The 72,089-nt window shown below is 34.6% G+C and overlaps 2 non-coding genes across 2 annotated transcripts; one reads left to right on the forward strand and one right to left on the reverse strand.

The window, feature by feature from the left end:
• Window positions 1-27,448: 27,448 nt before the first annotated feature.
• TRNAC-ACA (transfer RNA cysteine (anticodon ACA)) lies at window positions 27,449-27,520 on the forward strand. The gene has a single exon. It is a non-coding gene; the product is annotated as a tRNA-Cys (tRNA).
• An 11,489-nt stretch (window positions 27,521-39,009) lies between these two features.
• On the reverse strand, window positions 39,010-39,081 carry TRNAC-GCA (transfer RNA cysteine (anticodon GCA)). The gene has a single exon. It is a non-coding gene; the product is annotated as a tRNA-Cys (tRNA).
• Window positions 39,082-72,089: the final 33,008 nt, after the last annotated feature.

A 72,089-nucleotide genomic window follows, 5' to 3' on the forward strand; every position in this document is an offset into this window, starting at 1 on the left:
TTTCAGTGTTTTGGTGGTTTGCATATCTTTCCCGTACTATTCACCTTACTATTTAAGGTATATGGTGTAGGAATGACGTAGACGGACAGAGTGAGAAATGATCACACTTGTTTTTAGTAACTGATTATGCTATATGTTCATTTAATATTAAGTATATCTTATATTAATATTAAGTAAATTATTTGTCAGATGTGCCATCTATAGGAATTCTAAAGTCTTTTAAACATAGAATATTTTAGCCATCAAAATCCTATAAAATTTTAGTTGGGCCTGAATTTTAATGCTATTTTAACTTTTAAAATCAAGGTATCAATAATTTTGATTTATTGAGGAAAAAACAGAGAATTTGAATTTTCAAGCATTTAGCAGATTCTGCTCAGTCTTTAAAAGAGATCATCAATAAAAAAGCTTCATTTGGTTATGACCATTTATTTTGTTAATGAAATCAGAAAACTTTTAAAAGTCAGATTTATGTCATTTTTATTATATTAACTTCCTTCCAAAGACTAAAGTTTATAAATATGAGGAAACAAAGGTGCTCCTTCAGCAGGAGTTCACTAATGCACACATTCATGAATACAACCATACACATGAAGGTTCATTTCAACATATTCAAAAATACATTTTGAGAAATGAGTACAAAAAAGATAGGAAAGTTTTGAGGGTGCCATAAGTCTACATATATAAGCTTACAATCATTAGATTGCTTTGGTTTCTTAGATATTTTTCTTAGCATGCTTAATCTGCATACTTAAAGAGAAGTCTCAATATTAGACATTTGGCTACTATTAGCTGTGTTTTACTTTTATTACTTAAATGTATTTTATTTGCTCTACCATGAGTCTTGCAGCTTTATTTCCCACTTATTTATTTTTGGCTGCATTGGGTCTTTGTTGCTGTGTGCAGGCTTTTTCTAGTTGCCATGAACAAGGGTTACTCTTCCCTGAGGTGGGTGGACTTCTTTTGTTGTGGAACACAATCTGTGAGCCTAGGCTCAGTGACTGTGGCACAGGGTCTTAGTTACCCAGGGCATGTAGAAGTTTCCTGGATCAGGGATTAGACCTGTGTCCCCTGCAGTGCCAGGTGGATTCTTAACCACTGGACCACCAGGAAAGTCTGCAACTTTACTTTTTATTCCATTAGTTTATGAATTCTTGGAGGAGGGACAAATTTTCTTCATATTTACATGATCAATGCTTAACATATGGCTTGCACAATTAGGCATTCATTTAATGTTTCTATTTAGGAGTTAGACTAAGGAAAGAAAATTACAGGGAGAAAATTATAGATGGACAGCTTTTCTAATAAAGACGAACTTTTTATGCAAAACTAGCTAGACATAGCACCTGTCAGCTTCCTCTTGCTGGATGTGAGAAGCTTGAATGAGAAAGGGTTAAAGCAATTCCAAGAGGTTCACAAATAAATTGTGAAACACTTTTGTTATCAACAAGCCATTTGGAGTTGTTTACTGAGAAAGTACTGTTGATATTATAGCAAAATTGAGCAATTATTTTAAAAAATACAAACTACAAAATGAGAAAGAGATGACATCTCATTATCACAAGCAGTTGTGATACCAAAAATTATGTCTTGATCATGATTTTAACTGGGAAATATGGAGATGAGTTTTGAAAATCTGCAGTTCTTATAATAATAATACTGACAGAGTAGAATAGACACTTTTCATTTAAATTTTGTTCTTATTTATATATACATAGTCAAGCACACATAAATCAGAACTATTATGTATCAATTAGCTTTGATTGTGGAAATGATTGATTAGCTTTTATGGTTATGCAGGAATAAATAGTTATTTTTAAATGATAAGTGTGTTAAACTTAGCACCCAGTTAAATCACCCTGTATTTGTAAATGGATAACAGCAGGCTAATTGTCCTCCTGAAAACTGCAAATATTTTGTGATTGCAGGCATGTTATTTTTAACAAACATTTATTGAGCACAAACATTTGAAGTGTCACATAGAACAAAATTATGGTTGTTGTCTTCATAATATCACAGATTTATCCTTCTAAAATAGACATTATGCAGAATTATGCAGATAATAAAGTTTATGCTTGGGATTCAAATGAATGTGAGTCTATATCATTAAGTAAACTAACTTTTTTCTTACAATAACTCTCAAAAATCTTAAGGAAATTGCCTATATTCAAATAAAAGCTTTGTGAATTTTAGTCATTTTGTGTTCTCTCTTATAAGCTTTTCTCTATCACCTATATTGTATTATCAGGTATGGCATTCTAGAGATGAAATAAATTCATGTAGTTAAGAAGATTTTTGAGATGAGAAATGTATTGACATTAAAACTAGTTTGATTTTAACAAACCACTGAACAAGAAAAGCAATTTCTTTTTTTAAATAATCTGTATTAAGTTATGACTCCTCACTTATAAAATCTTTTTTGCTAAATTAGAAAAGCTTATACAGGTATAAAAGATATGGTTAAGACGAAGTGGGTGAGTTATACAAAGAAACTGAAATTCCGCCAGAAAATTAGAATAAGTATTGCAAAATTAGAAATGGTAAACTTTCATATATTTGAATGTTTTCTCTTTCATTTTTATTTTATTTTCTAATATTGGAGTACAGATGATTTACAATGTTATGCTAATTTGAGGTGTACAGAAAAGTGAATCAGTTAAACATATACATATATCCACTCTCTTATAGATTACTTTCTTACATAGGTGAATACAAAGTATTGAGTAGAGTGCTCAGTGCTATAGAGTATGTCCTTAATAGTTAACCTATTTTATATATAGGAGTATGCATATGCCAATCCCAATCTCCCAGTGTATCCCATCTTCCTTCCCCTACTGGTAACCCTAAGTTTGAGTTCTACATTTGTAACTCTATTTCTGTTTGTTAGATAAGTTCAATTGTTTTACGATGTAGATTCCACATACAAGCAAAATCATACGATACTTGCCTTTGTCTGACTTGCTTCACTCACTATGACAATCTCTAGGTCTATCCATGTTGCTGCAAATGGCATTATTTCATTCTCTTTATTTTAGAACTCGCCTGCCAATACAGGAGATGCGGGTTCAATCCTTGGGTTTGGAAGATCTCTCAGAGAAGGGAAAGCCAACCTACTCCAGTATTTTTACCTGGAAAATATGACAGAGAAGAGCTTGGTGGGTTACAGTCCATGGATTTGTAAAAGGGCTGGACAGGATTTAGTGAGTTAACAATAGTAACAAATTCCATTGTATTAATTTACATGTATCACAATTATTTTTTTTTAATCCATTCCTCTGTCTTTGGGCTTTTAGGTTGCTTCTATGTCTTGGCTATTGTAAACAGATATTATAAAACTTTCAGAGGAATACATAGGCAGAACACTCTTAGATATTTGGATATTTCTAACAGATTATGGAGAGATATGTTCATCATGAGCAGATAATGAGCCTGACACATGGCAGAGTGTATCATGATAGCAATATCTGAAACTTATGTACATATTTATATTTTGAAAATTATTTCACATAATTACAGACAGTAATGTTCAATTACAGAGCATGTTCTAATTTTTAATATTCAAAATTAACTAGATTGTTAAAGCATCAGTCAGTTCAGTTCAGTTCAGTCACTCAGTCGTGTCTGACTCTTTGCGACCCCATGAATCACAGCACGCCAGGCCTCCCTGTCCATCACCAACTCCCGGAGTTTACTCAAACTCATGCCCATCGAGTCGGTGATGCCATCCAGGCATCTCATCTTCTGTCGTCCCCTTCTCCTCCTGCCCCCAATCCCTCCCAGCATCAGGGTCTTTTCCAATGAGTCAACTCTTCGCATGAGGTGGCCAAAGTACTGGAGTTTCAGCTTCAGCATCAGTCCTTCCAATGAACACCCAGGACTGATATCCATTAGAATGGGCTGGTTGAATCTCCTTGCAGTCCAAGGAACTCTTAGGTTAAAGCATAGCTATGACCAAAAAACATAAACATCAATCAAAGTTAGAGATCTCTCCATTTTTAATATATAGACTTTTTAAAGTAAAGTTTTATGCTCACAGCAAAACTGATTAGAAAGTGAAGACAGTTCCCATACCCCACCTTCCCCCATATATGTACAATTTTCAGTTCCACGACCTCAACAACCCTACCAGAATGATGCATTTATTGCAATTGATGAAACAACATTAATACAGATCATCATCCAAAGTCATCCTTGGTTGTAGTTCATGTGTGGCTTTTAATAAATGGATAATGATACATTCCTATCACTGTAGTCACATAGTATATATTGTGTCCTAAAAATCCTCTGTGCTCCAACTACTCATCTTTTCCTTTCTCCTTTGGCATTTTGCTTTACACAGACTATCTACTTAATTAATTGACTATACCAATTTACTTTCTCACCAACAGTGTAGAAGGGTTTAGTTTTCTCCACACCCTCTCCAGCATTTATTATTTGTAGAGGTTTTGATGATAGCCATTCTGATTGGTGTGAGGTGAGAGCTTATTGTAGTTTTGGTTAGTATTGACCTAGTAATTAGTAATTTGGGCAACTTTTCATGTGCTGATTTGCCATCTGTATGTGTTCTTTGGAGAAATGTCTATTTCGGTCCTCTGCCCAATCTTTTCTCCATACTTTTTTTTTTTTGGATGGAGCTTTTTGTTTTTTGATATTGAGTTGGATGAACTGTTTGTATATTTTAAAAATTAATTCATTGTAACTCAATTCATTTATAAATATTGTCTCCCATTTCATAGGTTATCTTTTTGTTTTGTTAATGGTTTCCGTTGCTGTAAAACAAACAAACAACAACAAAAAAAAAAAACCTTTTAAGCTTGGTTAGCATTATGTCCTGTTTGTTTATTTTCATTTTTGTTTCTTTTGCCTTGGGAGGTGACTCTAAGAAAACAATGCCATGCTTTTTGTTAAAGAATGTGTTGCCTGTGTTCTCTTCCGTGTCTTTTATGGTGTTACTTCTTATATGTAGGTCTATTTTCATAGATGATGTGAGGGAATGTTCTAATATCATTGATTTAGCTGTCTAGCTTTCTCAAAACAGCTTTTTAAAAAGATTGTCTTTTCTCCATTTTATATTCTTGCCTCCTATGTTACAAGGTGTACGATTTTTGGTATGAGAATTGAGTTTTGAGAAGCATTGCTCTAGAAGATAGGCAAATTGTGATGCAAAGGAGTGTTTTCAGTTAGATGATATTTCTGATGTATAAAATAGATACCTGTCCTCAGATATATATAAGCATAGAGAAATACTAAGATTACCTTGAAAGAATTTCATAATGAAAGAGGGATGGTTAGAAAGGCTTCCCAGAAGATGATTTTCTTAGTTTTTTTCAGAAATATATGTGAAAACTAAGCAAAGGGCCTGGGGATGGGATGGATTAGGGTAAAGAAAAAAATAGATTCATACAGTTGACATGGTTGATGTGACAGATGTCAAATGTAAAGACATATTGATTTTACATCAACATTCAGTGTATGTGGTTATATATACTTTATGAGTATACTAAATGATATGTATATATATCTATATGTATACTGACATGAATGTATGCAGTGCATTAGTGAGTTTATATGTATGGTTTTACACATATATATATATAACTTTTATATATTAGATTAACTAATGGCATTAGATTAACTAATGAATACACCCACATGTCATATGTAAATATTCATATTGTAAGTTGGGACTTAAAATTCATGATAGTGTTTGTGTCCAATAATGCTTCATTATTGTGGTATGTATACAAATATTTTATTATTTATAATTAAAATTCTTGAAGATAAAAATGCAATATCTTATTAAATGAGTATTAATAAATTATATGACCATCATTTTAATTAATGTTCCTGCTCTTAATGATTGCTTTGGATTGTCTTCACAATTTTCAAAGAAATTATAAACCTCTTAGGTAATTTTAATTTTGTCTCTAATTGGAAATTAGATTATATCACATGGAATTCATAACAAATTGTACTGGAACCTAAAAAGAGGTGTAAAATAGTGTCCTTCTATAATTAATGAACTTACAAATGAATAAAGTGAATGAACTTAAATGGTAGGAAATAATATTGCTGCATTCACTTGATATAGCAAACAGGAGTCAAATAGCTGAAAAAGAAAATGCTTTTTTCAAGTATTGCTATTTTAACTATATTTCCAGTTAGTGTCTAATGCTTGACATGTGACAAAAATTCTTATAAAAGGTAACTAAAGAAGAGAATGAATCAAAGATTATTTGACTCAAAGCAGAAGTAAAAACTGGAATAATAGTAAAATTATGATACACTGTAAGAAAGCTTTAAGTGGCAAATTGCTTTTGTTTTAAATTTTTTTGTGTGTTTCAAGTAAAAATGTTTTCATGAGTAGGGAAATAAAAATTATTTTCTTTAATTTTTAATTTTTATTGATGTATAGATTATCGACAATGTTGCATTACTTTCTATGGTACAACAAATTAAGTCAGTTATACATGAACATAAATCCACTGCTTTTTAGATTCTTTTCCCATATAGGTCATAACAGAGTACTGAGTAGAGTTCTCTGTGATATACAGTAGGTCCTTATCTATTAGTTATCAGTTATGTATATATATGTATATATATATATATATATATATATATATATAGTCCTAATCTCCCATGTATTCTTCCCCTTTTTTCCCCTCAGAAACCATAATATGGTTTCCCTACATTGATAACTCTATTTATGATCTACAAAGAAGTTAATTTGTACCATATTTTTTAAAGATTTCACATGTAACCAACATCATATAATGTTTGTACTTCTCTAACTTCACTCAGTATGACAATCTCTAAGTCCATCCATGTTGCTACAAATGATATTATTTTATTATTTTTATGACTTTGTATTATTTCACTGTATGTATGCAATCTATCTTTTATTTATTGCATTATTGTTGCTTTACACTGCTGTGTCACTTGTTTCTCTACAGCAAAGTGAATCAGCCGTATGTATGTATATAATCCCTCTTTTTGTATTTTCTTCCCATTTAGGTTTCCATAGAGCATTGAGTGTTACACAATGCGTTCTCATTACTTATCTATTTTATACATAGAAGTATGAACGTGTCCACCACAAATTCCCAATTAATCCCATCTCCCTATTTCCCCTTTGTAGTCTAGATTTGTTCTCTACATTGGTGTCTATTTTTGCTTCACAAATAAGATTATCAATATCATTTTTCTAGATTCCACATATATGTGTTCAGTTCAGTTCAGTTGCTCAGTTGTGTCTGACTCTTTGCGAACCCATGAATTGCAGCACGCCAGGCCTCCCCGTTCATCACCAACTCCCAGAGTTGACTCAAACTCATGTCCATTGAGTCGGTGATGCCATCCAGCCATCTCATCCTCTGTCATCCCCTTCTCCTCCTGCCCCCAATCCCTCCCAGCATCAGGGTCTTTTCCAATGAGTCAACTCTTCGCATGAGGTGGTCAAAGTATTGGAGTTTCAGCTTCAGCATCAGTCTTTCCAATGATGTGTAGATATGCAATATTTTTCCTTTGTGAGCTACTTCACTCTGAATGACAGTCTCTAGGTTCATCTTGTCTCTGCAAAAGACACAATTTTGTTCTATGTTTATAAGTAATAATAAAGGCTAAGTAATATCCCATGTATGTAAGTACCATATCTAATTTATCCATTCTTTTATTGATGGATATTTAAGCTGAGTTCATGTCCTGGCTATTGCAAATAATGCTGCAATGACCATTGGGGTGTATGTATAATTTTGAATCACTTTTTTTTTTCCTGGTTATATATGCACAAATAGGGTTGCTGAGTCATATAATAGTTCTATTTTTAGTTTTTTAGCAGAAATTCTATACTATTTTTCATGGTGGTTGTATCAATTTACATTCCTACTAACAGTTTAAGAAGGTTCCTTTTTCTCCATATCTTCTCCAGAACTTATTTTTTGTAGATATTTTGATGATGGTCATTCTGACAAATGTGAGATGATACCACATTATAGTTTTCATTTGCATTTCTCTAATAATAAGTGATGTTGAGAATCTTTCATGTATTTGTTAGCCATCTGTATGTATTTTTTGGAGAAATATTTATTTAGGACTTCTGACTATTTTGTGATTGGGCTGTTCAATTTTTTTTTTTTTAATTGAGCTGCAATGAGCTGTTTGTGTATTTTGGAGATTAATCCCTTGTCAATGTTTTCATCTGCGAATATTTTCTCCCACTCTCTGGGTTGTCTTTTTGTCTTGTTTATGGTTTCCTTTGCTATGCAAAAGATTTTGAGTTTAGTTAGGTCCAATTTGTTTATTTTTATTTTTTTATTTTCCTTACTCTAGTAGTAAGTCAAAAAAGATCTTGCTGTGATTTATGTCAAAGAGTGTTCCGTCTATGCTTTCCTCTAAGTGTTCTGTAGTGTCTGGTCTTACATTTACACCTTTAATCACCTTATTTGTCTGTATTCTATTAGATATATTGGAAAGAATGCTCAAACTACCACACAATTGCTCGTATTTCACATGCTAGCAAAGTAATGCTCAAAATTCTCCATGCCAGGCTTTAACAGTACATGAACCAAGAACTTCCAGATGTACAAGCTGGATTTAGAAAAGGCAGAGGAATCAGAGATCAAATTGCCAACATCCGTTGGATCATAGAAAAAGTAAGAGAATTCCAGCAAAGCATCTATTTCTGCTTCATTGACTGTGCTAAAGCCTTAGACAGTGTAGATCACAACAAACTGTGGAAAATTCTTCAAGAGATGGGAATACCAGACCACCTTGCCTGCCTTCTGTGAAACCTGAATGCAGGTTGAGAAACAACAGTTAGAACCTGACATGGAACAGTGGACTGGGTCCAAATTGGGAAAGGAGAACGCCAAGGTTGTGCATTGTCACCCTGCATATTTGACTTATATGCAGAGTACATCACGCAAAATGCTGGGCTAGATGAAACACAAGCTGAAATCAAGAATTCAGGGAGAAATATCAGTAACCTCAGATATGCAGTTGACACCACACTTATGGCAGAAATGAAGAGGAACTAAGAGCCTCTTGAGAAAGGTGAAAGAGGAGAGAGAAAAGCTGGCTTAAAACTCAACATTCAAAAAATGAAGATCATGGCATCTGGTCCCATCACTTCATGGCAAATAAATGGGGAAACAATGGAAATGGTGAGACACTATTTTTTTGGACTTCAAATTACTGCAGACCATTACTGCAGCCGTGAAATTAAAAATTGCTTGTTCCTTGGAAAAAAAAGCTGTGACAAACAAAACAGCATATTAAAAAGCAGAGACATTACTTTGCTAACAAAGATCCATCTAATCAAAATATGGTTTTTCCAGCAGTCATGTGTGGATGTGAGAGTTGGACCATAAAAAACGCTGAGCGCCAAAGAATTGATACTTTTGAACTGTGGTCTTGCAGAAGACTTTTGAGAATCCCTTGGACTTCAAGGAGATCAAACAAGTCAGTCCTAATGGAAATCAACCCTGAATTGGAAGGACTGTTGCTGAAGCTGAAACTCCAATACTTTGGCCACCTGGTGTGAAGAGCTGACTCATTAGAAAAGACCCTGATTCAGGGATAGATTGAGGGCAGAAGAAGAGGACGACAGAGGACAAGATGGTTGGATGGCATCACTGGCTCAATGGACATGAGTTTGAGCGGGCTCTGGGAGTTGGTGAAGGTCAGGGACTCCTGGTGCGCTGCAGTCCATGGGGTCTCAAAGAGTTGGACATGACTGAGTGAGTGAAGAAGAGCAACAACATGCAGTGATCTGATTTCACCATTTTACATGTAACTGTTTTGTGTTCCCCACACCACTTATTGAAGAGACTTCTCTCTCCACTGTATATGCTTGCTAAATTGTCAGAGGATAGGTGGCAGTAGGTGTGTGTGTGTATCTCTGGGCTTTCCATCCTGTTCTATTGATCTGCATCTCTCTTTCATGGTCAGTGGCACACTGCCTTGGTTATTGTAGGTTTTCATATAGCCTGAAGTCAGGGACTCTGATTCCTCCATCTCCATTTTTCTTTCTCAAGTTTGCTCTATGTATTTGGGACCTTATGAGTTTCACACAAATTGTAAAACTTTTTGTTCTAATTCTCTGAAAATTGATATTGATAATTTAAAAAAATATAGTTTATCTCTCCATCTGTTTGTTTTGTCTTTGATTTCTTTCATCAATCTTTGATAATTTTCCCAGTACAGTTATTTTGCTTCTTTGAGTCAGTTTATTCCTAGATATTTTACTCTTCTTGTTTTAATAATAAATGGGATAGTTTCTTAAATTTCTCTTTCTAATCATGCATTGTTAGGATCCAGAAGTATAAGAAATTTCTGAAGAGTAATTTTGTATCCTGAAATTTTATTATATTCATTGAGTAAGAAAGGTTGAAGGCAGGAGGAGAAGGGGATGACAGAGGATGAGATGGTTTAATGGCATCACTGACTCAATGAACATGAGTTTGAGCAAGCTATGGGAGATGGTGAAGGACAGGGAAGTCTGGCGTGCTGCAGGCCATGGGGTCACAAAGAGTCAGACAAGACCGAGCAACTGAACAAGTAGTTTTCCAGTGATATTTTTAGAATTTTCTATGTAAAGTATCACATCACCTGCAAATAGTCACAGTTTTACTTCTTTTCCAATTTGCATTCCTTTTATTTCTTTTTCTTCTCTGATTACCAAGACTAAGACTTCCAAAACTATGCTGAATAAGAATAGTGAGAGTGGACACACTTATCTTGTTCCTCTTGTTAGAGCAAGTGCCTTCAGGTTTTCACTCTTGAGACTGATGTTTTCTGTGCACTTGACTTATAAGGCCTTTATTATGCTGTGGTAGGTTCCCTCCATAGCTACTTTCTGGAGAGCTCTTATTATAAATGGCCGTTGAATTTGGTCAAAAGTTTTTTATGCACTTATTTAGATTACTTTACAGTATTTATTCTTCAATTATTTAAAAGAATGTATCATATTTATTGTTTTGCATATATTGAAGAAACCTTGCATCTCAGGGACAAATCCTTATTGAACATGGTGTATGACCCTTTTAATGTGCTGTCAGATTGTTTGCTAGTATTTTGTTGAATATTTTTGTGTTTATATTAGCGATAGCGTCCTGTAGTTTTTGTATGTGTATGTGTGTGATATCATTGTCTGGTTTTAGTATCAGTATAATGGTGGCCTTGTAGAATAAGCTTGAGAGTATTCCTCCCTCTGTAATTATTTGGATGGGTTTGAGAAAAATAGATGTTAATTCTTTTCTAAATGGTTGATAAATTTCATGTATGAAGTCATTTAATCCTGGGCTTTTGACAGTTTTTAATCAGTTTCAATTTCATTACTTGTGATTGATTTTTTTTTTAAATTTTTTTTCCTGGTTCAGTCTTAGAAGGTTGCAATTTTCAAGGAATTTATCCATTTCTTCCAAGTTGACTATATTAGTAGCATATAATAGTCTTTTATGACCCTTTGGATTTTTGTGGAGTCACTTGTAACTTCTCCATTTTCATTTCTATTTTTATTGATTTGTGTTCTCCCCCTTTCTTTCTTGACAAGTCTATCTAAAGATTTATCAATTTTATCTTCTCAAAGAATAAATTTTTAGTTTCATTGATCTTTGGTATTGTTTCTTCTAACCCTAGCTGAGCATATAGATTTTCCCCTTCACCAAAATGGCACAGGTTAACCATATTGATACAAATTTTACATATGTAAATTAGAACTAATCAGTTAAGCAGATGGTGGATAATGGGAGGCTGGTTTCTCAGTCTTAGAGTGGGAGATACACATAAGCAGGGAGGAAGCCAGAGCAATTCATGTGTTAATGGATTACATTAGAAGATATCAGTGTGAATTCATAGACATAAATTGTTGCATATAGAAACATATTGTGTGTGTGAACATATACTGGTTAGGATGCACACACTCACTTTCTTGCTTTTGTTCTGAGAAAGCCTAGAAGAAACGATATCTCAGTAAAACATCCCAGTATTTAGGCCTTGATTTCTAATAACATTCTGCAATAAAGGAATCAGAATTTCTCAAGAAAGAATAATAGCTGATTGTGACAATGGGGCATAAAATATACAAGGTGAGCAGGGAGTAACAAAATACCTGAAAATAATGAAATGCTTGAAAAAATAACATGTGCTTTGATGGAGATATATCAGAGAGACAAATAAGCCAACTGAAAGAGCTCTCAGTGACCAAAGACAGAATGATTTGCACAAGAAATGTCCTTTATTCATTTGTTCCTTGACGGGTACTTAGGTTGCTTCCATATCTTAGCTATTTTAGTAATACTGTAATGAATATAAATGTGCATATATTTTCAAGCACTGCTTTCATTTTCTTCAGATAAATACCTAGAAGTTGAAATGCTGGCTCATATCAGAGTTCTATTTTTAATTTTTTGAGTTATAGTGGCTGCAGCAGTGTACATTCCAAAAGTCAGCGCACAAGAGTTCCTTTTGCTCCACATCCTCGCCCAACATTTGTTATTTGATGACTTTTTGATGATAGTCATTTTGATATGTATGAAGTTATATTTCATTGTGGTTTTGATTTGCATTTCTCAGATGACTAGTGATGTTGAACATATTTTTACAAGCTTGTTATTCATGTCTATGTATTCTTTGAAAACTGTTCATTCAGATCCTCTGATCACTTTTTAATTGAATCTTTTTGATGTTGAATTGAATTATTTCTTTGTATATTTTAAATATTAACTGATTTTGCAATATATTATTTGCAAATATGTTCTACTATTCAGTAAGTGGTCTTTTCTTTTCATTGATAGCTTCCTTCACTGGGCAAAAGTTTTTAATTTGAGGTAGTACCATTTGTCTTTGACTTTTCTTTTTTTCCATTGGAGCCATATCCAAAATAGTATTACTTGCATAAGTATCAGTGAACTTACAGTGCATGTTTATTTCTAGGAGTATTATAATCTCAGATATTAAATTTCACTTTTTAATCTATTTTTAAATTTCTTTTAGAACCTGGTGTGAGGGAGTAGTCCAGTTTGATTCTTTTGCATGTAGCTGTCTCATTTTCTCAACACTGTTTATTGAAAAGGCTATGTTTTCCCCATTGTATATTTTTGCCTCCTTTTTGTAAATTAATTGCCCACATAATATGGGTTCACTATTAATTTCTCAATTTATTCCATTTTTCTATGCATCTGTTTTGTGCCAGTACCATACTGTAGTTTTGATTACTATAGTTTTATAGTATGCTTTGAAATCAGGAGATGATACTTCCAGCTTTGTTCAAGAGTATTTTAGCTATTCAGGATCTTTTATGATTATATAAAATTTTTTGAAATGTTTGTGCTATTTCTGTAAAAAATTCCACTGGTATTTTGATAGGAATTGATTTTAATCTGTAGATTGCCTTTGGTAATATGATCACTTCAACATAATTAATTCTTTCAATCAATGAATGTGATATATCTTTCCACCTCTTTTTGTTGTCTTGTTTCTTTCATCAATGTCTTATTTTTCTGAGTTCATGACTTTTAGCTCCTTAGGTAGATTTATTCCTAGGTGTTTGATTCTTTTCAATGTGATTGCAAATTGAATTATTTTCTTTGTTGTTACAGTACAGAAACACAGTAGATTGCTGTAGGTTAATTTTGATTCTTGCAACTTTACCAAATTCATTGATGAGCTCTAATTTTTTTTTGGGGGGGGGATGTATTTTAGGGTTTTCTATTTACAGTATTTGGTCATCTGTAAGCAGTGACAGATGTATTTATTTCCTTTCAATTTGGATGTTTCTTATTTCTTTCTCTTGTCTGATTGCTGTGGCTAGGACTTCCTATATCATGGTAAATAAATGTGGAAAGAGTAGGTATCCTTTTCTTATGCTTGATCTTAAAGGAAATTCTTTCAGTTTTCCATCATTGAGTGTGATGACAGCTGTGAGCTTGTAATATAAGATCTTCATTATGCTTAGATATGCTACTTCTATTCTCACTTTGTTTAGTTTTTTTTTTCCCCCATAAAGAGATAATAAATTTGGTGAAAAATTGATTATTAGAGAAATGGAAGTAAAAATCACATTGAGGTTTTCTGAGTCAAACCTCACACTTGAAAAGCACACAATGGTTCTCATCAAAAAAGAACACAAATCACAAATGTTGCTGAGGATGTAGAGAGATAAGACTTACACACTGTTCATGAGTGTGTAAATTGGTGTCACCACCAACAGCTATGTTTCTAGGGTGAGGTCCAGTTGCCTCCTGACTCAAGGAGGCCCTCCAAGATAAAGCAGATATATTTTGCACAGGTTTTTTCAGATTACTGCTTCAGTCCTCGGTCTTGGAGCATGTGACATTTTATGTGCACCTTTTAGGAGCGGAATCTTTATATACTTTAGCTCTCTGGCTTTCCTGACAGTAAGTCCAGTGTCCATCAAAGTCAAATATCCTGCGTGACTCATATTTCAGTATAACTCACTAGACTTGGGAGTTTGATATAAGGGTCAGATTTCTTGATCCTTGGAGAAGACCTCTACAGCTGTCATTATGCTCCCATTTGTGGGTCACTTGCCCAGGAATATGGGTCTTGACTATTTGGAATCTCCACTCATCCTACCGATCTTGTTGTGTTACTTTTATAGCTTTAACTGTAAAAGGTTTTTCTCTGCTAGTCTTCCAGTCTTTCTCTTCAATTTCTGCACTTCAAATATTTGCAATTTTGATGTTCCCATGGGAGGAGATGAGGCTCTTCCTACTCTGCCATCTGAGCCACTCCTTAGACATTTGTAATTTTTCATAAGAGAATTTCATAAAAAAAAAAGCAAGATGGGAGACTCTTTTATTCCTCAAAATAGTCATTATACAGCTAAATCATAGAAACCTAAATTTCTTCTATATTAAAAATCAGAATTTTTTTCTTTTAATTATAGCTTTATATTTCTATTATATAGAGATTATATGCTTCAATTTTAATAAATGGCTTTGAAATTGGGGAGGGGAGAAACCACACTGTTTTAAGTAGTCAATGTAAGCAATCATACTGAAATATTTAAAAGTATTTAACACATTATTTATCAAAATTTTCTCAGTAATTGCAGTATTTACAGTGTTTAATGAAATTCAGAGTAAACGTGAATATTTCACTGTGGTAAATATAAAGTTTAGTAAGAAAAACCATGAATAGTAAAAGTATTTCTCTAGATATCTTGGAATCTTCATTTTCCTGTGATGAAGCAATCTTTTCTTTTGATCGCTTTCTCTTTTTGGATAAATAAACTAGTTCTACAATAACTCGTTTAAATTAATACCATAAGTATTTTCAAATTTATTTGTATAGTAAGAAAAAAGAAAAAAATATATTGTATATTCTATTCCATTCTGTCCAGCATTTATCTAATCTCCTACCTTTCTCTAGATCTTCCAAAACTAAAATTATTTACTTGCAAAAAAAAAAAAAAAAAGTGAGAGCAATCTAGCTATTAAAGAGAAATATAGTTTGTAAACCTAGAATTGGAAATACTGAGTCATAGGGTTAGAACATATTTGGCTTTTGTGTATAGTGCCAAATAATTATCAAAAAAATTGTATCAATTTGCACTTCATTTAGCAGTATATTGCTTCTCAGGTGCTCAATGGGAGAGAATTTGCCTGCCAATGCAGGCGTTATAGGAGATGAGGGTTCTATCCCTGGTTGAGAAGACCCCTGAAGAGGAAATGACAACCCATTCCAGTATTCTTGTCTGGAAAATCCCATGGATGGAGGACTCTGGCGGGAAGGGTGAAGCTACAGTCCATGGGGTCTCAAAGAGTTGGATGTGACTGAATGACTGAGCATGTTAGCAATATTAGTGAGTTCCTCCAACTTAGAATTATGTGGTATTATCAGGTTTGTTTTCATTTCAGCTATATTGCTAGAGGCATAGTGGTTATAATTTGCATTTTCTTTCACTACGACAAAGCTAGTGGAGGTGATGGAATTCCAGTTGAGCCATTTCAAATCCTAAAAGATGGTGCTGTGAAAATGCTGCACTCAATATGCCAGCCGATTTGGAACACTCAGAAGTGGAGTGTTCCAACAGGATTGGAGAAGGTCAGTTTTCATTCCAATCCCAAAGAAAGGCAATGCCAAAGAATATTCAAACTACTGCAAAATTGCACTTATCTCACACACTAGCAAAATAATGCTCAAAATTCTTCAAGTCAGGCTTCAACAGTGTGTGAACCATGAATTTCCAGATGTTCAAGCTGGACTTAGAAAAGGCAGAAGAACCAGAGATCAAATTGCCAACATCTTTTGGATCATTGAAAAAGCAAGAGAGTTCCAGAAAAACATCTACTTCTGCTTTATTGACTATATCAAAGCCTTTGATTGTGTGGATAACAACAAAGAGTGGAAAATTCTTCAAGAGATGGGAATACCAGACCACCTGACCTGCCTCTTGAGAAATCTGTATGCAGGTCAAGAAGCAAGGTTAGGACTGGGCATGGAGCAACAGACTGGTTCTAAATTGGGAAAGGAGTACATCAAGGCTGTATGTTGTCTCGATGTTTATTTAACTTCTATGCAGAGTACATCATGTGAAATTACGGGCTCGATGAAGCAAAAGCTGAAATCAAGAATTCAGGGAGAAATATCAATAACCTCAGATACGCAGAAGACACCACCCTTATGGTAGGAAGTGAAGAACTAAATAGCCTCTTGATGAAAGTGAAAGAGGAGAGTGAAAAGATTGGCTTATAGCTCAACATTCAGAAAACTAAGATCATGGAATCTGGTCCCATCACCTCATAGCAAATAGATGGGGAAAGAATGGAAACAGTGAGAGACTTTATTTTGGGGGCTCCAAAATCACTGCAGATAGTGACTGCTGCCATGAAATTTAAAGAGGCTTGCTTCTTGGAAGGAAAGCTATGACCAACCTAGACAGCATATTAAGAGGGCAAAAACATTACCTGCTGACAAAGTCTGTATAGTCAAAGCTATGTTTTTTCCAGTAGTCATATATGGATGTGAGAGTTGGACTAGAAAGAAAGCTGAGAGCCAAAGAATTGATGCTTTTGAGCTATCATGTTAGAGAAGACTCTTGAAAATCCCTTGGACTGCAAGGTCAAACCAGCCAATCCTAAAGGAAATCATTCCTGACTAGTCATTGGAAGAACTGATGCTGAAGCTGAAACTTTAATACTTAGGCCACCTGATGAGAATAACTGGCTCATTGGAAAAGACTCTGATGCTAGAAAAGATTGAAGGCAGGAGGAGAAGGGGATGACAGAGGATGAGATGGTTGGATGGCATCACTGACTCGATGGACGTGAGTTTGTGCAAGCTCTGGGAGTTGATAATGGGCAGGGAAACCTGGCGTATATCACAAAGAGTTGGACATGACTGAGTGACTCAACTGAACTTCCTGAAAATTAGTGATGTTATAAATATTATATGTGGTTTATATTATACTTGCTATTTAGATAGTCTCTGGTCCATAAAATCTCTTTCCTGTTTAATAAGTTTTCGTTTTTTTTTTATTCCTCTCAAAGTCTAAGTAACTTACTTATAATTGCTTTTGTTATCTTTATATATAAGCCACATTTGTGTTCTTTATCATTTATGTACAATATTTGCTGTATCTATGTTTCTATATATCTGTGCCTCTGTCCAAATATCCATCCACAATACATATTTTCTTCTTCTTGTCTGTAACTTCACTACTCATATGTTATTTATTGATAACTAAACTTTTTCTTTTAATATAAAAAAGAAAATTTTATTTATTTTTCTCTTGCTATTATATATTTGTATATTTAATGTTAATTTTAAGGATTTCTTGCCTACTCCAGGGTTATGAAGATCTTCCCTTGTGTATTATTCTGTAAACTTGTTTGTTTTAGATTCTACATTTTGGTATTCAGAGTTTTTTAATATAATATGAGCTAAGAGGAATAGTTCAGTTTTTCATGTAAATAAGTGTGATTCAGCATTATTTATAGAGAAAAAAATTACCTTCATAATTTTTAAGTGATGTCTTTGTTAAAAATCAAGTGTGTGGGTCTTTTTCTGGGATGGGGGAGAAGGGACTCAGTCTGAGTGGTTTTCTTTTTCTTGTACTGGAAACCGTATTGTCCTAGTTACTATATTATATGCTATATTTTTATATCTGGTAATGAATAAGGTTGCCTTTCTCAAAGTCTGCTGAGACTTATATTGGAATTACAATAAGTCTTCAGAAAATTTTGGAAAACTTGCTATCATAATTTTGAATCTTTCAATCAAAGGATATAGTCAAATATTTCCAGTTACTTGTCTCTGTTAATTATTTCACTAATTTTAAAGTTATTGCTTAAAGTGTTGAAGTTTGACCATCTTTCATTATGCCTTGTTTTATCACAACTTTTATTTGCAACAACAGTGATACTTTAATTTTGTCATTTAATATTGGTTGTTAGTACATAGAAATAAAGTTTTATATATGAAATTATATCCAGTGAGTTTGTTAAATCAACTTATTATTTGTAATTGCTTTTGGTAGATTATTTTTCACTTGCTACATTTACATACATGCCACCTAGGATAAAAGTTAGTTTTTCCTTTTGCATGTATGTCTTTTATTTATTTTCCTCTCCTTAAAGAGCCAATTTTAATCTGCAGTACAATGTTCAATAGAAACGGTGAGAGTAGACCTCCTTTTCTTTTTGTAAGCACAAAGAAAAAAAGTTTTAATGCATTTCATCAAATGTGGAAATTTTTAAAATATTTTACAATTAATTCTCATGATAGTCATTCTTTGTTTTCATAGCTACCCTTCACGAGATTCAGCTAGATTGCACGTTTCTCACAAGATATAGTATACTTTGTCTAAAACCGACTTGAAAATATTTCAAGATATTGAATAATAATTATAATTACAAAATAATCTCATTGTTACTCAAACTGACCAATTGATACATATGCTCTTACCATTTTCTGTTTTTTTGAAAAGCATAGAAATATGATTCAGGGAATTTTAATACAAAATATTTTATTTCCTCCATTCAACCTGATCTATATTTAGTTTCACCTTAAAACCTCAGTAACAGGATCCGTTAAATTGGACCCGGACATACAACCTCTCTTTTTCTCCTTCAAGCTTGTCCTCCCCATGGGGTATCATGTCAATAGTGCCAAGGGGATTTTCTCACAAGATCTTACTAGAGAATAAAGTCAGTGTTATCCAGATAAGTCAAAGCCTATAAGGTTTCTGTTTTGGTTGATATTTGGGATAATCTATTCATTTCATCCAAAATCCTACATATTTTCGTTCTGCTTTTATTATCCAAGTCTCAAAACCTTATCTTATAAAGACTACTCTCACCTTATTTGTTTGTTTTTCTCCCAGCCCCCCAATCTGATAGCGTTGGGTTGGCCAAAAAGTTCGTTCAGGTTTTTTCCTTAAGATGTTACAGAAAAACCTGAGCAAGCGTTTTGACCACTCAAGACTTGACCAGATAGCTGACTGTTATTTTTATTAATTAATTTTTCACTGAATTTAGGCTAATGTCAGACCTTAAATTTCCTACCCAATGTCCCTACAACTTTTCTGGAGACCAATAGTTTAGTTGTAAAGAAGTTAGGACAATACATCCATGAGTTCCTTACTGGTCTATGGACATACTGTGTCAGTTTCTGTTCTTTGTAAATATGAAACGTTCTAATAGAATAGTTGTGAATAGTGAATTACCATGGCATTCTTTGTGATTTATTGTTGCCTGCAGTATTTTTCTGTTATTCTGTGGTGTTCTTTTGATTCTTCTTTTTAGCTTTCAGTATCTCCTCTGATAAGCTGTCTTCTGCTTGCATCTCTATAGCCTAGCTCGATTACAACTTCATTTGTTCCATCAGTTAATATATTTGGGAGTTGGACTTTGAATCTACTTAAAAGTATTTCACCACTTAATTCAAGTTTTTCTAGATAAATGTATTTAATTATCTACTTTTTTAAGTTACTTATGTATAATGTGGGTACAGCAAAATTAAAAGAGAATGTTGAAAGCATCCTACATTTGAAGACAAGCTTCAATCCTGACATTAAAGGAGCACACCAAGTAATTAATTGGACTAATAAGCACAATTCCATACAAAATATTCACAATGATTGTTTTAAATTTAAATAAATTTTTATTTTAAATGGAAGACAATGTTGCACTGGTTTCTGCTATACGATGTGAATCAGCTACAAGTATACATATATCTCCTTCTTCCTGAACCACCCTACCAATTTCTCCCCATTCCACCCCTCTAGAACATCACAGAGTACCAAGCTAAGCTCCTTGTCATATTAGCTATCTATTAAAACGAAAATACATACATACATATAAATCTTTGTAACAACAATCATTAAAAAATATATTACAATTAAAGTAATGTTTCTAACAGACATCTCATCAGCCTCAAAGGTGTCCATAAAACTGTTAACTAATATCTTCTACATGTTGATAATAAACACCTGTCAAACTAGAATCAAATATTATGTTAATAGGTAATTCTAGACTGAGGGCAAAATGAGAACATATTCAAACACAGAAAAAAAATCAATCAGGGCTCATTATTTAAAATTAAGTAAAACCAATATACTTCAAAAAAGAGGAAATTAAATAAAAAAAAAGATTGAAGATTGGATAGCTATCAGTGAGGGTAAATGAAAATGAAGAAATTGGTAAACATGTTAGTAACTCAATATAGTGATTGACTGTCATTATTATTAATAATAATTTAATTGTTATGCTGATTAATCTCATTGTGGTGAGTAGATACATGTCAAAGCATAAACAAAAATAACTTTGATTTTCTTTTTACTCCTACTTCCAATTTTTTTTCCATACCTTTACTTTGCATAGTACATAGGAAATTCTTATTTTTAAAGAATGCAGCTTGGTTTTGCTGTTTTTTTTCTTTTCCTGAAAGAGTAATAATTGTATGCTGAGAACATACATTGGAACAATGTGATTAATGCAGAGCTTTCTGAGACCAAACAGGATAAATGAAGGATGTGCTCAGTAACTTGAAAAACAAAGTACGTGGACTGTATTCATTCATAATCAAATAAAATCTTCCAAAAAGATAAGAACACTGAGGCACACTCAAAATAACAAAAAAGTAAACATATTTGATATCTTCATGGGTTTGGATTTGGTGTGAGGGTCAAAAATTTGAGAAATCTGATAAGTTGTAGCTTAGAGTGGTATACACAGCACATACTCATTCAGGCTACATCTTGGTGGATAGGTGAAGAAATTGCTGTCTGTACCTGTCGCAGTAGCTCAGTCATGTCTGATTCTTTGCGAACCCGTGGAATAGTCCATGGAATTCTCCAGGCCAGAATACTGGAGTGGGTAGCCGTTCCTTTCTCCAGGGAACCTTCCCAACCCAGGGATTGAACCCAGATTTTTTCCACATTACAGGCGAATTCTTTACCAGCTGAGCTACAAAGAAATTACTATCAATATAAATTTTGAGATATAAAGTAGACTTGTAATATGAGCAAGGCCAAATATGCTGAAATACAAAAATTCTTTTTCTCTGGAACTATTACACTTCAACCAAGACTGGTGGTTGCCTGCCCACTTTGTCTATGCTCCTCTACGTTGATCTTGTCCTTGAGAAACAAGCTTTATAAAAGGGAAACTCATACATTCCCATTTGATTTATGGATAGCTTTATATAATAGAAGGGGCTTATTTTGCTGACACAGCTACCTATCTGCCAGATATTTAACTAATCTTTTATCTAATACTCTGTCAAAAGATGTTTCAAGGAATCTGTTATTTATGAGCATCAAGGGCCTCTGAAAAAATGGCTAAGCCCAGATGGAAGGAATCGAGTGCCTGAAAGCTATGGAATTTAAGCCCTTAGGTATTCAGTAAAGCATGACTATATGCATACTTGCTTGTCAGTTTACCTAATCTGTAATGTGTTCAATGAAATGATTCAGTATGTTTTGTCTCTTAACTGTCTCATGAAACTATTTATGAATCTGAATGAGTGTTAGTCGCTCAGTCATATCCAACTCTTTGCAACTCCAAGGACTGTAGCCTGCCAGATTCCTCTGTCCATGGAATTCTCCAGGCAAAAATACTGAAGTGGGCTGCCATTTCCTCCTCCAGAGGATCTTCTTGACCCAGGTGTTGAGCCAGGATCTCCTGTATTGGCAGGCAGATTCATTACTGTCTAAACCACCAGAGAAGCCTGAACTATCTATATTATTATTATTGTAGTCTTATTATTGTTTTATTTTACTTGTATCATAGTGATTTCTTGTGCATTTTAAATCTCTATTAGTTACTCCCTTGTATTTTGTTAGAGATTTAAAAAGAAAGGTATTTGGCTGGGTATAGAGTTGAGCATTCTTTGTTAACAGTGACAGCATTTGGAGGGGCTCGTACTAATAGCCTTGTTTTCCCACCATTAAAGTGAAAGAAAAAAAAATTACATATTAATGTTCTAAAATAAAAGTATATCATAAATGTTTTATAACAACTTTGATTCTATAATATCTGGGATTTTATTTGGTACCAACAATGTTTTCCAGAGTAAAAACTTTTTTATACTGGTATTAAGTCAAAATATATCTTCCCTTTGAGTTTTTGTCTGCCACTCTTTGATATCTAATTGAAAGTGATATACTGTCAGATTCTTGAGTGTTTGTTGTCAGGAAAACAAATAATACAGTGTACCATGGGGAACAACAACAACAATAATACAGTGTACCATGGACAAAGGTGGGTGTTTTATAACATCAGCCAGTGTTTAAAAAAAAGAGTACCTGCTATGGGTATATAGTTTTGACTGGAAACACATGCAGGTATATTCATCTCTCTTTGCCAGAATTTTCCTATTATTTTGGAATTTTATTTAAAGGAAATGTAGGAAATGATCAATCAGTCTAATTGAATAAGATAAAATAGTTTGAAATGCAATCATAGTTATTGTGAAGAAGACTATATGTTAAAAAATATTTAGTAAAACAAATTGCTTTTGTTAGCTATATTATGTAAGAGATTCTAATATAGCTAGCTTCTCATATATGAGGACCAGGGAAGAATGACAAATTAAATGAGACTAGGCTTTCCCTTCCTGTAATGCTGCAGCTATTTTACATGTTACCAGTTTAGGCATGTGTGCTTCAGAAGGTTGAATGTAAAAAAGTAATAATAATAAAATATAAAAGACTAGGCACGATTAAAGTTTTATAACATAAATGTAATTCTACTAATGAAGTGAATCTCTGGAAGTTTTCTTTTCGTCTGTATATGTCTCCAGTGTTTAAAAATAAACAGCAGTATGACAACTGGAAAATTACCCTACTGTATGACTACATTTCCATGTTTTTTTCCCTTTAAATCTTATATAAACATTCTCAGAGGAGTCCAATTTATAACCATTCTGAAATAGTGACATTTCAAATCATCAAGCTTTGTTTTTCTGTGCTAGATATTATCCTCAAAATAACAAAATTCCAGTGAGCTGGAACAATCACCTGCAGTGAATGTTTTAGCAAACAGACCTTTCCCTGAAGCACAGTTGGAATTACATCCAACTGTCAGAAAGATCCACAGATTATACCTAAGGGTATGTATTGTCTAAGGATCTGCATTATCTATGCCCAGGTAGAAGGTCAACAGACATCGTTCTTAATATTTTCTGGTTGTTATTTAAACCTCCTTTCTCTAGTTAGAAAAGTAGAAATTCACTAAGAGTTTGATAGATTTGAATTTAGCTTGCTGCCCAAATACACACTTTTATTGAATGATTTCTGGATTTAGTAATCTGGTCTTGAACAACAGTGTGTTAACTGAATTTCCCAAGATAAAAGATGTTTAACCTCAGAACAGGTGACAATTTAAAGAGATTCTATAGCTCAGTTGCAAGCATCTGACCTCTAGCTAAATGGACTTTAAAGAACTTTTCAACACTAAAATCTGTCTGTATGAGAGTATAATCAACTGTTTCATGAAACAGAAAGTTAGGAGACAAAAGAGAGAGTTTGTTATCTCAAATATCATTGCCTTTTTGTTTCTTAATATTTATTGAGCTCCTGCTATATGTCAGGAATGGTAAAAGGCACGAAGGGGCTACCTGTGAATATTGTCCCTGGTATAACTTAGAATCTAATGAAGAATATTTACTATAAAAATATAATCCCTAGCTCAATTATTGATCATACTTGTGATGATTAAATACTGAGAGTAGTGTCTATGAGTATATGTTTCAAGAGGAACTGATTTTGTTTCTTGTTTCATCTGAGTACTGAAATAGGAATTAGGAAGTGTCCAGGTACAAATGAGGGCAGTGGTCAATACGAGGGGGATAAAGTGACCAAAGAAAATGTTTTGGCAAGGCAGGAAGGAAACACAGTGATTTGGGCTAGGGTGGGAGACTTACCAATGCAGATACTAAAGGAAAGTGATAACTCTCGCACAAGTATTCCCCACGTTTCTTTATCATTTGTAGAATAAGAAATATAGCATCATGTAAAAAAATGACCTTGAGATGAGACATTTCACTTGAATGTTAAATTGACTGTTTGTATGGTTGTTGTGAAGATTAGAAATAATTTGAGTAAGGGTCTTTGATAGACAAAAAAACATTCAGTAAGAGGTTGGTATCATTAATAGTACTATTATTAATAATACTATTGTGAAAAGTGAAGTCGCTCAGTCATATCTGACTCTGTGATCCCACGGGCTGTAGCCTACTAGATTTCTCCATCCACGGGATTTTCCAGACAAGGGGACTGGAGTGGGTTGCCATTTCCTTCTCCAGGGATCTTCTCAACCCAGGGATCGAACCTGGGTCTCCTGCACTGCAGACTGATGCTTCACCATCTGAACCACCAGGGAAGCCAATACTACTATTATTTAATAGCAAATTTTCACTTTACTTGAGAACAGTCCAAGAAAACTGAAAGTTAGAGGCAACTGGCTGTCTATTATTCAATAACTTTGAATAATCATTTTTTTGCATATTTGAAATCATTTTTCCACATGATCTTTACATAATGTAATAGTCTTATATTTTTCTGGACTCCCATTTAATTTCTTGTTACTGTTGGAATTACTCTAACCTGGATAAGCAATGTATTCCTATTCCTCGACAGGTACACAGATAGAAGGAAGGCTGAAAAGGTACTGGATATTCCAAACTGTGAGTGATTTTGTAACTCAATTCTGTTATCCAGATGTTGTTCCATGATTTGTTTTGGAGAATGTAAGTCTGCTTTTCACAGTGCACATATACAATGCACCACTAGAGGCCATGAGACACCTCAGTAAATAAACAGATCTACATATCAATTAGTACTTTCATTGGCATGCAAACGTTTGTTGTGACAGCTGGAGCAAATGAATTTTTCAGTGAAGTTTACAGATTTGTATGGAGGAAAATAAAATATAATATTGTATGACCTTTTATATATTTAAGAGTTTCTATGAAAACAACTTTATAATATAATTTGGTAAAGGATTAAGAAACAGTTTTGAAACATGAATTGATGATATATACAGGTTTTTTTCTCACGAAGTATTGAGAAGTAAAATGGCGTTCTTACAATCATAAAGTTAAAATGAATAATGCAACAGTATTTAGCCTTAAACTACCAGGCCATGGAAAAAATACTTTATAAGACTATAATAGATATAATAAAAAATGCATGAAGTATGTATTAGTTTAGTGCAAAAGTAACTGTGGTTTTACATTGCTGAACTTTGTCATTTGATACTGGAATATTTTCTTAAATAAATGTGTTTATGTTATACATGATTTTAATGATCATTTCTCACTGTATTTTTTTGCTAATGACTTATTAGTAGCTATTTATTTTATATTTATTTAGACTACAGAAGTGATGTTAAACAAAAAGCAAATTCAAATAATTTTCTTATTCGAGTTCAAAATGGGTTGTAAAGCAGTGGAAACAACTTGTCACATCAACAATGTATTTGACCCAGAAAGTGCTAATGAAAGTACAGAATAGCTGTAATTCAGGAAGTTTTGCAAAGGAGACAAGAGCCTTAAAGTTGAGGAACATAGTTGCTGGTTATCGGAAGGTGTCAATGGCCAGTTGAGAGGATCCCTGAAGAGGATCCTCTTACAATTACATGAGAAGGTGCTGAGGAAATCAGCATTGACCATCCTATGGTTACTCAGCATTTGAAGCAAACTGGAAAGGTGAAAAAGCTCAATAAATGGGTGCCTCATGAGCTGACTGCAAATCCAAAAAAGAAAAAAAAATGTTTTAAAGTGTCATCTTCTTTTATTCCATGCAACAACAATGATGAACCATTTTTTGATTGGGTTGTAATGTGAGATGAAAAGTGGATTTTATATGACAACCTGACAACTGGTGATGACCAGCTCAGTGGTTGGACTGAGGAGAAGCTCCAACGCACTTCCCAAAGCCAACCTTGCACCAAAAAAAGGTCAGGGTCATTGTTTAGTTGTCTGCTGCCTGTCTAATCCACTACAGCCTTCTGAATCCTAGTGAAACCACTACATCTGAGAAGTATGCTCAACAAACCAATGAGATGCATTGAAAACTGCATTGCCTGCAGCCAGCACTGGTCAACAGAAAGGGCCCAAATCTTCTCCATGGCAATGCCCAACCACATGTCGCTCAACCAATGCTTCAAAAGCTAAACAAATCGGGCTACAAAGTTTTGCCTCATCTGATCTCTCACCAAATAACTAGACCATCACTTCTTCAAACACCTCGACAACTTTCTGCTGAGAAAATGCTTCCACAACCAGCAGGAGGTAGAAAATGCTCTCCAAGAGTTCGCTGAATCCTGAAACAGGTATATTTATGCTACAGGAATAAACAAATGACAAAAATGTGCTGAATATAATGGTTCCTATTTTGATTAATAAAGATGTATTTGAATCTAATTATGATTTAAAAGTCACAGCCTGAAATCACAATTACGTCTGCACCGACCGACCTAACAGTAGGAAAGGCAAATTTTTTACAAACCTTTTTTTTGATATTCGAATTTTGTCTGTGAAAAACGTTGGCCCCATTAAAATAAGAATGTGTGTGAACATGAATACATTTACATGTGTGTGTGCTTTCCTGTCTGCCTGTTCTGCAACCCCCTGGACTGTAGTTCACCAACCCCTTCTACCCATGGATTTCCCAGGCAAGACTGCTGGAGTGGGTTGCCATTTCCTTCTACAGGGGATTTTCCTGATCTAGGGATTGAACCATGTCTCTTGAATTTCCTGCATTGGCAGATAGATTCTTTACCACTGCGTCCCCTGGGAAGCCCAAAACATGTGCAAATGAAGCAAAAATTACTTCTAAATCTTTTATTTTAGCTTATGAGTTTCAATTTTAAATTTGTCTGAAGGATGATTGGTAACGTTGATTTTCAAAGCTTTAAATTAAATATGTTTTTTTACTGTGGTGACTATATTAAAAGCATGAAATGGTATTGCATTGACTTCCCTGGTGGCTCAGATGGTAAAGCGTCTGCCTACAATGCGGGAGACCCAGGTTCGATCCCTGGGTTGGGAAGACCTCCTGGAGAAGGAAATGGCAACCCACCCCATGACTCTTGCCTAGAAAATTCTATGGACAGAGGAGCCTGGTAGGCTATCTATGGACAGAGGAGCCTGGTAGGCTACAGCCCATGGGGTCACAAAGAGTTGGACACGACTGAGCAATGTCAATGTCATATTGCATTGACAACTGAATGTTCCATGAAGGCTAGCAAAAAAACCGATTGAAAAAGGAAATCTGAATTCATTAAATTTATTGCATCAAGGGAGAACTTAAGTTGAAAATATTGTCTCAGAAGTAGGCTGAAGAAAGATATTTATAGACATTTTGTGTCTAGGCTCATGAGTTTTAAGATATGCTTCTGAGATGGGGAGTTAATAGAAACTGGATAAAAATAACAATATTTTTGTGAAAAAGTTTTAAACTATTGTCTAGTAAGTGGTCTGTGTCCATGTGTGCAATCTATTGTTTCAGTATGAGAGAAGTTTTTCCAGATGAACAAACCATTTGGCTAGACAAAATGGTTTGTGAGAATTTCTTGAAGAAAACAGTAAATTTCTTATTTACTATCCTATTTCCTCAGTAAAAATTTCCTGCAACAGACTCTTAACACAGATGTTATCAGTTGAATACTATTGATGGTGGTTATACCAACTGTCAGTCACACTCTGTGTCATTCTCTGGCCTAAACTGGAAGGTGTACCTGTACTGTATGGAGAAGATCACTTCAGATGCACATCTTTATATGAGAGCAACAGCGCCCACTTGTTGGATTCTTTTCACTGATTTTTTTTATTTTTACATCATATATTCAAGAGAAGATTGATTTACAGTTTTACATACAATGTTATATTTGTTTTACAAATACTTGGGAAATGTCTTTACCTTTTTAATGCTTAGGATAACTTGTACAACATATGGACAATGTAATCTTTTATTATTTGGCAGAATTTTCTTGTGGAGCCTTCTATGTCTGCTGACTTTTTAGAAGGGGGGATTTTTAAAAAATATTTTAACTATCATAATGTCTTTTATTTCCTTTTGGAATGTGTAAGCTAACTCATGAGATCAATGTTGATAGTCTGTATTTTGCTAGGAAATTATGGATTTCATATGTTTTCATATTTTCACAAGGATCTACATATTTTTCTCATAATTTTTCAGTCACCTGTGTTTCAGTTGTTATTTCTCCCATTGAATTTCTTATATGGTTTGTCATTTTTCCTTTTTTATTTGAACACATTGGCTATCAGTTTCTGAATGTTGAACTATTAATTATATTTTTTTTCTTGTCTCTGTCTCATAATATTTTCCCATTGTTATCTTCTTTTGATTTCCACATGCAGATTTACTCTGTGTTCCTTTATCTAATCTTCCAACCTGTAAGAGCCACTCACTAGTTTTCATAATTTCTATATTACTGATAAAGTTTATAGTGATATCAATTTTGTCTAATGATAAATTGAATCTACCATGTATATACACACCATGTTGTGTATTGATTTCTTCATGATTGATTAACTTTTTAAATTTGTAATTTCAGAATATACTTTTTCCTCTACCCCAGATTTGCTTCATAAAAGGTTAAAAACTTTCTAGATAAAAGAGCCTGTTTGTTTCTCTATTTGTCAGCTCTTTGTTGGTAATTTCTAGATTTTTTTGTTGTTGTTGTTATCTGATAGAATATATTGTTTGAAATATTTCTACTTTCTAAATTCTACTTTGATATTAGCACATTTCAGTTTATTTGCCTGATACACTTTTTATAAAATTGAAGTATAGTATGGAAGGGATACCTACTCTAGTATTCTTGGGGCTTCTCTGCTGGCTCAACCAGTAAAGAATCTGTCTGCAATGTAAGACATGTGGGTTTTGATCCATGGGTTGGGAAGATCCCCTGGAGAAGGGACTACCTTCTCCCTTGCAGAAGGCAAGGGTATCCACTGCAGTATTCTTACCTGGAGAATTTCATGGACAGGGGAGCCTGGAAGGCTGTAGTCCATGGGGTTGCAAAGAATCAGAGACAACAGTGACTAACACTTTCACTTTCATAGTTGATTTACAGTGTTTTGTTAGTTTCCGGTGTGCAGCATGTATATATGTATATGTACATGTAGGTTTCCCTGGTGACACAGTGGTGAAGAATACACTATAGGAGCTGCAGGAGATGCTGCTTTGATCCCTGGGTTTGGAAGATCCCCTGAAGGAAGGCACGGCACTCCAGTATTCTTGCCTGAAGAATCCCATGGACAGAAGAGCCTGGGCAGACTGCAGTTCATATTGTTGCAAAGAGTCAGACATGACTGAATGGACTTAGAACATATGCACCTATGTATGTGTATATAGATATTTTATTTCATTATCTATTTTCTGTGTAGTAGTGTGTATATGTTAACTCCAAACTCTTATAATTTATCCCATCTTCCTCTCTACTAACCATAATAGTTTTGCCCATTCTTTATCTGTAGTTTTTCTGAATTGGTGTTAGGTGTGCTTACAGTAAAACATAGTTAGGTTTTGGTTTGTGAACCAAACTGAAAAATTATTTTTAGTTACATGAGTTAATTCCACTGGTATTTACATATATTGTTGCCTTTGATATAAACTCTGTTAAAACTTTTGCAATTATATGTAATTTGCTTTATATGCTAGTTGTTTCCTTAGGAGATGTATATGTTCTGTGGCTAGAAAAAAGTTGGTACTTTTCTAGAAAATTTTATAATTGAATTGTAGTGGTTGATTGTAATAGTTACTCTTGTACATGCATACTTCTATTTTCTTTAGTCTCCTAGTTTATTATTTAATATTTTAACCAGTTATTTGTTTGTATAATTTAATGCCACCTATTTACATACTAAAATGGTTTACTATAGTTTCCCATTGTCTTCTCATTAGTCTTCCTACTTTATTGTATTGTTTCAGTTTTTATTAAACAATTTTAAAATTATTTTTCCATTCTCATATCTTTTCTGTTTAGGCCTAGGGTGAACATTTTGTGATTTTAAAGTACTCACCATTAGTTTAATTAAATCCCTTCTGTTTATTTTTGTTTTCATTTTCATTACTGTGGGGGGGGGGTCATAGAAGATTTTGCTGTGATTTATGTCAGAGAGTGTTCTGCCTATGTTTTCCTCTAAAAGCTTTTGTACAATGAAGGAAATAATAAGCAAGGTGAAAAAGGCAGCCTTCAGAATGGGAGAAAAATAATAGCAAATGAAACAGCTGACAAATAATTAATCTCCAAAATATACAAGCAGCTCATGCAGCTCAATGCTAGGAAAATGAACAACCCAATCAAAAAGTGGGCCAAAGAACTAAATGGACATTTCTCCAAAGAAGACATACAGGTGGTTAATAAACACATGAAAAGATGCTAATCACTCATTATTAGAGAAATGCAAATCAAAACCACAATGAGTTATCATCTCATGATGGTCAGAATGACCACCATCAAAGAGTCTACAAACAATAAATGCTGAAGAGGGTGTGGAGAAAAGGGAACCCTCTTACATTGTTGGTGGGAATGCAAACTGGTACAGCCACTATGCAGAACAGTGTGGAGAATCCTTTGAAAAGCTGGAAATAGAACTGCCCTATGACCCAGCAATCCCACTGTTGGGCATACACACAAAGGAAAATGGAATTGAAAGAGACATATCTACCCCAATGTTCATTGCAATACTGTTTATGATAGCTAGGAAGCAACCTAGATGTCCATTGGCAGATGAATAGATCAAGAAGTTGTGTACATATACACAATGGAATATTACTCAGCTATTAAAAAGAATGCATTTGAGTTGGTTCTAATTATGTGGTTGAAACTGGAGCCTATTACACAGAGAGAAACTGAAAAGTGAAAGTGAAAGTCACTCAGTCATGTCTGACTCTTTGCGACTCCATGGACTATATCTTCCATGGAATTCTCCAAGCCAGAATACTAGAGAGGGTAGCCTTTCCCTTCTCCAGGGGATCTTCCAAACCCAGGGCTTGAACCCAGGCCTCCTTCATTGCAGGAAGATTCTTTACCAGCTGAGCCACAAGGGAAGCCCAAGAATACTGGAGTGGGTAGCCTATCCTTTCTCCAGTGGATCTTCCCTACCCAGGAATCAAACTGGGTCTCCTGCATTGCAGGTGGATTCTTTACCAACTGAGTTATCAGGGAAGCCCTCATACAGAGAGAAGTAAGTCAGAAAGAGAAACACCAATACAGTATATTAACACATACGTACGGAATTTAGAAAGACAGTAATAATAACCCTATATAGGAGGCAGCAAAAGAGACACAGTTGTAAAGAGCAGATTTTTTGACTATGTAGGAGAAGACAAAGGTGGGATGATTTGAAAGAATAACATTGAAGCATGTATATTACCATATGAACAGTAGATGACTAGTGCAAGTTTGATATATGAAGGACACTCAAAGCCCGTGCTCTAGGACATCCCAGAGGGGTGGTGTAGGGAGGGTGGTGTGTGTGTGTGGGGGGGGGGGGTTCAGGGTGGGGGGACACATGTGCACTCATAGCTGATTCATGTCAGTGTGTGACAAAAAACATCAAAATATTGTAAAGTAATTATCTTCCAATTAAAATGAATTAATTAATCTAAAAAAGTTACTCATCATTAGTACTTTTGTTTAGTTTTTTTCAGGCAACATTCGTTTTTGAAGGAAGGTCTCCCTTTGGTATATTCTTCAAGAAGTGCAGATGGTTGCAAACATTTTTTTCCCCATTTATTTTTATTAGTTAGAGGCTAATTACTTTACAATATTGTAGTGGTTTTTGCCATACATTGACATGAATCAGCCATGGATTTACATGTGTTCCCCATCCCGGTCCCCCCTCCCACCTCCCTCCCCACCCCATCCTTCTGGGTCTTCCCAGTGCACCAGGCCTGAGCACCCATCTCATGCACCCAACCTGGGCTGGTGATCTGTTTCACCCTTGACAATATACATGTTTTGATGCTGTTCTCACAAAACATCCCACCCTCACCTTCTCCCACAGAGTCTAAAAGTCTGTTCTGTACATCTGTGTTTCTTTTTCTGTTTTGCATATAGGGTTATGGTTACCATTTTTTTAAATTCCATATATATGCGTTAGTATACTGTATTGGTCTTTATCTTTCTGGCTTACTTCACACTGTATAATGGGCTTCAGTTTCATCATCTCATTAGAACTGATTCAAATGAATTCTTTTTAATGGCTGAGTAATATTCCATGGTGTATATGTACCACAGCTTCCTCATCCATTCGTCTGCTGATGGGCATCTGGGTTGCTTCCATGTCCTGTCTATTATAAACAGTGCTGTGATGAACATTGGGGTACACATGTCTCTTTCAGATCTGGTTTCCTTGGTGTATATGCCCAAGAGTGGGATTGCTGAAGAATGGAACTGGAAGAATCAACCTGCCTGACTTCAGGCTCTACTACAAAGCCACAGTCATCAAGACAGTATGGTACTGGCACAAAGACAGAAATATAGATCAATGGAACAGAATAGAAAGCCCAGAGATAAATCCACGAACCTATGGTCACCTTATCTTCGACAAAGGAGGCAAGAATATACAATGGAAAAAAGATAACCTCTTTAACAAGTGGTGCTGGGGAAACTGGTCAACCACCTGTAAAAGAATGAAACTAGAACACTTTCTAACACCATACACAAAAATAAACTCAAAATGGATTAAAGATCTAAATGTAAGACCAGAAACTATAAAACTCCTAGAGGAGAACATAGGCAAAACACTCTCCAACATAAATCACAGCAGGATCCTCTATGACCCACCTCCCAGAATGTTGGAAATAAAAGCAAAAATAAACAAATGGGACATAATTAAACTTAAAAGCTTTTGCACAACAAAGGAGACTATAAGCAAGGTGAAAAGACAGCCTTCAGAATGGGAGAAAATAATAGCAAATGAAGAAACAAAGGATTAATCTCAAAAATATACAAGCAACTCCTGCAGCTCAATTCTGGAAAAATAATTGACCCAATCAAAAAATGGACCAAAGATCCAAACAGACATTTCTCCAAAGAAGACATACAGATGGCTAACAAACACATGAAAAGATGCTCAACATCACTCATTATCAGAGAAATGCAAATCAAAACCACAATGAGGTACCGTTACACGCCAGTCAGGATGGCTGCTATCCAAAAGTCTACAAGCAAAAAATGCTGGAGAGGGTGTGGAGAAAAGGGAACCCTCTTATACTGTTGGTGGGAATGCAAACTAGTTCAGCCACTATGGAAAACAGTGTGGAGATTCCTTTAAAATCTGGTTGCAAACATTTGTAAGTTAATGCTGAAAGATTTTCTCTATAGTCTTGATGCTTTAATGACAGCATGACTAGACATAAAATACTTTACCTTTGTTTATTGGATTAGAGAAAAAAGCTGCTTAATTATTCTTTGCTTCGTATGTTGGTTTTTAAATTTCTGGTGCGAACCTAATCTTTTAATTTTAAAAATTTATCTGACTTTTACGTTGAAGACTACTTTTGAAAGCTGAGTATTTTGTTTGGCTCTTTACCAGAGTGAATCATTCTTCCTTCCTTTTCTTCCCACTGATATACTCAATGAGCTCTTTCAACTTTTAGGTTATTTTTTTCTAAAAAGTATTTATTGGATTATAGTTTTAAATGTTAGGTCTGTTACATTGTTTTACTTTTTAAAATATTCTGATAATACATTGTTCTTTCTTTGTCTTCAGTTTCTACTATTTTCTTTTTGCCTCTTTTTGCTTTGTTATTGATACTATTTTCTTTTTCTAACTTATTGCTCTCTCTCTCCCTTATTTTCTTTTAGTCTGTACCTTTTAATATATGGTATAATTTATTTTCTACTTCTGAGATAATATGTTTCTCTTGAGTTCAATGAACCCTCTCTATAATCTTCCTATTTTTTGTACACTTGTTTTTGACTTTTTGGATTTATGATTTCTATTTGTCTTTCATACACTCACATACTTATTTGTATATATGTGATTCTCTTTGGAAAGTTAACATAATTTTCTTCTCATTCGTCCTTCTATTCAGGGAAAAACATTTTCAATTGATATGCATACTTTTTTTCTATTTATGTTCAAGGGTTACAGCATTCTAGTTTAATGGCACAAGCAGCTCTAAGTATATTAAAGTCATTTCAGCTCAGTTCAGTCACTCAGTCGTGTCTGACTCTTTGCAACCCCATGGACTGCAGCATGCCAGGCTTCCCTGTCCATCACCAACTCCCAGAGTTTACTCAAGTTCATGTCCATTGAGTCGGTGATGCCATCTAATCATCTCATCCTCTGTTGTCCCCTTCACTTCCTTCGTTTAAACTTTCCCAGCATCAGGGTTGTTTCTGATGAGTCAGTTCTTCAAATCAGGTGGCCAAAATATTGGAGTTTCAGCTTCAGCATCAGTCCTTCCATTGAATATTCAGGACTGACCTCTTTGAGAATAGACTGGTTGGATCTCCTTGCAGTCCAACGGACTCTCAAGAGTCTTCTCCAACACCACAGTTCAAAAGCATCAATCCTTCAATGCTCAGCATTTTTTATGGTCCAACTCTCACACCTATACATGATTACTGGAAAAACGATAGCTTTGACTAGACAGACCTTTGTTGGCAAAGTAACATCTCTGCTTTTTAATATGCTGTCTATGTTGGTCAAACTTTTCTTCCAAGGAGCAAGTGTCTTTTAATTTCATGGCTGCAGTCACATCTGCAGTGATTTTGGGGCCGGAAAATATAAAGTCCGTTAGCAGGTTATATTTCCTTGCTTTTCATTGGGAGGAAATACTCAGTTGAGTATGCACAAATTAAGAAATTTTATTGCCACCATCAGAGCTGTATTTCTCTGGTTTAAAGGTCTTCAAATCATCATAAGGATAAGAAATACAATGACAAAGGAAAACTCAATACCGTTTGTAAGTTTCAAAGGGACTGAAGCCTGGATTAGTATCCACATACAATCTTTAAAATTCTATTGTAATAATCCTGAGGACAAGTGAGAACTATAGAAGAGATACACTCATACATTTTGGTAAAGATACCTAAACAAAGTTTACCTCTTGCAATCATAAAGATGTCATAGACATGCCAAAATTTACATTCTCCTATAATTTACAACCAGATTTTCTGTACCTTACTGATATCCTCTTTACTTTTTCTATAAATAGAAAAAGGTGCTTTCATTTTATTTATTTATGGCTTTTATTATGGATTTCTCTATTTCTTCTTGCAATTCTACTTAATTTTTTCTCTCATGTATTCTGAAGCTATTAGAAATACAGTTACTGTTGATAAACTTGCCCCTTTAACATCATTAAATAATCTTCTTTACTACTGATATTCTTTTCTCAGGAATCTATTTTGTCCGATGTTAATATAATCCCTTCAGTTTTTTGTGATTAGTGTTAGTTTGAAGAATCATTGCCCACTTTTTAATTTTAATTTACTTGTCTTTTAAATTTTAGTTGGATTACCTAGACATCTTATAGTAGAAACTTAATTTCTTTTTGCACACTACTAACCTCTCCCTTTTATTCGAGGTCTTTAAGCCATTTACCCATTCTAGTCCATGTTAGTTCGCTGATTCCTAGAATGTTGATGTTCACTCTTGCCATCTCCTGTTTGACCACTTTCAATTTGCCTTGATTAACAGACCTAACATTTCAAGTTCCTATGCAATATTGCTCTTTACAGCATTGAACCTTGCTTCAGGCTCCAAAATCACTGCAGATGGTGATTGCAGCCATAAAATTAAAAAGATGCTTACTCCTTGGAAGGAAAGTTTTGACCAACCTAGAGAACATATTAAAAAGCAGAGACATTGCTTTGTCAACAAAGGTCCATCTAGTCAAGACTATGATTTTTCCAGTAGTCATGTATGGATGTAAGAGATGGACTACAAAGAAAGCTGAGCGCCGAATAATTGATGCTTTTGAACTGTGGTGTTGGAGAAGACTCTTGAGAGTCCTTTGGACTGTAAGGAGATCCAACCAGTCCATCCTTAAGGAGATCAGTCCTGGGAGTTCTTTGGAAGGACTGATGTTGAAGCTGAAACTCCAATACTTTGGCCACCTCAAGTGAAGAACTAACTCATTGGAAAAGACCCTGATGCTGGGAAAGATTGAGGGCAGGAGGAGTAGGGGACAACAGATGATGAGATGGTTGGATGGCATCACCGACACGATGGACATGGATCTGGGTGGACTCCAGGAGTTGGTGATGGACAGGGAGGCCTGGCGTGTTGCGATTCATGGGGTCGCAAAGAGTCAGACATGACTGACCGACTGAACTGAAGCCATTTACATTTAATACAATTATAATAAGTTTGAGCTCGCATCTATCATTATTCTCTTTCCTTTCTACTTGAACTATCTGTTTCATTCCTCCTCCTTTACTCACTATGTTAGGGTTAATCAAGTATTTTAGTGATTCTATTTTATCTATTGCTTTAGTGTTTTTATCTATTATTTCTGTGTTATTATTTTTAGTAGGTTATTTTAGGAATATATCATTCACCTTAAACTTAACATATTCTATCTTCAAGTGGTATTATATCACTTTATATAACACTTTATGTAACAATCTTTAAATATTCTAGTTCTTTCCTTCTGACGGTTGCATTGCTGTTAAATATTTAATTTCAGAATATGTCATAAATGACAATATGTTGTCATCGCTTTTATTTTAATCAGTTATTGTTTTAAACCCCAAATTTACATTTTCCAGGTTTTTTTTTTTTTTTTTTTTTTTACTTAGATTTCCTTCTGGTCTAATTTTTCTTCTGCCTGAAATATTTCCTTCTAAATTCATCTTGTTGGAGGTCTGTTGGTGATGAATCAGCATCTCTTTGTCTGAGAATATTTTTGGTTTTCATTTTTGAAATACATTTTCATGAAACATTTCTAGTTTGACACCTTTCATTTTTAAAACATTTCACAATTTTTTTGTGAAAAATGTTTATCACCTGTTTTACTAAACAAAAGCAAATCTGCTATCAATTTGATCTTTTTTTTTCCCCTGTTAGTTCAGTCACTCAGTTCTGTCCAACTCCTTGTGACTCCTTGCACTACAGCAAGTCAGGCTTCCCTGTCCATCACCAATGCCCAGAGCTTGCTCAGATTCCTGTTCTTTGGGTCAGTGATGCCATCCAACCATCTCATCCTCTGTCATCCTCTTTTCCTCTTGCCTTAATCCTTTCCCAGCATCAGTGTCATTTCCAATGACTCAGCTTTTCATATCAGATGACCAAACTATTGGAGTTTCAGCTTCAACATCAGTCCTTCCAATGAATATTCAGGACTGATATCCTAGTTACATGTATATAAGATCATTTGGAGTTTACCAGAGATCATTAATGCTGTTCATTTTTTTTTAAATCTTTCTCCCTGTGGGAGAAGGCGAGGGTGGGATGTTCAGAGAGAACAGCATTGAAACAAGTATACTATTAAGGTGAAACAGATCACCAGTCCAGGCTGGATGCATGAGACAAGTACTCGGACCTGGTGCACTAGGAAGACCCAGAGGGATGGGATGGGGAGGGGGGTGGGAGGGGGGATCAGGATGGGGAACACATGTAAATCCATGGCTGATACTAAAATTTTGAGCCTTCTAAAATATATTTTTTATGTGTTTGCTTAATATTCTTAGCTTTCTCTGTAGCATCTTGGACAATTTCAAGTTACAACACATGTTCATATCTTTGTATATTAATTCTATTGTCTGTGTAATATTTGGGCTGATTAAATTTCTCTTCATAGTGGTTTTATTTTCCAGATTTTTATACTTTTATTTGGTGCTTGATATTTATGCATTATTAGTTATGTTTTATGTTTAATTCTGGTACATAGTTCAGTTGAATGGACAAAAAATATGAAATATATATATCATATAACATACATATATACATATATGGATATGGATATATATATCCACATATGGATATATATATCCATATATATATATATGCAGTGGAACACTGCTCAGTCATAAAAATAAAAATTTTGCCATTTGCAGCAACAAGGATGGAGGAGGAGGGTATTACACATGGTGAAACAAGTGAAACAAAGACAAATATTGTATGTTTTCTCTAATATAAGGAATTTCAAAAAGTAAAGCAAATAAATAAAACAGAAACACTTATAGATAAAGAGAACAAGCTAGTGTTTACCAGAAGGGAGAGAGGTACTGGAAAGATCAAAATAGATGAAGGGGATTAAGAAGTATCAACAGCTAATTAGAAAATATAAAAATTTAATGTAAAGCACAGGGTATTTAACCTATATTTTATAATAAAGTATATGGGGTATTATCTATAAAAATACAGATTTACCATGTTGTACACCTGGAACTGATGTTATAACTTAAGTCAAGGGAAGTGAAGGGAAGCAGATCAGTTGTGTCCGACTATTTGCGACCCTATGGACTATAGCCTACCAGGCTTCTCCCTCCATGGGATTCTGCAGGCAAGAATACCAGAGTGGGTTGCCATTTCCTTCTCCAGGGGATCTTCCCAAGCCAGGAATCAAACCTGGGTCTCCTGCATTGCAGGCAGATGCTTTATCCACTGAGCCACCAGGGAAGTTCAACTTAAGTCAACAATCCTTCAATAGACAAAATGAATGTATGTCTACAGCCCAGTTGTTTATAATAGCAAGAAATTTTAAACTTCTATGTGTGTATAATGCTACCTTTTTACAAAGTTTAAAATACTATTCTTCTCAGATGCTTACCTACATGCATTAAAGAAAGAGGTGATTATAAAGACTACCTTCAGCTATGCCACTTTTTCTGAGCAGGTGATGATAAAATGCTGCCATAGAAGAGAAAATATTTCCACTTATAACTGATGCTTCATCTACTATGCTTCATCACTTATTACTGCAATCTTTACATATATACCATGCTTTAAGAATTTCATATATTAAAATATATATACATATATATTGTTTTCCCAACTACATGTGATTTCCTTCTTGTTAAAGAATTGAGTTAAAGAATTAAGGAATCGATGATGATAAGCTGTGATATACCTTCTTTAGGTATATATGCAGAAATATGCTACAGAAATAAAAATTTGTTATAGCTATATTTTACTAAAAATCTATAATTAAAATTACTTACAAAATTATGTAACTTACCAAATAATGTGACTGAGTTTGTACATGGCTAGTTTACCTGCAGAACACTTTCATATTATGAATTTTACAGCAGCAAATCTTGAGCACTTTCTTTAGATAAAGGAAATTATCTTATTGTATGTGTTTGATTTGTTGTCCTCTTATTTTTCTTCCTTTTAGAACATCTATTGTCCATAAAATGTCTTTGTATCTTTCTTCCAACTCATAGTTTTCCTTATAATATCTCATTGTTTATTCAATTTTTTTAATTGGATATTTGAAATCATTGATCATATCTCAGGAAAGTCAATGCTTTAGTGCCCCCCCAACATTGTTTGAAAAATTCAGATTTAATTTCTTTCCCTAAATCATTTTTGCTTTCTTTTTAATATTTATTTATTTATTTATTTATTTTAATTTTGACAATCAACAGTGCTTCTTTAGCAGACATTTCTTTGTGATATACAACTTGGATCTTCTCCCATATGTTGTTGAGTTGTATACATGCCTATGTATATGTGTATATATGTGTTGTGTGCATATTTGTGATGGTTTTAAACCCTTTAATACCTATACACCTTAGTCCTTTCCAGTTTGGCAAGAACTGGGAGACAATGTGAGCAGTGAAATAGAATTACTACCAGTGGTAAGTTGACTGGCAAAACCTTATTCCTGTTTAGAAGGTCTAGAGAGCTTCTGTGCTCTCTAATCCCCTCAAGTGCATGTTTTGCCCCTTCTTCCAGACACAGGAAGAAGAAACAATCAGCTACCATTTTGGCTCATCACAGATTTATCAAATTCTTTCAGTTCAAGCAGACATTCCAAGTACCGATGGAAGAAGCTGCCCTGACATTTTGGAGAGTCTTGGGGAGTTTTCAGTTGAATGACCTTGGGCATTCTTCCCTTTGACTGAATCCTCCAAGAAAAGCCAAACTTCATGGGTCATTCGGGCTTCCCTGGTGCTCAGTCCATAAAGAATCCGTCTGCAATGCAAGATACCTGGCTTGGATCACGGATTGGGAAGATCCCCTGGAAGAGGGCATGGCAGTATTCTTGCCTGGAGCATCCCCAAGGACACAGGAGCCTAGTGGCTGCAGTCCACAAAGTTGCAGTGTCACACGGCTGAGCAGCTAGGCACAGCACAGCATCATGGGTCATTCAGCTCTCACCAACTCCAAGAGTGCCTGATCCGGAAGTCCATGCAGCCCGGGGTACACCCTGTAGGTTTCCCCTGTTCAAGTCATTAATTTTGAGTTTCTGTACTTCCCTCAAAAAATAGTCAGATACTGGGATAATCAGGCACGTGCTTCAGGAAGATAGTTTTTCTGTCCTTTATTATTTTGAAATAATGCAAATTAGGTGAAGACACAGTTGCCTCTTGAACAACACAAGTTTAAACTGTGCAGATACACTTATAGGTAGAATTTTTCAATAGTAAATGCTACAGTAAGTAATACACAACCCATGGCTGATTGAATCTTTGGACATGGAACTGCATATTTGTAGAGGAACTGCATATAATGACAACCAAATATGTTACAGGCAGTTTTTTTTTTTTTAATTTCATCAGGGTTTGCACCCCAACCTCTATGTTGTTGAAGTAGGATGTAATGACTAATTTTTTAATAGATAGGAATGCTCCTTCCAAGTACAAATACTAACCAGTATTAATATTTAATCATATTAACTAGTATTGACCTTTTTAGATGACTTTTTCAAACCATAGTATAGTTTATTTTTGAGATCTAATCTTGTCAAGATTTATGCAAGAAGGGAGTAGTTTAAAATGGGATTATGTTTGAAACATGGCAGTAAGATATTGAAAAATAATTTTGAATCTAGATAATACTTCACAGGCTATGATTAATCTTGGCACTTATACAATCCAATTTTTGTACTGGATGTATGTTGGTTCTACCTCTCCTTTTTTTCTCTTTAATAGTTCTGTTCACATCCTCTCAAAGGCTGATATTTTCATGGTATATATTTCTTTTCCTTTCTCTTGATTTTGAAGAAGTCACCTATTAATTTAATAACCTATAATGTAAACTATCTCTCCTAAAGTTCTGTTCACTTCTGTGATAAGGCATTAACTATTTTTAAGTCTTCTCAGAAATATAATTTATATTTTTGGAGGATAAATGTAGAAAATGTTTGAAGTAAATGGAAATCAAGTGACTGGTTTAGGACACTCATAGCTGATTGCTCAGGAAGACTTGAAAAGAATGCCAGTGGAAGTTCATATATATGCCATGGAGATAAAAGTAAACTGTTACTCCAAAATTTAGAGAGAAAAGGGCATACAAGAAAGTGGACAAGATAATTTTTTCCTGGGGCAAAAGTCCCTGGAGCTCTTAACTGGTAAGGACACTGGAAATGCTGGAGAGTGTCAATGAGGATTGACTAACATGAGAGGGAGAGGCTGCAAAGGGTCTGCGGTCTTGTGCTGGAGCCACTCTTCAACGCATTTTAATTCTAGGAATCTAGCCAGTTTTCATAGGAAGGAACCACTAAAGACCCCCCCCAGGATGAGATGAAAGTAACCATTTTGAAATACCTCCAAAAGATTTTCTATATAAAGACTTACTTTTTAGGTGTTAAGACTTCAGGAGACTCTTATCTCACCTGGAGGGAAGGGAATGCATTCAGTGACTGCTACACCACATATAACCTTCCCTTACAAAAGAGAGAGGGGGAGAAGACAAGAAACACTCAGGAATGTGTCACTATATAGCCCAAGGACAAAGACCCATTAAAAGTCAATTTAACCATAAGATTATAAAACCTTCCCCCTCCCAAATCTTACTAAGACATCTCCAACCCTCCAGTAAAATAATAGAAAAAAGGAGTTGAAAGAGCTATAAAGTAAGCTATTTATAGAAAAGTTCTGAGAGAAAGACATAAATAAAAGGAGATGGAAAATCACAGACACTAGACTTACGGCTACAGTAAACATTGTAGTCTAACTTCTAGCAACCTATTAACTTCAATTAACCTTAAATGATCACCTCAATTATTCTCACATTTTAAATACAAGTTCACAAACAGTTGATCACAAAAAGCCAGACAAATATATATACTATAAAAATACCAGTTATAAGAAGACTGATATAGTACATTGAAATAGGAAGTCAAATTTTGGGTCAATCAATATTACAAAAGATTAAAAGGAATCATAATTTTTTTTTAAAGGGGTCAATTTAAAACTAAGACAGCAATATTAAATTTGCACATGTCTATAACATGGCTTTGCTATATAGAGAGTAAAACCTGAGAAAAATTAGCTGAATCAATTTAATTAATGTAAACTTACACTTTGTCAAGACCAGCTTGACAAGCAGGGTTTCCGAAAGTGCGATACGGTGAGAGAATGAGAAAAAAGACACAAGAGTTCAGAGAAAAGTGAGGATCAGGGAACCAACACCGCTCCAAGGTGAAGGTGCTGAAACTGAATCCAAGCCAGCTTTATTATACTCTCAGCCATGAATGAAAAAATATGCAAGGAGTTGAACTATAACTCATGTGGCCTTCAGGGCCAAAGAACAAAATGATCATTAACCATTGAGTAATTAGGAAACGGTACTCAATAACAAATCAGTACCTAAGACTAATATTCTAATCTATAGATTTGCCACCAGATACGTAAAACATGTGACTCTGAGATGCCAGTTGAGAAACAGTTTGAGATCGGTTTTCCGACCCCAGGATCATATCTTGTTTTCAAGATTATGAACTGTTCCGTCTGGACTTGTTCCAAGGGCCTGCTTTTCTTTTATTCTCCCTGTCTCCTACAACACTTGAGAACTTTAACAATATAATAAATGTATTGTTAAATAAATAACTGCAATATTCATATTATAAGTGTGAACAACTATATTTTAGAATATATAAAAGTGGAACCATGCAATTAACAAGACTGGCATATAGACAGTAGTGCCAGACATCCATAGAAAGTGTTCGTTTCATCTGGGTAGGCAAGATTCTTGGCTGTGGCCCTCAGTTACACATAGCTGCCTTTATGATTGATTAATTTTTAAATTAAATTTATTTTTAATGGAAAGATAATTACTTTACAGCATTGTGTTGGTTTTTGCCAAACATTAACATGAATCAGCTCTAGGTACACAGGTTCCCTCCATCCTGAACATCTCTCCCACCGCCTTCCCATCCCAATCCTCTAGGTTGTTACAGAGATACTGTTTGAGTTCTGTGAGTCGTAGAGCAAATTCCCATTGGCCACCTATTTCACACATAGCAATGTATGTTTCCACATTACTCTCCCCACAGAGCCTACCCTCCCCTTCCTCCCCCATGCCCCATGTGCATAAGTCTGTTCTCTATGTCTGTGTCTCCACTGCTGTCCTGCAAGTAGGTTCATCAGTACCATCTCTCTAGATTCCATATATATATATATATATATATATATATATATATATATAAAACTTAGTATACAATGGTTGTTTTTCTTTTTCTGAATTACTTCACTCTGCATAATAGGCTCTAGGTTCATTCACCTCATTAGGATTGACTCAAATGCATTCCATTTTATGGCCAAGTAATATTCCATTGTATATATGTACCACAACTTCTTTATCCATTCATTTTTCAATAGACCTCTAGGTTGCTTCCATGTCCTAGCTATTGTAGATAATGCTGCAATGAGCTTGGGCTACTTGCATCATTTTTTAGATTTGATTTCCTCAGGGTGTATGCCTAGTAGTGGGATTTCCGGGTCATGCGGTGGCTTTATTCCTAGTTTTTCAAGTTTGATGATATACACAACAGAAACATGATGAGAAACTCTGGCTTATAGTAAGACTGTGGAGGTAGGTGACTGACGTGAATTCTGCTGGCATAAGGTAAGAAAATTAGGGGCAAGGATGTTGGATGGAAATATGAGAACTGGTAATCTAAATAATTATCTTCAATTAAAAATTAACCACAGATTTGATAAGTGAGAGAGAGGAAATATAGAGTTTGTATTCTTTTCAAGTGACTGTGGAACAGTTACCAAATTTTGTAAGCTTTATACTCATAATGAAAATGTAGTCTGAGTATACTAATAAGATTAAATAGGGAATCAATAAGAATAAGATAACTGCAAAATCCATAATATTTGGAAATTAAATAATGTATCTTTACCTAATACATGGGTCAAAAAATGCCATAGGAAAAATTATTACATTTTTTGAATCAAATATAATGAAAAATTATATTCCCAATTTGTGATGACAAAGCTTACACAGAAAAGGAATTTTACACATTAAAGATAGTGCTGAAAACAATATATGAATAAAAGAAAGCAAGCTAACATAAAATCAATTATAATGGAAAAATGGAGAGCTAAGAATTTTTTTTTTAACTTAAAACACTAGTACAAATGATACTTTCATTGGCTAATCTGAGACATACATTATCAACACAAAGAATATAAACAGGGGCACCACTGCAGACAGAAAAAATAAACTCAGAAGGAGAGCAACTTTATGCTACAAAGAAAATAAATTAGATGAAGTAGAAATTGATCTAGAAAAATATAACTTTAAAAATGTGAAACAAGAATAAATAGTAGTATCTGAACAATCGTGCGTTTCTGTGTCTGCTTAAAAAATTAGGGTACTACTAATAAACTTCCCACAAATAAACTATAGTACAAGGTGATTTCACTATTGAAAACAATTAAAGTAGGAAATACATGAAGAATCAAACATGATATTCGATCTACAAAAAAAATTCAACATGGATTGTAGACATAAATGCAAGAGGTAAAACAGCTTCTTGATCAGTACCATAAGAGAGCATTTTTATTATCTTGCAGACGTGAGCAGGTATAATATGTATTTGACAGGATATAGAAAACAATAACAGTAAAGGAAAATAAATAAGTAAAAATTTATAAAATTAAAAGGATAGTCATCAAAGCATACCAATAATGAAACAAAAAAAAAAATAAGTTAAATAATGGGAAAAGATATTGCAAGACAATATCAGAGATAATACTTATATATAGAATATGCAAGGAACTTCCAAAAATTAATAAGAAATAGAAAACCACTTCAAATTTGTCACAAGTATTAACCAAGTCTTCATACAAAGAACTTATTTAAAAATTCAATCAGCATATTCAGCTCAGTAAAGTCACTCAGTTGTGTCCAATTCTTTGCCAGCCCATGGATTTCAGCACACCAGGCCTCTCTGTCCATCACCAACACCTGGAGTTTACTCAAACTCATTTCCATTGAGTTGGTGATATCATCCAAACATCTCATCCTCTGTCATCCCCTTCTCCTCCCACCTTCAATCTTTCCCAACATCAGTGTCTTTTCCAAAGAGTCAATTCTTCGAATCAAGTGGTCAAGGTATTGGAGTTTCAGCGTCAGCTTCAGTCCTTCCAATGAATATTCAGGACTGATTTCCTTCAGGACAGACTGGTTGGATCTCCTTGCAGTCCAAGGGACTCTCAAGAGTCTTCTCCAGCACCACAGTTCAAAAGTGTCAATTCTTTGGTGCTCAGCTTTCTTTATAGTCCAACTGTCACATCCATACATGACTACTGGAAAAACAATAGCCTTGACTACACGGAATTTTGTTGGCAAAGTAATGTCTCTGCTTTTTAATATGCTATCTAGGTTGGTTATAACTTTTCTGCCAAGGAGCAAGCCTCTTTAAATTTCATGGCTGCATTCACCATCTGAAGTGATTTTAGAGCCCCAAAAAAGAAAGTCTCTCACTGTTTCCATTGTTTCCCCATCTATTTGCCATGAAGTGATGGGTTCGGATGCCATGATTTTCATTTTCTGAATGTTGAGTTTTAAGCCAACTTTTTCATTCTCCTCTTTCACTTTCATCAAGAGGCTCTTTAGTTCTTCTTCACTTTCTGCCATAAGGGTAGTGTCATCTGCATATCTAAGGTTATTGATATTTCTCCCAGCAATCTTAATTTCAGCTTGTGCTTCTTCCAGCAGAACCTTTCTCATGATGTACTTTGCATAGAAGTTAAATAAGTCGGGTGACAGTAAAAAGCTTTTGCATAGTCCTTTCCTGATTTGGAACCAGTCTATTTTTCCATGTTTTTCCAGTTCTAACTGTTGCTTTCTGACCTGCGTACAGATTTCTCATGAGGCAGGTCAGGTAGTCTGGCATTCCCATAGCTTTAAGAAGTTTCCACAGTTTGTTGTGACCCACACAGTCAAAGTCAGTGGCATGGTCAATAAAGCAGAAGTAGATGTTTTACAAGAACTCTCTTGCTTTTTTAATGATCCAATGGATGTTGGCAATTTGATCTCTGGTTCCTCTGCCTTTTCTAAGTCCAGCTTGAACATTGGAAATTCACGGTTCATGCACTGTTGAAGCCTGACTTGGAGAATTTTGAGCATTGCTGTGCTAGTGTGCGGGATGAGTGCAATTATGTGGTAGTTTGAAAATTCTTTGGCATTGACTTTCTTAGGGATTGGAATGAAACCAGCCTTTTCCAGTCCTGTGGCCACTGCTGTTTTCCACATTTGCTGGCATATTGAGTGCAGCACTTTCAGAGCATCATCTTTCAGGATTTGAAATAGCTCAACTGGAATTCCATCACCTTGACAAGCTTTGTTCATAGTCATAATTCCTAAGGCCCACTTGACTTCACATTTCTAGATGTATGGCTCTAGTTGAGTGATCACACCATCGTAATTATCTGGGTCATGAAGATCTTTTTTGTATAGTTCTTCTGTGTATTATTACCACTTCACCTTAATATTTTCTGCTTCTGTTAGTTCCCTACCATTTCAGTTCTTTATTGTGTCCATCTTTGCATGAATATACCCTTGGTATCTCTAATTTTCTTGGGCAAATCCCTAGTCTTTCCCATACTATTGTTTTCCTCTATTTCTTTGCATTGATCACTGAGGAAGTGATTTCTTTCTTATATCTCCTTGTTATTCTGTGGAAATCTGCCTTCAAATGGGAATATCTTTCCTTTTCTCCTTTGCCTTTTGCTTTTCTTCTTTTCTCAGCTATTTGTTAAGTCCTTGTCAGACAACCATTTTGCCTTTTAACATTTCTTTTTCTTGGAGATGATCTTGATCCCTGCCTCCTGCATAATGTCATATACCTCTGTCCATAGTTCTATAGGCAGTCTATCAGATCTAATTCCTTAAATCTATTTGTCACTTCCACTAAAATTGTAAGGGATTTGATTTAGGTCATACCTGAATGGCCTAGGGGTTTTCCCTACTTTATTCAATATAAGTCTGAATTTGTCAATAAGAAGTTCATGATCTGAGCCACAGTCAGCTCCTGGTCTTATTTTTGCTCTCTGTATAGAGCTTCTCCATCTTTGGCTGCAAAGAATATAATCAATCTGATTTCGGTATTGATCATCTAGTGATATCATATGTAGAATCTTGTCTTGTGTTTTTGGAAGAGGGTGTTTGCTATGACCAGTGCATTCTCTTGGCAAAACTGTATTAGCCTTTGCCCTGCTTCATTCTGTACTCCAAAGCCAAATTTGCCTGTTACTCCAGGTGTTTCTTGACTTCCTACTTTTGCATTCCCGTCTTTTATAATGAAAAGGACATCTTTTTGGGGTGTTAGTTCTAAAAGGTCTTGTAGGTCTTCATAGAACCTTTCACCTACAGCTTCTTCAGCATTACTTGTTGGGGCATAGGCTTGGATTACTGTGATATTGAATGGTTTGCCTTGGAAACAAACAGAGATCATTCTGTCATTTTTGAGATTGCATCCAAGTACTGCATTTCAGACTCTTGTTGGCTATGAGGGCTACTTCATTTCTTCTAAGGGATTTGTACCCACAGCAGTAGATATAATGGTCATCTGAGTTAAATTCACTCATTCCAGTCCATTTTATTTCACTGATTCGTAAAATGTTGATGTTCACTCTTGCCATCTCCTGTTTGACTACTTTCAATTTGCCTTGATTCATGGACCTAATATTCCAGGTTCCTATACAAATATTGCTCTTTACAGCATCAGAATTTACTTCCATCACCAGTCACATCCACAACAGTGTTATTGTTGCCTTGGGTCTGTCTCTTCATTATTTCTGGAGTGTTTCTCCACTGATCTCCAGTAGCATATTGAGCACCTATTGACCTGGGGAGTTCATCTTTCAGTGTCCTATCTTTTTGCCTTTACATACTGTTCATGGGGTTCTCAAGGCAAGAATACTAAAGTGGTGTGCCATTCCCTTCTCTAGAGCCACACATCCAATCAGCATACTGGAGAAATGCAAATGAAGATCATAATAATATACGATTAAGCATAAAAGAGGATTCTGCATTGTCACTAATATTCTATACATTGATCTGATGAAGTAGACAGATACAATTTTTATTCTCATTTTCAAATAAGAAAAACTAAAATCGCAGCCATTAGATTAATCACCCAAGTCATAGAGTCAGTGGATGAATACAAAGGATGCAAAGTCTGATTTTCTGATAGTAACCATTGACTTCTGGAAATGCAGGCTAGGGACATCAGTTGAAGGTATGGGGATCTGAAAGGTCGGTTTACAGAAGGAATGAGGTAGTAGTGCACGTGTGTCCTTAGTCTTTCAGTCGTGTTTGACTCTGCAACCCCGTGGACTGTAGCCCGCCAGGCTCCTTTGTCCATGGGATTCTCCAGGCAAGAATACTGGAGTGTGTAGCCATGCCCCCTTCCAGGGGATCTTCCCAACCCAGGGATCAAACCCAGGTCTCCTGCATCGCAGGCAGATTCTTTACCATCTGAGCCACCAGGAAAGCCCGTGAATACTGGAATGAGTAGACTATCCCTTCTCCACGGGATCTTCCTGACCCAGGAAGTGAACCGGGGTTTCCTGCATTGCAGGTGGATTCTTTACTAGCTGAGTTAGGAGGGAAGCCCTTTAGTAGAGCATAAGAATACCTGATTAACTGGAACAATCCACTCCTGGGTTCATGCTAGATACCAGATTATTCTTTACTGATTTAAAGTTATGAAAATATGTAATTTAGTATTCAGAGGTTTCCAAGTCACAGAGTCTCAGAAACGACAATATATTACCTTTCAGTAATGGGGGAAACTGAGAGACAGTGAGAATGACTTATATCATTCATTACTCAGAGATCTAGGATGGAAAATTGTATAAGTCGCTGCCCTACAAACCTATTTCCCGATCTCTGAGAAAATAGTGTTTTCATAATAAAGGTTGACACTGAGTCAAGTATGCTTATCTTAAAATGACTATAGTGAAGCAGATCACCAGCCCAGGTGGGATGCATAAGACAAGTGCTCGAGCCTGGTGCACTGGGAAAACCCAGAGGAATCCAGTGGAGAGGGAGGTGGGAGGGGGGATCGGGATGGGGAATACATGTAACTCCATGGCTGATTGATGTCAATGTATGACAAAACCCACTGAAATGTTGTGAAGTAATTAGCCTCCAACTAAAAAAAAGAAAAAAAAAATTACTATGTGAGCTCTGATTTTAGATCTCTTCATATGTCTTGAATTGTGAATATTCAAGACCTAGAAGAATCTATATTGCAAAAGCAAGCACTTTAACAAAAAGCATTTTTTTCCTTGGCACTCTTATTGTATTTACTTCTATCTATTTTCACATTAAAGTTTCTGACTTAAGTTCTTTATACTCAATCACATAAAACAATGACTATTTAAATAATACTTCTTTTAAATAAAAAGAGACATAATAAATGAAAGATAATTTTTTTTTCTTAAGAGAAAAAGCTGTTCTATTGAGAAAGAAGTTAATATTTTGAGATTTAAATTTGTACTTTTTTTCTTTAACTTCTATGCATTTTAATTACATATTTATGTTTATAGCAAGTTAAGCTGGATTCATCTAAGTTTTTATTTTGTCATTAATTTTGTGTGATTGAACAGAGAGTTAAAAGAAAAATGATGCCTTTTTGGCTCACTACTCAAATTCAAATTTGCATGCTCCCTCTTCTGTAAGCTGTCTTGTAAGTAGTGTTATTAATGCTCTGTTATCGTAGTGCACTGAACACAACAGCATTCAACATTTAAATACAGTAATGTAATTAAGTGCTTATAGATACTGTTCATAACCAGTATTTTTCTTCAGGTATTATTTAATCTTTCTGCATTTCTACTTCTTATGAAAGTACCTGATTTGCACAAAAAATCATTTCAAGTGTGCCAAATGCATGAATGCAAATCTATTTCCCTCAAAACTCTCAATGTGGAAAAGACAGCCATATAGTGGAAAGAGATTAGTAATTGATATACAAAGGATTGGTCATTGAATGTTTCAGAAGAGACAGCTGAAGAATAGAGGGATTAAGTCATATGTCTAGGAATGTGCAATTATAAGGTGACAGAACCCTGGCTGGTACTGATGCAATGATACTGCAATTTGCCTTTGACACATATATCCAATAATTGTTTCCTGAAAAGTTACAAAACCTCCTTTCTCTATTGTTCCTTAACAAAGTCCTTTTAATATCCTTTCTTTTCCTAAGATTTTTTTATATAGTTTTACTTTGGTGAAGTCATCCAAATAGCATGAAATATGTTCAATTAAAGAATGCATATTTAAAAGTTACAAAAACTGTTCTATAATGCTTTGTTATTTTTATGTCCCTTCCCATACTTCTAGTTTGACAATCACAATATCCCAATGTTTGGGACTCTTGTTTCCTTTTTATGGAGGAGAATGACATGAAGAAATTACAATATTTGCCTAAAGTCAGATAATTGGTGCTTTTAAAATTTCAAATTTAAAGAAGTCAGCAACTGTTATAGCACCTCTAACCAGATATAAAGACATCTCCCTTTCTCCCTCTGTCCAACTCCCTTTTGCCCACCCATCTTTGCTTGTTAATGCATTGTTCATCAAGCTTAAAACATTGATAGACTTAATTCATACTTTTATGAATCAATTGTCTCACCATAATAATTATAATATGGTGTCAAAGTACTCAGTATATGTAAGACTAATATAGAAAATATTTAAGTGACTGAGACATGTTTCTATTACAAGTATTTACATTAATGTAGGGATAAAAAAACTTTATAACAGTATTCACATATTAGCATTTTCAAAGACAAAAATAATTGAACTCAAGTGACTTCTACTTTTATATTAAGCACACATCAGAGATTTAATAGTCAAGAAGGAATTTTAAGAATAAGGCAAAATATTAACTTGCCTTAAAGTGTAGGATGCTGCTGCTGTTTCTCAGATACTTTTCAACTTTAATGCAGTCAGTGAGGTTAAGCATTTGTGTCTGTGCCTTGTCACATATTTCAGAGCTTTGAGAATATCATCCTGTCAATTGTAAGAACTGTTCCTCAGACTTACTGGTTTTAGCTTCCTATGTATTTAAACATTAAAATTATGTGTCACACTCTAGTGTTATACCAGAATTAGTGACACAAATAATACAGTATAAGCTAATTGTACTGCATACATAATATCTTAGGGTTTTTAAGACTATTTATTTACATAATTTTATTAAATAGCTACAACAATCCTAGGAGATAAACACTAATGTTATTCCCACTTTATAGATGAGAAAAATGAAGTTGGAGGAAGTTGAGAGCTTGTTCACAATCATGCAGCTTTCTAAGCATTGTAGCTAAAATTTAAACTCTAAAAGTTTATTTTCAAAGCCAATTTTCTTAATATATTGTTATCTTTATCAAGCATATTTATTTTTGTATAAACATATAATAAAAATTTTAAAAAAACAGAAAATAAGGAAAAAGCCCCTGAAATGCAAACAGTTATGTAATACATGGTGGTATAACTAGACATATCAAAAATAAAGTGGTCACCAATAAATTTTATTAATACAATTGAAAGGTCATTAAATTTTTTTCGGTGTGTTTCAGAAGTGAAGAAAGATGATAAATAATAGAAAGTGTGAAACAAGAATATTAGTCTAAACAAGAATGTTAGTGTAAAACAAAGGATATTACCCACTATCCAGTTCTACAAAGATCAAATCATTAGCCAATGTAGTCACATACCAACAGTGCACCCTGTGAGAAATTCAGTACTAAACACAGGATGAAACACTCTACCTCTCAGAAAAACAGGCATCAGTACATTTCAGAAAGTTTTAATGAACTCAGATTCTTGTATATTCCCACAGAACGAAAGGTACTAAAATCAGTGAGATATCCATTTCCATAAGAGTAACCTCCTATGAAAATGCTTGCTTTACTGTGTGTGTCCTCGGCCAAAAATTCATATGTGTTGTGTGTGCTAAGTTGTTGCAGTCATGTCTGATTTTGCATCTCTATGGACTGCAGCCCACCAGGCTCCTCTGCTGGTGGAATCCTCCAGTAAAGAGTACTGGAGTGGGTTCTCGTGACTTCTTCCAGGGGATTTTCCCGATGCACGGATTGAACACATGTCTCTTCTGCATTGGCAGGCATGTTCTTTACCACTAGCACCACCTGGGAAGCCCCCACAAGTCATGTATATACTGGTTTGTCTCCCTACCTATTTGGAGTAGAACTACTAAGAGGCTATTTCTTGGGTTATAGTTCTCAGTAAGGTCCGTCTGGTCAAGGCTATGGTTTTTCCAGTGGTTATGTATGGATGTGAGAGTTGGACTATAAAGAAAGCTGAGCACCAAAGAATTGATGCTTTTGAACTGTGGTGTTAGAGAAGACTCTTCAGAGTCCCTTGGGCTGCAAGGAGATTCAACCAGTCCATCCTGAAGGAGATCAGTCCTCGGTGTTCATTGGAAGGACTGATGCTGAAGCTGAAATTCCAATACTTTAGCCACCTGATGAGAAAAGCTGACTCATGGGAAATGACCCTGATGCTGGGAAAGATTGAGGGCAGGAGGAGAAGGGGGTGACAGAGGATGAGATGGTTGGATAGCATCACCGACGATGGACATAGGTTTGGGTGGACTCTGGGAGCTGGTGATGGACAGGGAGGCCTGGTGTACTTTGGTTCATGGGGTCGCAGAGAGTCGCACACGAGCAACAGAACTGAACTGAACTGAAGGTTCCAGGATAAAAATGAAATTCATAGTTCTTAATGTTGCCTCTTTTTCTTTTAGTTGATGTTAATGATGATGAACAAAACACATTTTCTAGAGAAGAGAGACCTCTCAAGTGTGTGCTTTCCAAAAGATTGTGAAATGTTATAGAGCCTTTAAAATTGTATGTGAGAGATATATCAAAGTAAATGTTTTAAAAATATGTTAAATAGGACAGAGGCATGCATTTCAAATGATCTTAAAATATTAAGAGAAAGAATGTTGAAAGAAAATGTTAAAATATTAGTTAAATTAACTCAACAATAAATTAAAGGGAAAAGGTCACAAAAACTGCTACATTTTTTCTTCAAATTGGCCACACTAAATGCATATTATTTCTATAATTTCTAAAATAAATACAGAAAAAATACAGAAATCAGTAGCACATAATTCCTACAGTAATTGCACAATTCTAATGTTCTTATTTGATTCCTTTTAAATAAACACCTTTTCTATGGAAAAGTCTCTCTGCACTGTGATTTCATTGGGACCTGTTTTGGTTGGCCTCTTTCATAAGTAAAAAGTAGACACAATCATTTCATAAGGAATGATTGTTTATACTAATATATTGTTTGAAAAAAAATAATCAAATACCTTTTTGATACTAGATAATTTTATCATTTAAAATATCTCTTTAAATAGTACATTGGGGGAATTCCCTGACTGTCCAATGGTTAAGACTCTGTGCTTCCACAACTGGGGGCACAGGTTCAATCCCTGGTTGGGAAGCCCAGATTTTGCATGCTGTGTGGCATCGCAAAATAAATAAGTAAATAGTATACCAATCATACAAATTTAAGCAATTGAAATTAAAAAAAAATATGGCATTGCCACTCATTAAATGATTGTTCACTAATAACATTTATGATTTACTGTGTAACAAATGTGATGCAAGATGCTAAGAATACAATGATTTATAAAAGGTAGTCAAAAAAGCCTGAAGTAGGTTATAATTCATTGTAAGAAACAGAATAATAGACTAAATAGGAAATTGTAATATTTGGTGATAAGGTCTCTGATACAGAGGGTAAACAGAAGGATTAAAACTTAGACTTCAAGGCTATGGTTTTCTCTGTTACACAATTATATGTCAATAATACATTGAAATAAATTTGAGAACATCATAAACAAAACCTGCATGGAGAACAAAAGCTTTCCATGTTTTGTAAATATTTTGAAAAGATCTACACATCCTCAAAGCAATGGTGTGTAAAATATTTTGTTCAAAGAAAAAGTACTTGTCATTTGAATTATGTGTGAAAATTCCATTGATAAATAACTCTTTAATACTGTCAGTAGCCTCATCTTTAAATTCTGAAGATAATGACATATATTATGCATAATTTAAAGATGTCTCCAGATCTATCATTATCTTCTATTCTCATATTTACTTATAAAATTATCTCATTTATATGATAATATTATGTATATCATATATTATTATGTATGAGATAGTGATTATCACATATTGTAATTTTATATGAATACATATCATAAGTATATGTATATATGCTATATGCTAAGTCGCTTCAGTCATGTCTGACTCTTTGCAATGCTATGGACTGTAGCCCTCAAGGCTCTTCTGTGCGTGGGATTTTCCAGGCAAAAATACTGGAGTGGGTTGCCTTTTCCTTCCCCAGGAGATCTTCCCAACCCAGGGACCAAAACCTCTTCTCCTCTGGCTCCTTCTTTGCAGGCAGATTCTTTACTGCTGAGACACCAGGAAAGTCAAACTATATACATATATATATGTACACACACACACACACACACACATATATACATATTATATATATATATACCAGGTTTTCTTTAGTAGATCTAAAGAGGTCACCAGGTTTTCTTTAGTAGATCTAAAGAGAAGGGGTCTCTAAACACGTATTCCACTCTACTCAATCAAAAGTAAGCCAAACTATTATATGTGAAACTCATAATCTAAAATGATAAGAAATCTTAAAATTTGACTAAGCTTATGTGAGTTGTTAGGAAAAGTTATACTATAGTTTGATCTAAATGAAATAAAGGAAAGGAAAGATCAAATGTTCACTGAATCTTTTCCTTATATTGTGACTTATGTTCAGTTCAGTTCAGTTGCTCAGTTGTGTCTGACTCTTTGGGACCCCATGGACTGCAGCATGCCAGGCTTCCCTGTCCATCACCAACTCCCATCACCAATTTGAGCTTACTCAAATCATGTCCATTGAGTCGGTGATGTCATTCAACCATCCTGTCCTCTGTGATCTCCTCTTCCTGCCTTCAATCTTTCTCAGCATCAGGGTCTTTTACAATGAGGCAGTTCTTCACATCAGATGGCCAAAGTTTTGAAATTTAAGCTTCAGCATCAGTCCTTCCAATGAATATTCAGGACTTATTTCCTTTAGGATAGACTGGTTAGATCTCCTTGCACTCCAAGAGAGTATCAAGAGTCTTCTCCAACACCACAGTTCAAAAGTATCATTTCTTTGGCACTCAGCTTTCTTATGTGGCTTATGACAAATATATGTAAATATCCTTTCATTTAATCAATATTAAATATTTCATTAGAAGACCCCTAAGTAACCTATAATACAATATCAATATCAGACGAGAAAACTGAAAACCAGAAGCATAAACTGAAATCTTCCAGAAGTCTTGAAACTTTTTTTAGCAATTTTTTCTTCTTCAATTTCAAGTTGATGACCAGAAAGACTGATTTACAATGTTATTTCCATCACAAATATTGATTTGTATACTTAAATTTATAGCAAATGAGGTTTAAATGCATCTGGCAAAACTCTATAGAAAGGTGTATGCTCTTTTGAAATATATATAATATTTTAACTTGCACACATGTATGTCTAAACACACACATACACAAACCCACATGAGTTAAGAAATGGAAACCCAACTAACAATAGTGTCCTCTATTAAGTTTGCACAGATGGCATATTCTTTTTTGAGATGTAGTTAGACTGATCTTAGTGACCTAACTACCCTCTTATTATGCTAGAAAATATCCAAAATATTCAATGAAAAAGCTTACACAACAGGAAAATATAACGCCATAAGAAAGACCATATGTTAAAAAAACTTCCCCTAATGAAGACCCTGAATTTCTTACTTAGAGCCCTTTTTCTCTTTTCCCCTGGACAAAAATACCCTATGAAATCCTCTTTATCTTCAATAATGAATATATCAACCATCTACACCCACTGGAAAGGAAGCACAGTTCCCCCAAACTCCTGTACTTCTAAATTCAAACTCCATGACATAATTGAAATAGCTGCTGGAAGAGCCATTTCCATATCACACAGTGTGTTTTTGATCTTAGACTTTCTTTCCAGGTAAATTTAGAGTAAAATTTCCATATATTATCAAAAAGGGAACAATGTACAATCATAGGCACCAGTGGTTTTGTGGGGACCATGTACCATTTTTTTTTCTTTCCCTGCAATGGATCTGAGGAGCAGTACCTTTTTGGTTCATTTATAAATAGATGATCCTTGGTGCTTAGTTCACAACTTCCAAGGGGGTCACTGATCACCTACTTCTCCATAAGGCATTCTGCTACTGCCTGGGCTCTCAGAATTGCTGGGCTCACACCCCAGGACATCTGGGCAATCTTCAACACCCAAGCCAAGACTCCATCTACAATAAATTTTGTCAGCTAATAAAAAGAATAAACTAAATCTTAACAAAATTGCCCTGAATATTTTAAGTGTTACTTGTACTGTCCTTAACAGCCAAATTTTTACCAAGAGCAAAATAAAACATTCAAAAGCAAAAGAGGTGGAAACACTGTCCACAGAGAGGAAAGAACTTATCATTTTTTAGTGGCTTTGCTGTTGATGTCACTACATCCATTCAAGGAAATTTTACTCTGGCTTTGCATGCTTTAGCAACTAAGAGGAATGGGAAGACGGCATTTCTTTTCCATTCATTAATCAAATATTTAATTAATACTAGGCACAGTGCTAACAAATCTTTATTCTCTAATTGTGTTTGCAATCATTTTTGTATAAAATTGGAATACATTCAAAGTCCTGATTGGGAAGTTTCTACATTGTGACAATATAAAAAATAAAGTAAAAATTGCAGTATCATTCCATGGGTACTTTTAGATAATTTGTTAGAACAGTTAATACTTACTCTGTGGCCTTACTCTGCAAATAAATCATCCATCTTGTTTGAAATTAAAACTCATAATTTTACTGGAAAAGTTTTCTTCCATTTACAAAGGTATAGACAATGCAAATGACAAAAGTGAGGAAGTGTATAGATTATTTAACATAAAGAATCCAAGTCCCTCTGTTTGATAACCAATTCTCTGAAGCTATCTTAAGCAAAATACATTGTATTTTCCTGTTCTTTGTCTCTTATATGTGACCAACATTTGTAAGACATGAAGATAGCGAGGTTACTACAGAATTTACATTTAATAATTATTAATTCACATATCCAGAATCAATTGTGGGCATAGCATAATATGCAGAGTCAGAAAAACAACTCAATAAATACTATGAGCAATCTGTATTCAAGATACTGGTACAGTAGATAATGTACTTTTGGGGAATTTTTATTGAAACAGCATGATAAAAGATGAGTTTATGTTGTATTCATGAAAGTGATGGGGACTTCTGATACATACAAGTAATAAAAGTAAAGTGGCTTAGATGTTATTGCCTACATTGGATGCAAGACCCTTGTAAAGCACACTTTCCCAGTTGACCTATCTCCCTACCTTTGACATCAAATTCTTCTAAATTGCTGGCATGGCCTTTAGAATCTAAGAGCTAGAAGGTGACTACTTGAGGCTGATGCATTTTAATAATGGCAACCCTGAGATACATCATGGCAGAAATTGCATCTGATGCCAGGGTGATTAGCATATGTTCCAGCTGCAGCCAGCCCTTCTGCTGATTTCCCCAATGAACTGTGAACCTCAGAAGCATTTTGCTGACCTTGTATTGAGTGTGCTTTTCCAGAACTCCCAGCTGGAAAGATACAAAATATATTTAACTCACAGTGGCAGCTGTCTTTTGCTTACTGGTGAATTTGGGTGATAGTAACACTTGGATCCAAATAATAGCAATATCATCTTGGGTGAAAAGAGATAGTAAATTTCTTACAGAAATAGACATCTAAGTTGTAACTATAAATTAACAATCTGAATTTTAAAACCTGTACCAGAATTTATCATCCAATATTGTGAATTTGTTCAGAATAGTCACTTGCAATGACTGTCTATTTGTCCCAATGCTGCTGCCATTGATATAGACAGTTTTGGAACATTGAATTTTATTGCTTAAAAATCTCCTAGTAATTTAAATGAATTACCTTCATTTACATATTTCTTCCATTATAATCAGTATTAATTCTACAAATAAATGTTAGCTACTTTGGAATTATAAGGAGATGTACTAGTAAGATATTAAAATATAATTCTAAACTATTTTTATGAAAGGTCAGTCTTCTGCTATATTTTACATTATAAAATACTTTATATATGTATCTTATATTATAAATGTTATACTATGTATTTTATACTATAAAATGCTACTATATTTTATAAATGTCATATCCTTCTGTTAAAATCAAATTATTCCAAGGAGCACATTAGGTAAATCTATAACTTCTATTAGTGTACTGTTCTTAGCACATTAATGTATCAAGTATTGAGTGTTGCACTCAATAGGCCAGTAAATTTGGAAAACTCAGCAGTGGCCACAGGACTGGAAAAGCTCAGTTTTCATACCGATCTCAAAGAATGGCAATGTCAAAGGATCTTCAAACTACCACAGAATTGCAATCATTTTACACTCTAGCAAGGTAATGCCCAAAATCCTTCAAGTTAGGCTTCAACAGTATATGAATGGAGAACTTCCAGATGTACAGGCTGTATTTAGAAAATGCAGAGGAGTTATCAAATTGCCAACATTCATTGAATAATAGAAAAAGCAAGAGAATTCCAGAAAAATATCTATTTCTCCTTCATTGACTACACTAAAGCTTTTGCCTGTGTTGATCACGACTAACTGGAAAAATTTTAAGAGATGGGAATATCAGACCACCTTACATGCCTCCTGAGAAATCTGTATGCAGTTCAGGAAGCAACAGTTAGGACTGCACATAGAACAACAAACTGGTTACAAATTGGGAAAGGAGTACATCAAGGCTGTATATTATCACCCTGCTTATTTAATTTATATGCAGAGTACATCATGAGAAACACTGGGCTGGATGAAGCACAAGCTGGAATCAAGATTGCCAGGAGAAATATCAGTAACTTCAGATATGCAGATGACATCTCCCCTATGGTAGAAAGCAAAGAGGAACTAAGCCTCTTGATGAAAGTGAAAGAGGAGAATGAAAAAGCTGGCTTAAAACTCAACATTCAAAAAGCAAAGATCATGGCATCTGGTCCCATCAATTCATGGCAAATAGTTAGGGAAACCATGGAAACAGTGACAGACTTTATTTTCTTGGGCTCCAAAATCACTGTGGATGGTGACTGCAGCTGTGAAAGTAAAAGACACTTGCTCCTTGGAAGAAAAGCTTTGACCAACCTAGACAGTATATTAAAAAACAGATGATACTTTGCTGACAGAGGTTCATACAGTCAAGGCTATAGTTTTTCCAGTAGTCATGTACAGTTGTGACAGTTGGACCATAAAGAAGGTTGAGAACCAAAGAATGGTGCTTTTAGAATGTGTTGCTGGAGAAGACTTGGGATTCCCTTGGACAACAAAGAGACCCAACCAGTCCATCCTAAAGGAAATCAACCCTGAATATTCATTAAAAGGACTGATGCTGAAGCTGAAGCTCCATCATGTTGGCCACCTAATGCAAAGAGCCAACTTGTTGGAAAAGACCTTGATGCTTGGGAAGATTGAAGGCACACGGAGAAGGGAAATGACAAAAGACAAGATGATTGGTTGGCATTGCCAACTCAATGGAAATGAGATTTAACCAGCTACAGGAGATGGGGAAGGAGAGAGAAGCCTCAAGTGCTGCAGTCCATGGGGTTGCAAAGAGTCAGACATGACTGAACAACTGAACAAGAACAACACTATTCTTAGATTCTTGCATGAGATGACAACAAACATAATGAAAAATTTCATTTAACATTTATATCATTTTGTGAAGGAAAATACTATTTCTATTAAAAAAAAGTAAAAATAAGTGTCCCATAGTTGAGGCACAGAGATATTGAAATGTTAATTTTTTAATAGGCTAATGTTGTAAAGAAGAATTGGTATTTTTGAACTGTGGTGCTGAGAAGACTCTTGAGAGACCCTTGAACAGCAAGGAGATCAAGCCAATAAATCTAAAAGGAAATCAATCCTGACTATCCATTGGAAGACCTGATGCTGAAGCTGAAGCTTCAATACTTTGTCCACCTGACACAAAGAGCCTACTTATTGGAAAAGACCATGATTCTGGGAAAGACTGAAGGCAGAAGGAGGAACGGGTGACAGAGGATGAGATGGTCGAATGGGATCACAGATGAAATGAACATGAACTTGGGCAATCTCTTGTAGATGGGGTGTGGGTCAGGGATGCCTGCTGAGCTGCAGTCCATTGGATCATGAAGAATCTGTCATGACTTGGTGACTGAACAGCAACAATGTTGTAAAAGGACAACAATAGTCACACAAATCTTGAGACTTCTTTCATTCAATCAAATAGTCATTTGACAAATAAGTGCTAGTTTATTCAGAGATGGAGACTTTTAGATAAAAATGAGTCAGAAAAACATGGTAATTTGATATGAGATAAATAAATTTCAGTTTTGGAATTTACAGATAGCTCAAAGTATGATCAGACAACATTCACTTAAAGAAGGTCTATAATTGATGACTTGAGCACTAGATGCATGAGACAGCATGCTATAATCCACGGAGAAAGAGAGAGGTGATGAGACAGGGAAGAATCACTGTCATATGCTATCTGGATGTCTACTACAGACTGAACACAAGAATAAGAGTTGCCATAACTATTAATAACAATAAAGATATTTGATTTTTTTCACAACTAGGACTACCAGAGAAACCTCATTCATGCTAAAGATAATAAAAAGTTGAATGATATAACTTTTAGAAAAGAATAGGAAGTTCAGTAACAGCATAAATGAAAACTTCACATATGATGAAAGTGACAGCTGACATCAAAGACCAGTTAAAAATACTTGATATTAAATATGTATATAAAGATAAAGGAAATAATGCATAATTTGTGACTATCTCACTCTACACACATAGAAATGAGTTTCTGGAAATTTAACATATAATTCTGAAAAGCAAGACTGTATAGCCTTTCTAAAATATGAAAGAATACCTTCATACTGTTATGACTGATAAGAACTTATTAGCACAACAGAAAGGAAATTCAAGCCAAAAACTTAAGCAAAAGGTTAATCCTATTGGAAGATTTTATTGATTATAATATTAGTTATTCACAGTGCTGTTTGCTTGGGGTACATTAATGAGGAAAGCAAAGATCTTGGCTAATTTAGCATTTATCAGATGAAAGATGAAATGATTTTTTAAAAAAATCACATCATAAGTGTTATTACATAGCATGCTAGGAAGCTACGAATTCTAAAGGGATGTTAAAAATAATCTAGGGTAGAAGGGTCAGCATATGTGAAGTGAGAATTAAGGGCTGTTGCAATTTTAAAAAAGAGTAACCTCTTTAGGTCTTGTTGAAAAGTTGACATTCGAACCAAGATAGGAAAGAGACAAAACATTATGCAGATAACTATGTATTTGAGGAACACTATGAAAATACACATGATTAGAGCAAAGTGAGCAAAAGGGAGACTGTTAGGAACTGATATTGTTAGGAACTGATATCAGAAATAAAATGATAACTTGTTCATATGGAACCATTAATTTCTGTGGTATGTTTCAGAAATTCTTTCTTTGTTCAAAAATGTTGAGAATGGCTGTATGTATTTTCTTCTCCAAATTTAATATTTTGACTTTGACAGTGAAACATTTTGAAATCTGAAATTGATTATATTTTATGATGAGAAGAAATTAATTATAATTGAATTTTTTCTTATGGCAAATCAATTGCCATAAATCTTATTGCAAATCAATCAATTCTTGAATGAGCCCTCCCATCTCCACTGACTTGCAATTCAATTTTTCCCAAATCAATTCATTTACACATATGCTGCATTCTAGCCTGTCTGTTTTACTCCATTTGCTTCACTTGGTCTATTGCTTTGTGGACAGTCTTAATATCTTGCAGCTTTATCATCTACAAAATCATCTTGTTCCTTTAATCCTTTTAGATCTTTCATTTAAAAAAATAGAAACTGATTGCCAAGAACTACCAGAAGCTAATTGCAAACTTCTACCAGAAGTAAGTTTAAAGAATTTGAATGGAATTTCACTGACTTTATAAATTAGTAAACAAAATCAATGTCTTTAGAAAACTGTCTTTCTAAATAATAACTCTATTATAATTCTTCATTCACTTGTACTCTATAAATTGCCACATTTCTTAAGTTTTTATTTATTCTGTTTTCATTTTCATTCATCTGTATGTATTTTCTAATTTCCTATGTGATTTAATTTTGATAAATTAGTTGTTTAAGGGTCAGTTATTAAATTTCCAAAAATTTGTGAAATATTCAAATTTAACTGTTGATTTCTAACTTCATTCTGTTGTGGCTGAAGAAGGAAGACATTTTTCATGGCTGCTACTTTTCAACTCTATTGAGAATAAATTAGTAGGCTAACATTGTCTATTCTTGAAAATATCACATACACTTAAGAAGAATATTTATGCCTTGTTGTTGGATAGTGTTCTGTGTTTGTGCATTAGATCTATTGAATTAGTTTTATTGTGTTGTGTAGGTCCTCTATTTCCTTCAGTTCAGTTCAGTCACTCAGTCGTGTCCAACTATTTGAGACCCCATGGACTGCAGCACACCGGGCTTCCCTGTCCATCACCAACTCCCAGAACTTGCTCAAATTCATGCCCATCAAGTCGGTGATGACATCTCATCCTCTGTCGTCCCTTTCTCCTCCTGCCCTCAATATTCCTCAACAGCAGAGTCCTTACTAATGAGTCAGTTCTTCACATCAGGTGGCTTGATTATCGGAGTTTCAGCTTCAGCATCAGTCCTTCCAAAGAATATTCAGAACTGATTTCCTTTACGATTGACTGGTTTGAATCTCCTTGCAGTCCAAGGGACACTCAAGAGTCTTCCTCAACATCACAGTTCAAAAGTATAAATTCTTTAGCGCTCAGCTTTCCTTATACTCCAACTGTCACATTCATGCATGACAACTGGAAAAACTATGGCTTTGACTAGACAGAACTTTGTTGGCAATGTAATGTCTCTGTTTTTTAATATGCTATCTAGGTTGATCATAACTTTTCATCCAAGGAGCAAGTGTCTTTTAATGTCATGGAAGTAGTCACCATCCGCAGTGATTTTGGAGCCCAAGAAAATAAAGTCTGCCACTGTTTCCATTGTTTCACCATCTATTTGCCATGAAGTGATGGGACTGGATACCAACCTTAGTTTTTTTAATGTTGAGTTTTAAGCCAACTTTTTCACTCTTCTCTTTCACTTTCATCAAGAGGATCTTTAGTTCTTCTTCACTTTCTGCCATAAGGGTGGTATCATCTGCATATCTGAAGTTATTGATATTTCTCCTGGCAATCTTGATTCCAGCTTGTGCTTCCTCCAGCCCAGCATTTCTCGTGATGTACTATGCATATAAGTTATATAAGCAGGGTGACAATATGCAGCCTTGATGTACTCCTTTGCTGATTTGGAACCAGTCAGTTTTTCCATGTCCAGATCTAACTGTTGCTTCTTGAACTGCATACAGATTTCTAAGAAGGCAGTTCAGGTGACATTCCCATTTCTTTCAGAATTTTCCATAGTTTGTTGTGATCCACACATTCAAAGGCTTTGGCATAGTCAATAAAGCAGAAGTAGGTGTTTTTCTGGAACACTCTTACTTTTTTGATGATTCAAGAGATGTTGGCAATTTGATCTCTGCCTTTTCTAAATCCAACTTGAACACCTGGAAGTTCACAGTTCAGGAGCTGTTGAAGCCTGACTTGGAGAATTTTGAGCATTACTTTCCTAGCATGTGAGATGAGTGCAACTGTGCAGTAGTTTGAACATTCTTTGGCATTACCTTTCTTAGGGATTGGAATGAAAACTGACCTTTTCCAGTCCTGTGGTCACTGCTGAGTTTTCCAAATTTGGTGGCACATTGAGTGCAGCACCTTCACAGCATCATCTTCCAGGATTTGAATTTACTCAACTGGAATTCCATCACCTCCACTAGCTTTGCTTGTAGTGATGTTTCCTAAGGCCCACTCAACTTTGCATTCCAGGATGTCTGGCTGAGTGATCACACCATCGTGATTATCTGGCTCATGAAGACCTTTTTTATATAGTTCTGTATATTCTTGCCACCTCTACTTAATATCTTCTGCTTCTGTTAGCTCCATAATATTTCTGTTCTTTAATGTGCCCATCTTTGCATAAAATATTCCATTGGTATCTCGAATTTTCTTGAAGAGATCGGTAGTCTTTCCCATTCTATTGTTTTCCTCTATTTTGCGTTCATCACCGAGGAAGGCTTTCTTATCTCTCCTTGCTATTCTCTGGAGTTCTGTATTCAAATGGGTATATTTTTCCTTTTCTCCCTTGCCTTTCACTTCTCTTTTCTCAGCTATTTATTAGGCCTCCTCACACAACCATTCTGCCTTTTTGCATTTCTTTTTCTTGGGGATGGTCTTGATCACCACATCCTGTAAAATGTCATGAACCTCTGTCCATAGTTTTTCAGGCACTCTGTCTATCAGACCTAATCCCTTGAATCTATATGTCACTTCCACTGTATAATCATAAGGGATTTGATTTAGATCATACCCGTATGGTGTAGTGGTTTTCCCTACTTTCTTCAATATAAGTCTCTATTTGGCAATAAGGAGTTCATGATCTGAGCCACGGTAAACTCCATTTCCTTACTTATTTCTGTGTTTCAAACCATTAAGGAAAATTACCTAATATTTTGAATATATTGAACTATCTGTTCGGATAGAACTGCCTATTTCTATCATTAGTTCTGTCAGGTTTTACTTCATATATTTTGATGACATTATTACTATGTAAATGTCTATAATTTGTACATCTTTTGCTGCATTGTATTAATATATAATGTCCTTGTCTCATGTATTTTTCTTATTTATAACCATTTTTGTCTGATATTTGTATAGCCATTCCTGCACCCTTTTGACTGCTACTTTGGTGGAATACCTTTTGAACCCTTTCAATTTTAACACGTTTGTGTCTCTAGATCTACAGTAAATCTCTTGTTAAAAATATCTTCTGGGACCACGTGTTTTCATCCAGTCTATAAGTTTGTGTTTTGATTGAATATTTAATTCATTTACATTTGAATAATTATCGATAAGGAGGGACTGATTTCTATCATTTTTTATTTGTTTTCTTTTTACCTTGTAGGTTTTTGCTCCTAATTTCCTCCATTACTATGCTACTTGGGGTTTTGATGAAGTTTAATTTCTGTGTTCTTTCATTTTGTGTATTCCACAGCTATTTTTTGTTACCACTGGGATTACATTTAATTTCCTAATTTTAAGATATCTTAATTTGAATTTATACTTATTTAATTTCATAATGTTTAAAAATTCCACTCATTCGAAACTGTGTCCCCACGCCTTTCATTGTTGTCCCTAAATTATATCTTTGTATATTTTGTAGCCAAAAGCATAATAACTTTTAAATGCAATAGTCTTTTTTATGTAGCAACCAAAGTGTGGAGTTACAAATCAAAATTACACTAATGCTAGCCTTTAGAATAATATATTTTTTAATGTTACTCTGCTATACCATGTGAAAACAAAAAGTGGAGTTACAGATTATTGTTAGAGTAAAAATAACTTTAACAATTGTCTATGTATTTACTTTTATTGATATTTTGGTTTCTTCATACACCTCTGAGTTATTTCCTTGTCCTTTCTTTTCATCCTACAGGACCCTCTTGAGTATTTCTTGCAGGTAATGTTTAGTGATAATAAACCATTTTAGCTTTTGTTTATCAAAGAATGTCTTAATTTTTCCTTTGTGAAGATCAGTTTTGCCAGATAAAGGATTCTTGGTTGGCAGGTGGTTACTTTTAACCCTCTAAATATAGACACATGATTTTTATATTGCTTCACTCTTCCCCTTATTTTGCTTTACAGGTATTGCATTTTATACAAATTGAAAGGTGTGTGTGTGTGTGTGTGTGTGTGTGTTTTATTGCTTTGCAACAAATAAACCTTTTAGTGCCATTTTTCCAACAGCATTGCTTACTTTGTATCTCTGTGTCACATTATTGTTAATTCTTGTAATATCTCCAACTCTCCCTCAGCAAAATGATTATGAATTACTGAAGGCTCACCTGATAGCTAGCATTTTTTAACAATAAAGTATTTTTAATTAATATATGTACATTTTTAATACATAGTGCTATTTCATACTTAATAGGCTATAGTATATTGTAAACATAACTTTTACATGCATGGAAAAACCAAAAAACTCATGTGACTCAAATTATTGAAATATCTGCTTTATTGCAGTGATCAGGAACCAAACCTACAACATCTTCGAGTTGTACTTTCTGGCCGCCAAACTTTCTGATGGGAAATAGATTTATAACCTTATTGAAAATCACTTGTATGAGACAAATTGTTTCTGTTTTGCTGTTTTCAAGATTTTCTCTTTGAGTTTGGCTTTTGAAAATTTTATTGTGTTGCAATGTGAGAATCTGAGTTCTTTTGGGGTTTGTTTAGTTACTTGGATATTAGCTACCTGCATTTCAATAAATTTAGGAAGTTTTCACTCACTACTTGTTCAAACATTCTCAATAATTCCTTTGCCTCTCTTTTCCTCTGTTGAAGCTCATGTAATGTATTCTTTGGTCAACTTGCTTGTGACTCACAGGTCTCAGGCTTTGTTGACTTTACTTAACTCTGTTTCTTTCTGTTCCTTAAAATTAGTAATTTCCACTCTTCTAATTTTTAGTTTGCTAATGCCTTCTTTGGCCTGCTAAAATATGACTTGAATCCCTTAGTGAAATTTTTATTCCAATTATATTCCAGTTATTGTACTTTTTGTCTCTATAATTTCTTTTTGCTTTTCTTTTTAGCTCCCTCGATCTTTATTGATATTACATTTTATTACATATTATTTTCTTGACTTTTTCCATGTCTTCTTTTAGTTCTTTGACCATCTTTAAGACAGTTCTTCTAAAGTTTTTTTTTTCTAGTAAATGTACCATCAAGTCTTTTTCAATGACAGTATCTGTTGATTTATTTTTTTAGAATGAGATGCACTTTCCTGTTCTTTACGTGTCTTTTTTTTTTTTTTCTTTTTAAACTGGATGTTTGAATCTAATAATGTTGTAATCAGATTCTCCCCATTTCCCAGGGTTTGCTGGTTTTATTTTTGTTTGTTTGTTTGTTTGTTTTTGTCTTTGATTGTGGTAATTAGGCCCTATTTTGAGGATCAGCCTGAAGTATAAACTTAATTTTTTTCTCAGATCTTTTACAAGACTTTTCCTTAGCGTTTTTGGCCATTTTATAATTATCCCCTTTGCTTTCAAATTCTGGTTCCTAAAAAGAAGAGAAGAGAAAAAGAGTGAGAAGGTAGGGTGCTGGCCCTTGAATTTCCTGGGAGTCATTTCAGATGGAGAAGGAATTGTCAACCATGGGGGAAGGTGCGCCAACAATGCACCAACAATTACTGCCCTGCTATTTGTCTGCACCTTTGTGATCAGAAGCAGCACTCAACAACCAGAGCACAGACTCCTGATATTTAAAGGACATGTGGTGGTTTTTTTGTTTGTTTGTTTTTTGTTTTGTTTGGCTGGCCTTGGCTCCCTCAAACTGTATATAAATTGAGGGATGGATGATGGAAAACTGGTACAGTGTTAGGACTTGATCTAACACTAACTTGATCTAAACTAACTTGAACTAACTTGAACTTGATCTAAACTAACTATGTAGCATCGTCTAGCCTCTCCTGGAAGTTTCAAGCCTTCGGTAGACTCCAGAGTTCCAAGATAGTTGCATCTTTACATCAGACAGATTCTGCCAGTGCAGCTGTTGTTTAGGTGGAGTAGAGATTCCTGGTGTTTCCTACACCACCATCTTCCCAGATTCTCTGTTGATTTTTGTATGTTAAACAGGCTATACTTTACTGAGACAAGTCTCATTTAGTCATACTACACAATTTGTTTCATATGTTGCTATATTTGATTTGCAACTAATTTGTTCCAGATTTTTATACCTATATTTATGCATAATATTGGCTCTGTTTTTACTGTAATATCTTTAAATATATTTTTATTTTGATCATATACTGAGATATGGATTCCTCCATCTACTTTTTTTTGAGAAGATTGTGAAAAAAAATTATTGTTAGTTGTTTAAATTCTTGATAGAATTTACCAGGTAAGTCCTCTGTACATGGGTGCTTCTTTGTGGTGAGTTTATAATTACTGATTCGATGTCTTTAATTATCACAGATCAGTTCAAATTTTCTATTTTTCCTTGAGTGAGTTCCAGCAGTTTGTATGCTTCTAGAAATTTGTCCACTTATTCTATATTATACATTTTGTTGATATACAGATATTTATAGTATACAATAATCATATTTTGGGGGCTTCCCTAATAGCTCAGTCAGCAAAGAATCTGTCTGCAATGCAGGAGACCCAGGTTCAATTCCTGGATCAGGAAAATCCTCTGGAGAAGGAAATGGCAACCCATTCCATTATTCTTGCCTGGGTAATCCCAAGGACAGAGGAGCGTGGTGGACTGCAATACATGGGGTCACCAGAGTTGGACACAACTTAGCAACTAAGCCACCACCATAACAATATTTCTTTCCAGAAGGTTGTTGTTAAGTCTCTTTCTTCATTTCTTATTTTAATGATTTAAAATAAGAAGATTTTAAATTAACCATAAGATTTAATGGTTTTGCCTCTTCTTTTTTGGTCAGTCTAGGTAAAGTTTTGTCAAATTTGTTAATCTATTGAAAGAACTGATTCTTAGTATCATTGATTTTCTAAATGTTTCTCTCATCTCTATTTCATTCATTTCCACTCATAATTTACTTCTTTCTATATAATTTCTGTTTGGGATGCTATATTTTTTAATTCCTAAGATAGAAAGTTAGGTTTATTGATTTGAAATATTTTTGTCTTATAAATTCCTTCTGGGTACTGCTCTTACTGTATCTCATAATTATTTGTATGTTGTATTTAGGATTTATGTCTGTACATGTGTGCTAAGTCACTTTAGTCATGCCCGACTCTTTGTGACCCCATGTATTGTAGCCTTCCAGGCTCCTCTGCCCATAGGATTTTCCAGGCAAGAATACTGGAGTGGGTTGCCATTTCCTTCTCCAATTCATGTCTGACATTTTGATACTTGTTTTTCACTTGTTTCTTCCTGAATTTTTCCTTGACTATCTTTCTTAAATAGTTATTTCCATGGTCCTATATTGATTCCTTTTTTTTTTTAATGATAGCTTTCAAAGTTATTTTTGTGGTTGTCCTAATGAAGACAGTTACCATGTTAATTTTTAAAAATACAGTTTTGATTATAAATTTAATTCAATAATATACAGAAGTTTGCTTCCATATATCTCCATTTCTTCCTTCATGCTAGCATCATAGAACATATGTCTTTATACATCATGTGCCCAGCAACACATTTTTATACTTATTAATACAGTTGTCTGTTTAGTCAGAAGAAAACAAACTGCAAAGAAAAATATATTTATATAGTCTTTTATGTAGCTAGCTTTCTCACAGCTCTTCATTTCATTATGTAGATTCAAGTTCTTGCCTAGTTTTCTTCCGTTTCAGCCATAACAACTCTTTCTAGTATTTCTCATAGTACTTCATACATGATCTTAAAGACTGAGGGCAAAAGGAGAAGAGGGATACAGAGAATGAGATGGTTAGAGAGCATCACTGACTCAATGGACGTGAACTTGAGCAGACTCTGGGAGATAGTGGAAGACAAGGAAGCCTGGCGCCCTGCAGTCCACGGGGTTGCGAAGAGTCAGACAGTACTTACCGACTGAAGAACAACAGCATAGTGAAGGGATAGTCTGCTAGCTATTCATTTTCTCAGTTTTATTTATCTGAATTTGTCTTTATTTCTTATTCATTTTGAAAAATAGTTTTGCTGGATGTTGAATTCTTGATATACACTCTTTCCCCAGCAGCAGCATTAATACATCATTCTACTGCACTCCTCTCTGTACTGCTCTCTGTACTCCATGGTTTCTGACAATAAATCTGTAAATCTTATAGAGCATCCCTTTTATATGATGAATTGCTTCTCTCTTACTGTTCACGTGAGTTTTCTTCTTCTTTGTCTTTCAACAGTTTTTTATGCTTCAAAATGTGTTATGTTTCTTTGATTGTATTGTACTTGGAGGTTTCCAAGCTGGTGCTAGTGGTAAAGAACTTGCCTGCCAATGCCAGGGTCATAAGACCCTCCATGGTCAGGAAGATCCCCTGGAAGAAAGCGGCAAACCACTCCAATATTCTTGCCTGGAGAATCCCAAGAACAGAGGAACCTTGTGGGCTAGAGTTCACAGTGTTGCAAAGAATCAGACATGACAGAAGCAACTTAGCTCAGCAGGACATACGTTGTACCTGAAGTTCATTGAGATTCATTGGTGTGTGGTTTAATAGTTTTGCAGCCATTAAATCCTCAAATATCATTGTTGCCCCTTTCTCTTTCATCCTCTGAACCTCCAGTTGTGCATATGTTGATACCTTAATAGAGGCCCACAGGTCTTTGAGGCTCTGTTCATTTTTCTTTATTCATTTTACTTTCTGCACTTAAGATGGGATAACTTCAGTTATCCTATAGTCCACTGCTTCTTTCTTGTGCTTGCCCAAACTTGAAGTGGAATCACACTAATACATTTTAATTTAATTTATTGGACTTTTCACCTCCAGAAATGCATGTTGTTCCTTTTTACTATTATAATTTCTGTCATCTTATTCATGCTATCTTCAGTTACATATTATTCTCATATCTTCTTTTAGTTCTTGACATATAGCTACTTTGGATCTTTGAGCATTTTAAAAATAGCTCATTTAAAGTCTTTTTCTAGGCAGTCTAATATCTGAGTTTCCTCAGTGATGGTATATTATTATTTTTTATTTTATTGTTCATATATATAATATACACACATGCATTTTATTTCTTATTTTTATTTACCAATTACTGAAAGACATGCTTTAAAGTATCCTATCATGATATTGAATTCATGTATTTCTATTTGTAGTTCTATCAATAGTTATTTCATATGTGATTGTGAAGTATAGTTATTAACTACATACAAGTTTTAAATTACAATTATTGCCTAGTAGATTCAATATTATTGCTATGCGGAGATTTTATTTTTTATGTA

This window comes from Odocoileus virginianus, chromosome 10 (genome assembly GCF_023699985.2).
Source record: "Odocoileus virginianus isolate 20LAN1187 ecotype Illinois chromosome 10, Ovbor_1.2, whole genome shotgun sequence".
NCBI lineage: Eukaryota > Metazoa > Chordata > Mammalia > Artiodactyla > Cervidae > Odocoileus > Odocoileus virginianus.